General features: G+C 35.0%; 3 protein-coding genes, 1 long non-coding RNA gene and 1 pseudogene across 4 annotated transcripts; 3 read left to right on the top strand and 2 right to left on the bottom strand.

Moving 5' to 3' along the window:
* Positions 1-9598: 9598 nt before the first annotated feature.
* LOC111887114 (phosphatidylinositol:ceramide inositolphosphotransferase 1) lies at positions 9599-12713 on the top strand. Its single transcript, XM_023883282.3, has 12 exons — positions 9599-10032; positions 10141-10230; positions 10634-10720; positions 10828-10896; positions 11009-11089; positions 11238-11309; positions 11435-11492; positions 11629-11731; positions 11821-11916; positions 12016-12062; positions 12163-12278; positions 12374-12713. Exons 1-12 carry the CDS (start codon positions 10000-10002, stop codon positions 12449-12451), a joined length of 930 nt encoding a protein of 309 aa, XP_023739050.1. The 5' UTR covers positions 9599-9999; the 3' UTR covers positions 12452-12713.
* Positions 12714-14145: 1432 nt separating this feature from the next.
* Positions 14146-14688, top strand: LOC128127831 (uncharacterized). Its single transcript, XM_052766537.1, has one exon. It carries the CDS (start codon positions 14146-14148, stop codon positions 14686-14688), a length of 543 nt encoding a protein of 180 aa, XP_052622497.1.
* A 190-nt stretch (positions 14689-14878) lies between these two features.
* Positions 14879-16319, bottom strand: LOC122195302 (uncharacterized). Its single transcript, XR_006185533.2, has 2 exons — positions 15284-16319; positions 14879-15167 (listed from the first exon to the last, which is right to left on the bottom strand). It is a non-coding gene; the product is annotated as an uncharacterized LOC122195302 (long non-coding RNA).
* A 1447-nt stretch (positions 16320-17766) lies between these two features.
* LOC111887115 (fructose-1,6-bisphosphatase, chloroplastic) lies at positions 17767-19769 on the top strand. The gene is made up of 4 exons (XM_023883284.2): positions 17767-18302; positions 18654-18878; positions 19002-19508; positions 19597-19769. Exons 1-4 carry the CDS (start codon positions 17886-17888, stop codon positions 19666-19668), a joined length of 1221 nt encoding a protein of 406 aa, XP_023739052.1. The 5' UTR covers positions 17767-17885; the 3' UTR covers positions 19669-19769.
* Positions 19770-19855: 86 nt separating this feature from the next.
* Positions 19856-36531, bottom strand: LOC111887124 (laccase-11-like; annotated as a pseudogene).
* Positions 36532-72089: the final 35558 nt, after the last annotated feature.

Below are 72089 nucleotides of genomic sequence, written 5' to 3' on the forward strand. Positions count from 1 at the left end.
AAATTAGGGTTTCTTTCACTCCTGGTACGCCTAACGTACGAGGTCGAGGCTTCGTGATCCATCTACTAACTACGCTCAACGTACGTCAATGTACACCTCGTGTAATGGTCCTCGCACCAATACACCCACGTACTTCCCATGTACGCCTCGCGTACTAGGGTTTTCCCGAAACCCTAAATTATTCCGAGGGCAATAACTTCTTCATTACAAATCCGATTTCTACGATCCTTATATCCATGAAAAGGTAAGGAGAAGCTCTACGCTTTTATCATCTCATAATTGCCTTAAAACTTCCCGAATAAAAATCCAATTTCCATAAAAGCCCAAACCGACACTTTACCAAAATACCCTTAGCCTCCAAAACACAAACCGAACACCCGAATAACCTCAATTACATTACTCACACCCAAATAGGCCTATATATCACCTTTCCAAAGGCCATAAGCCATATGATGACCAATCTTCGGGCCACAACCCTGAATTAGGAATTGATTTGGAACAGAGTGTTACACTTTGCTTTATAACAACATGAAATATTCAAACATAGAAATCAGAGCATGTAAGATCTTTTTATGATTTCTTGGACTTTCTAGAGTTTCATCTCCATTTCAGGTGCTAATATTTTTTCTTTGAATTGATTCTTCTATAAAGTCATTTGTCGTTGCTCTTGTTGCACTACACATGGAGAAATAGGTTGGTATATCATATTTATTCATATGTAACTATGTGTCATTTGGTCTAATTTGATTCCCTTCTTTACTTGAAAAGAATGTTATGCTCAAATGTACACACATACAAGTGAGCTATAAGAAAGACTGGATTCTCTCACATGATATGAACATTTACGATTGGACATAAAAGAAGATGAAGCAATCCATAGAATTAAAGTATTCGAGGTCGAGTATTTTGACTATTTTAATGTTTTGATTTCTTCAAATTTATGTCAAGATGTTGATAATTACATGCACTTAGTGTTAAATAGGTGTATATTTTTAAAGTGAAAGTCGTAGCTACAAAAAGTCAATTGTAGATTGGGTATGAATGTATAATTTAGTAAGATCAAACTTGGATGTATTTTGGATATTTAGCATCCATATGCCACGAGGTATACTACATTATTAATTTATTACATAATGTTTTAAAATGTAATTTGTTGTGGATGAATTTTTTGATGAGTTGCAGCATTTAGATGGGATCGAGTTTTGATGTTTAGTTTAGTTAAGAAAGCCATGTTAGAAGTTCTGACCGAGTTACCTTCTAACTGAAACTTGTTATTTGATTTTGCATCTAACTGATTGTGCAAAATGATTATATTACCCTCAAACAACATTTTTATAATATATCAATGATCGAATTTTCTTTATTTTATATCATTAACCTCCAACATTTAAGTTCATTGCAGTTTTCCAAATGATTCACAAGTAATATATAATCCCAAAAAGACAACACATGAAATTCCAAATTGAACTCCAAATGATTCAGTTTCAATGAACGTATGAGAATCAAAACTTCAAAAATAAAGAACATAATACAAAATTAAAAAACGGAACACATATTGATTATTATTGAGTATTGTTTAATAGTGATACCAAAATAATTATCCATTTAACTAGTTATCAAATACAAAAAGGGTTCCAATTGTAGACCCACAAACAAAAACACGAGCCTTTGTCAAAAGAATAGATAATGCCATCACAATCTTCTTGAATCTCTAAACATAAACTATAGATTTAGAGAAAGAAGTAGTAACTTGAATTAAATTTTTTAGGAAGTTGAAAATAAGCAAAATTGAAATCGATTTCATTAATTGATTTTACTGAAAATAAGCAAAATTGAAATCGCAAGCAATCAAACCTCAATTTTATGAAATTGATTTCATTTATTGATTCAAACAATTGATTAAAGAGGAAGAGGACCCTTGGTGAGAGGTGGAAAAGCTATGTGATTGATTGAAGGAGAACTTGTGTTCTTGAAGGAGGTGAACGGCGTTAGAGAAGACGATGGGGAGGAGGTGTCCGACAATCGATTGCAGAACTGGTGGTGGTGGAAGGAGAAGTTATGTGTTGATTTGAAAGAGAACCAAGAAGGAAGCATGGAAAATGAGTATAATAGAGGGGTCATCGAATATTTTTTCTTGGACCGAATCAACACAAAAATAAGGACTGGATCCTTAATTTGGACCGAGTTTAAAGGTGTAGAAAGGAAAACAAACAAGCTACTTCGGATTGAGGACCGGGTCCTAACTCTTGACCAATTAGTAGACAAATCAAACGACCCCTTTGTTATTTCCGTCAAAAACACATTTATAATTGTTAGATTACCTAATTTTGTATAAATAAATATCCCTTTGAAATTTAAACTAACATATTATATTTTATTCCAATGAATATTTTTCGAAAATGACAATTGTTACTGGATCGACATTTTTCCTTATCAATGTCAATTATCAACCCAAAATTACAATATCTTTTTTTCTAACCCAACATATGTACGTACAAAAACATGTACATATTTTTTCAACCAAAATCATGTACACATTTTAATTTTAAACCCAAAAAAAAAACACAATTATATTTGTTTGCCGGAAAATATTCGCCAAAACAACACCATTTGTTGTCCGCCGCTTTGCCCCGAGTAAACAACTAATATATATATATATATATATATATATATATATATATATATATATATATATATATATATATATATATATATATATATATATATATATATATATATATATATATATATATATATATAAGTCACCCGTAAATAGTTTGTTATTATATCTCTACTAACTAAATTAACAATTTATTTGTATTCAGCAAAAAGTGGTTGAGAAAATGCAAAATCTCAACCACAAAAGCCCAAATGTGAATATAAAGAGACAGAGATCGTACTAAACTAAATTTGAAAATGGACATAACTTTTATAGAGTTTGGGTGTAACATTATGTTTTTATGACTAAAAGCTTTTGGGCATTTTGGTAAAATTAATTTTTTTTCTTAAATTCAATTAAAATAAATTGCTATGAGATAAATGAATAAATCAAATGAATATTTTAGAATAATAAAAATAATAACTTGGTTGTTAATTTAAATAAAACATGATAGATGATTTGGCGTTAGATAAGACTTTTGTAAAAGAGAGACTAATAGTGACAATTTAGTGAAACTTGTTTTTGACCGGAGGGTTTGACCAAATAAGCATCCCGGACTAGGTTTGCATGAGTATGATGGTGAAGGACCAATTGTAGGGTAAAGATAAGTTTTATTAAGTTTTTAGCCAAATTAGGGACCGATAATGAAAGAGAATTAGAGAGGGGGACCAAAACTGCCAACTGTGCCAAACTCATGGAACGCGTCGCGCCCCTTGGGATGCGTCACACTTTTGTCGCATGACTAATTTGTATTAACGTTGTTGGCTACTTTTTTTACTCATTCCTCCCCACTAAATTCTAGATTCCCTTCCACCTCTATGATCGATTTTCCCCACTTAATCCCTAGTGTTTTGGTGATATCGCATAAGAGTTAGTTCCTTTTCCTATTTTTCTCCAAATTCTCATTAGGGTTATGATGAAATGGTAAATCTAAATTTCATACTCCATTGGTGATTTGTATATGAGATTAATGATGTAGTTTATTTCCTTAATCCATCTCCAAGCTCCAACCAACAAATGGTTGTGAGATTTATGAGATTGGAGTTGTTTTGATGAGTTTCCTTAACCATCAATGGTAAAATCCGAAATCATGCTCAAATCGGGTTGTTATTAGGGGTGTCAATTGTTGACACGACACGATAAAAATACACGACACGAAACGAAATCTGAACGAAACTGAAATTCGAATTCGTATTCGTGTCGTGTTAAGTGTAAAAAACACGATGTCGTGTCGTGTTCGTGTTTAAAATTCGATACGAAATTGACACGATATAGTATTTATTTGTCGTGTTTTTCGTTTTTGTCGTGTTCTCGTGTTATGTATGATTAAATATTAAATAAATAAACTAATTTTTTTTACTATGTTATATTTGTCGTGTCGTCTCGTGTCGTGTTTGTCGTTTTTTAATCGGTTCGTTTTCGTGTTAGTTAAAAAAAACACGACATTGTGTCGTGTCGTGTTCGTGTTACGTTAAAAATTGTCGTGTCGTGTCGTGTCAGACAAAAACATGACACGATGACCCGATTTGCCACCCCTAGTTGTTATTGTGAAATACTTGATGTGACTCTATTCCTTGATCCAACTTTAAGCTCTAACTAATTAATAGTTTTGAGATTTGTGAGTTTGGATGTGGTTTGGTTGGTTTCCAAAACCCTAGATCTTCAAATATTAAAATGGTATGCCAAGTAATGATATAAGCTTGAATTTGTGATTAGATTGCTTATGTTCTTTCAAATCTATGATACATTTGTTAATTCATGATTCATGGTGAAATTTCTAGTGTTTGATTCAAGTTTAGCTTTCATGTGATGGTTTGGGTACTTTCAAGCCCTAAGTGTTTTAGATCAAGTTCCATGGTTTCAAACAATGATATGAGTTTGATGTTATGCTTAGATTATGTATTCCATGCCAATCTATGATCCATTTGACAAACATATTTATGCAACGCCTTACTTGAAATTGGAATTCCTAATCTTGATGATTGTGGAACTATGTTCCAAGTTTTAATTCATGTATTGATCTTAGTTTTGTATCTAGATGCCATTCTATCATACTTGATGATTTATATAGCAATTTATCCATCTGGTGTCATAATTGAGAATTAAAGGTTTAAAAATTTTAAGAATATTGGTTTTTGGTGATGGGTTATGTTTCAAGCTTCAAGTTTCATAGCATCCTTATTCCTCTATGATATGGTTTTGGAGCATTTATTATGGAATCAAATAAATTGTCTTTTGAAACGATTCCTCAAATTTTAAATTTTTTATGCTCTTTGACCTTTAAAATGACTTTTATAAAAAGTCTAGGAGTTTTAAAGTTATTTCAAGGATATGAACCACTCGAGGATCATTTCTTATGTCATTTGAAGTAATTAAACAAGTATTTTAAGTTTTTGGGATCATTGAATTTGTTTTGAAGCCTTAGTGAAAGTTGATTGACAAAATGAGAAATACGACCCAAAATTTATGTTTTCATGTTCATTAGTAACCACACATTTCTTGATTGTTCCATCTTATCCTTGTAATCTTCATGTGTTGAGCATAAGTCACTTATTTGGTCTCTTTTGGCATCCTAATTTCACTTTAGATGATTTTGGCATATTTTGTGCTTAGAATATTAAGTTGACCCATAGAAGAGTATTATAGTATTTTAACACCTTGTAATGATACTAGGTCTTTTATTTGGGAAATTTGGAGTTGGAAATAGCATAGTCCATGATTAGAAGATCTGTGGTGTTGCAAGCTTAGGACTTAAGGTGAGTACACTCACCTTGGAACACTTGTCCCCACAATGAGTATCTTACTTGTGTTTTCCATTATGTGCTATGTTACATGTATGTATATTATTTGGAAACTACATGTACAATATATGCTTCGTTTTGTCGTTGTGATAGTTTATTTTTTGGGACGTCCTTTTTGAACTAAGGACATGTTTTTGACAAATGGATTTATTTGTAGGGGTTAAACTTATACTTTAGTATATTGGTTTTGGGTTTTGAAGTTATCTAACATGTACTTGATTTCTAGTTGCCCGTATGGGGATTAGTTGTGCATTCATAAAATTATATTTTCATAATTGCTTTTGGTTGATATAAAGCTAAAAATGCTTATTTTAAGAAAATAGATTTTTAACATCATACTTGTTGCATACATGCATATCATGATATGATGGGTGTGATTTTGTGGTCCCGAGTACCCAATGGGGATTAGTTGTGCATGTACTTGATTTCTAGTTGCCCGTATGGGTATCCAATGGACAATTGTTGTTGATTGTCGTTTGTCTAGGAGTATATTTTTAGACAATCCTAATGAGCACGAGTAGAGGCTCGCTACCCCTCGTGTGACCTAGGTTGGATGGCCCCTAGTGCCTTGCTTGTGAGTGTTAGCGCGACTCGACAATTTTGACTGTCGTGCATTCTTCGCAACCGACCATCATTATTTTGTTATCGAATGCGAGTACAAAGTTGGTTGCATGTTATAAGTTATTCACATACAATGATTGTTGTGAGTTGGACTTTGAGATTGAATTGGGTTGGGGTAATTGCATGCATTGCATTATCCATTTGGATTTTTTCTTCCTAAAAGTATATATTTTTGGACAAGTATCAAGTTTTGTACACTTATTTATTGATCGAATTATCTTTTCTGAGTGTTTTGTAACTCACATGAGTATTATTTGATCTATAAGGTCTTGTTTGGATTTTGATTACTGAGAACATTTTTATTTGAGGAACATCTACCATATTGTTTATTCACTTGTGAAGTTTATATGAGATTTGTCATAAACGACAACGTACTTTGACTTATGTAATATTTCACCCCCAAGCTAACTTTTGATGTTGAGTTTGTTGCTTTGAGAATGTATGGGCTTGCACATTGATGTATGAACCATAATGTTCATTTATACATCGTCCATAATGTCTAGCCATGAGATCATACTCGCTAAGCTCCTCATAGCCTAACCCATTTGTTGATAAAATTTTCCAGGTTAGTAGATATTGTCAGAAGCTTAGGAGACTCATAAGCTCTGGATATTTAGCATAAACAAGCCTTGATCTAGTTAATACTTTTATGAGCCAACACAAAAAGTGTTAAGTCATTCCTAAGGGACAAAGAGATTAAATATTACAACTTGTTCTTCATGTGATCTTCAAGCTCCCACTTGCAATAACAACCGTGAGTCTCCATGGTTCTTCAAAAAATGGTATTCATCTTCATCTTGTTAAATATTTTATAAAATAAATTTGGTCTAAAAATAATCTATTACATTAAAATAACAAGAATAAAAAAACTAGCTACTTTTATTACATACTTTATGAATAAAAGAATACTATAAAACCATTTAAATCAAATCACACAAACAACGATATAAATTTTCCAAGGCTTGTTTATGCACTCTAAAGTACATATAAACATAAAACAACCTTTGTTTTACTAAGACAACTTTAAGTGACAAAAAATGCATGTAAGCTTTTGTCACATAAAATAACAATTAAGAAGTTGTCAAAAAAAAAAAAAACATGTATGAATTTATTTTTATACAAAAACAAGTTATCATATTCTCCAAAAACTAAGATTTCCAAAAATCATAAAATCTAACCAAACTTGCAAGGTGGCTGATACCAATTGTTGGGTTTTTATTCAAAAACTAGTTTAAAAAACAAGAGATTTAGCAATAGAAGACTTTGATTTATAATAACATAAAACAAGTTTATAACCAACCATGGATCTTCTTGCAAAGTTTGGAAAGAAAGACAAGCACCAAAGAAGAAGATGAAGAAATAACAACCTTTGTAGATCTTTGGGTCCTCTTGGGAGGCTTGGAAGTTAATGGAGAATGTGGAACCTTTAAGAACCAATAAGAACTCAATTTTATGTAAATATGTTAGTCTTTGTAAGAAAACTTAATCTTTAAGTCCATATCCAAATATGATTTAAAAAGAGAAAAATGCAAGCAAGTAATATTTTAACACTTATTTGCAAGAGAGAATATGAGAGAGTATGAGGGAGCTACAGTTTTTGTGAGTAAAAAATGAGTAAATGAAAGCCTTCATAAAGCTAAATCATTACCCAAGAGTTCTTAACACTTTAAACACTCCATACTCTAAATCCTACATGTCTCACATGCCTCTCAAGTCATGCTTACTTTCCCTTATTATAATTAAAAGACCATGTCTTGTTTCCTATAAACTAGCTCATATATATATATATATATATATATATATATATATATATATATATATAGAGAGAGAGAGAGAGAGAGAGAGAGAGAGAAAGAGAGAAGAGAAGTTTATAAAATTCTTATAACTCTTTATAAGATATAAACATTAACTTTTAGCTAAAAGACAAAAGAGTCTTTTTAGTCCAAAATAATGTATATGACTTAATAAATCATACCATATGATATATTATGTTACTTGCTAATAAAAATTAATATTTCCATGAAATAAATAATTTCCAATTAATTATAAGAGTTTATTGAATATTCATTAATATCAATTTATAATAAATAATCAACTATATCAAGTTTTTGTTAGTGTGACTAATTAGTATCATATGTTAATTAGCAATATCACTTTAACATGACTCTTGAACATACTAAATTTTTTCAGTTTGTACATAAGATGATTGTATGAAAGACAAACAAGTACAACAACCTATATGATAGAGGTATTGATGGTTGATGACTTTATTTCATACTTATGTAATAAGATACTTATAGATACAACTTGTATTATTTATGTTAAATAAAGTATTATTGTCGTTGGAATGTAAAACTGACATTACTGAATTGTTTACATAAAATGTATGCAAATATATTATGATGAAACCAAAACAAAGCAAATGATATTGCTCAAGAAAATATATGAGTTACACTGTTTGCGTCTTGCATTTTCGATATAGTTCCATGTGGTAAATTAAGGAAGTGATCTGGATTGGGTTAGAGATCATGTTTATAAGATTCTTTTTGCTAAATTAATATATCACACGCCTCATTGTATGTTTATCATTACATTGATTGACTTTTTCTATTTAGAAATCTAAGTACTCACGGGAAATATGTTTTAGGATGACATGATATTGTTTAGAAATATAAGAAGTGACTGTAAGAACATAATTCTTATATTGGTTGACTATGTTTTAAGTTTCTTATTTTGTGTAAAGTGTAAACATCAATTGTACCTACACATATTTTAGAAACATGTATCATCGCTACATATCTTTATAACTAGAGACTTTTATTTCAATAGACCGATTTGATTCAATCCGGTCGATTTTGGTTTCATAATATTGAAAGTAGTCTAGACTAGATTAAAATTTGATATGGACCATTGAACTTTATAATTTAGTCTTCAAAAGTACAAACATTTCAAAAATGTATATTTTAAGACCAAATTTATATACCATTCAATCTCATGCATCTTAATCAATTCAAACAAATGAAATTAAAACAATATTTTTGTTATGAATTGAAACACGGGGCTCGCAAGTTTGCACCCCATATATAGTTTCTGAGTTTTAGCGAAGAAAAGAAAAAAAAGTAAGGACATAAAAGAAGAGAAATGAAATGATTTTTTTTTTTAAAATTTTTTTGTGCTCCCAAATTGAAGAGAAATAAAAGAAAAATTAAACATTTTATTATTTGTCTTCTAATCTTTCTAAATCGAAAATAAAGTTAGGAAAAAAAGTGGTTATTCCATTTTCTTCAACTTATTTTTTTATCTCCCCATTCGGGAACACTATTTTTTTTGCTTTATTTTCATTTTTATCATTTTTTTTCCCATTATTTCCCATTAAGTTGAACTCGGAAACAAGGTAGTAAAAAAGGGTCTTTATGTTAATTTCAGAATTTTGAGGGTTGAAAAATGAAATATTTATAAAGTTGAGGGCTGTTTAATGGCCTGCCGTAAAACCAAAGCCCCCTTTTTAATCACTTTCTTCTCTCTCAACGGTCGCTCCGTGTTCAACTCGCGTTTCAGCGAAATCATATAAAGAATTTTCTTCGTGAGCAGCCATCAGTGAAATCGAACTTTTGATTCTCGAGTTCTAAGTATTTTCATATTATCTCTTCGATCTCTGTTTTCCGGTTTTGTTTAATTTTTTTGAAAAGTCTGATTTGCTGCGAATTTCACCGTATTCATCTCGATTTCAAGGGATTTACGAATTGATTTGCTAATCGTACGACTCAAAAATTAAAACCGACTTTGGAAGATTTGATATATCGATTTCGGGTTTAGAAGAAATAAAGGTTGGATTTTGTTGATTTTGTGAAGAGCGATGTCGTCGTTAACTGTTAGGTTTATGATGTAATATGGCATTGGCTCTCTCACACTCATACGATGTCGCTTTACATTGGTCGCGAGGCTTCCAAGGTATGATTTCTTTTACACTGTAATTTCCTATAATCATCCCTTTTAGAACAAGTAATTCGTTAATCTAACTTTAATTTTCCATTGTTGTTGATTTTTTTTTTTGAAAAGCTTTGGAAAAGAATATGTGCAGAAACTACAACTGAAATCAACCTTCTTCTGGAGAATTGGAAGTATATTCTCGGCGGTTTAATTTGCCAGGTTTTTTTTTCATCTTAATCTCGTTGTTCTTGTTATCTCCAGTTCTGTTGAGGCATCTCGATCCATAGATCAAGTTCAGAGTAGAGATGAACAATATAATAATCTGGACCATTTTACTCAAATCAGCTTTTTTCTTCCTTGAGTGAAGGCTTTATCAGAGATCTTATGCAAGGATGACAGCATCTTTTTACTTTAAAAACTGTTTGGATTTGAAAAGTTATTTTTTACTCCATTAATTCCCACTTTTCTGGCCAATTAAATTTCAAAAGGTGCTTACCATATCCACCAATGATGTTGCAATATTAGTGGTATATTGATAGTTAAATCTTGCTGTTCTATTTGCTTAACTCTCATAGCAACACAATATTCTTATTATATTTCATTTTTGAACAACTTTTTTCAGTACATTCATGGGCTGGCAGCTCGATCAGTTCATTATTTTCATCATCCAGGACCAATTCTACATGACTCCGGGTTCTTACTTCTTCCTGTATGTATAAATCAAAGCTCAGATCTTTCTTTATTCATAAAAGAACATTCTTTATGTCTCTAAAGTGCTAATGATCATATTTATAATTATGTTTATTTTTCGTGAAGGAACTTGGGCAGGAAAGAGCATATGTCAGTGAGACAGTATTCACCTTTGTCTTCCTTTCCTTTGTCCTGGTAATTATTCTTTCCATTTAATGTTTTGTAAGCTCTAATTACGTTGCATTTATGACTGTTATGTACATTTTGTCCTCATATTTTGTACTGTTTGACTTTTCTTCTTTTCCAGTGGACTTTCCATCCTTTCATATTCAAAAGCAAAAAAATATACACAGTTCTTATTTGGGTCAGAGTCCTCGCGTTTCTAGTTGTAAGTGGCCTTCTGTACCTTCATATATACATATACACAGTTTCACAATACACTCATATTATTATTATTATTATTATTATTATTATTATTATTATTATTATTATTATTTCTTTTTTGTGTAATAATCTTTTCCTCTTAACTTTTGCAGGCTTGTCAATTTCTTCGTATCATTACATTTTATTCAACTATACTACCTGGCCCAAACTACCATTGCCGTGAGGTATTTAACTATTTATCATTTAACTTGTATTTTATTTACTTTATTTGTTTACTAATCATTAAAATATTTAAAAAGTACACTCAAATTGAGTATTAATTTCACTCATTTATCTTGCACAATTTCAGGGCTCACGTCTTGCGACACTGCCTCGTCCAGATAATCTTCTTGAAGTTTTTGTAATTAGTAAGTTTTATTCTTTCTTTCTTTTTTTTTTTGCTAAAAAGTATATATATATATATGTGTATATATATATATATATATATATATATATATATATATATATATATATATATTTTATAAATATTATCTAAACTTGCAGTTCCCCGGGGTGTTCTTTATGGTTGTGGTGATTTGATATTCTCATCTCATATGATCTTTTCTCTGGTATTTGTTAGAACATATCAAAAATATGGCTCAGGGAGGTAATGTTTAAAACTTAACGTAACTTTATCATATATCAACATTATAACTTCAAAACAAAAAAAAAATCTTTATTGTTTCTTTCTTGTAGATTTATAAAACAGTGTGCTTGGTTAATAGCAGTGGTTCAGAGTTTATTAATAATTGCATCTCGTAAGCATTACACAGTTGATGTCATTGTGGCATGGTAAAATAACACTTTATTAAACCTTTTATATATCTTCATCACGTATTTATTTATTTTTTAATTTCGTCATGTACTAAGTTTATAGATTTGTTACCACAGGTACACAGTTAATTTGGTTGTGTTCTTTGTTGATCACAAGTTACCAGGTTAGTATAACATAAACAAATATATATTCTTGTATTGTATCTAATTCTTTTTTTTTTATTGTTATATTTATGTTTTATTAATTCTAATTATTATTTTCAGAGCTGCCTGATCGAAGTCTAGGTGGAGGACCTATGTTACCTTTGAGCAAGGATGGCAGAATGAAAGAAGAAGGGACTAAACTTGTGAATGGAAACTCTGTTGATCCTGTGGATCGGGTATTATGAATTTATACTTATAAACATTAAAGTTTGTTGAAATTATTTTTGTTATTTTAGTTAAGTGGTTGACTTTTATAATGTTGGTGATACAGAGATCAAGAAGTCAAGCAAATGGGAAGGTGAATGAAGAAAGTGATAGTGTACACGTGGACGTATTAGATGGTGCATAGTTGATGAAACAAAGTTTCTATTCAGCAATTATGACTTGATATGTTGACTTTTCTTTGGTGGAAAGTCAACCATGGTAAAAAGAACCCAAATTTGTATCTTTAAAAAACTTTGAATTTGGATGGTTGTGTTTTTCTTAGTATTTTATGAATAGGTGTTGATGTATTATTCATTTTGATTTTTAGATTTTAGAGTACCCAAGTTGTATTATGAGTTATGGACTTTGAATTTCTTTATTAGCATTTACATGTTCCAAGCTGTTAATTTATTGCTTATTTCACTTTATTTTGGGAAAATATCAATTGTATATGGTTCTGCTATCTTATTGAAACTTTGAACATGTCCAGAAAATAGTGTAATCTTTCCAAATCTATATTGTAGAAACTTTGAATCTTCAACACAAGTAAGAAACCTTCCTTCATGTTTTTGTTTGATAAACAATACATGCCCATATGAGTTATTGCTACAAAAAAAATTTAGACAAAATTACAAGAATGATCCTGTGGTTAGGTCGAAATTGCTATTTAGGGCCAAACAGGTTTGGACTAGTATTCATGGTCCAAATGTTTTCATTTTTTTTACCATTTTGGTCCAATTCACTTTAAACTTTTTTATAATGACTATTTTGCCCTTGGTATTTGCTTTTTCAGTTTTTTTTTATTTATTTAAATACTTTTATAATTAAAAGAAAATAAAAAATTCATGTCTCCCTTCTATTCCCCTCCACTAGTCAACCACTAGCAGCACAACCGGTTAGGCTATCAGGAGTGGAGCTTGGAAGACGCGTGGGAGCTGACGTGTCAGCTCCCTCCACGCGTGAACACCGCCCCACCTTCCGGTGGGGGTCTTGTTCCGTGGACGCGAAGACGATTGGAGACGCTTGATTTGATTGGCTATTCAATTTCGACCGTTTCTTTTATTACCTTTTGTAAAAAAAAAAAAAAATTACTTAATTATTTAATTTACTACAAACTCTCTATATATATCACTACATATTACCATTCAAACACACACAACATTTTGAACACAAAGAAACTTACTCTCATTCAAAATACACACTTTCCTCCATGGATCCAAACCAAAATAATCCACCCACCCCAAACACCCCAAATACTCCAAATGATCCTATGGCAAACGTTGGCTATATGCAATTGTTATCATCCCCCGTTCAACAACAACCTTTATTTACCAATCTTTCATACCACCCACACTACTACCAAAACCAACCACAACCACAATTTGTTCAAACCCAATTTCAACCCTTTCAACAACAACCTCCTCCGTTTTTTCAGCCCCAAATTTTCCAACAGCCGCAACCAAGTTCACAACCCTCTCAAGTTCCATTATCGCAATCTCAACCCGTAAACCTCGACGATGAAGACGACGACGAACGGGTTCAAGAAACACAACCAAGTCGTAGAAGGCAAAAAAAATCCAAAGATTCAACAAAGAAAAAAACACCCAATGGACCGAGGAGGAGGAGGCGACTTTAGCTAAAGCTTGGATTGCCATATCACAAGACGGGGATGTCGCCAACGCGCAATCGGGACATAGCTTTTGGAATCGTATTTTAGACCACTTCCACGCGTTATTGGGAAGGCAAACGAGCCGGACATATGATTCAGTCAATGCTAAATGGCGCGATCTTAGAGCAACGTGTACCAAATTCAACGGCGTGTTTGACAATTTAAAAAATATGCATCGAAGTGGTAGCAATGATTTCAACATTTTGTCAACGGCGTTGCACCAATACAAAATTACCAACAATGGTAAACCTTTTGGCAACCAAAAAGCGTGGGAAGTTTGTCGCAATGGCCCAAAATGGGTCCTTTATCTGGAAACGGCGCATTCGGGATCTACCACCGGTTCCAATAAAAGGCCGAGAACGTCCGAGTCGGAGATCGGTGCTAACCTCGACCTCAATGATGAGTTCGACGCCACCGAGGGTGAGGGTCCATCGGACGTCCATCTTCGTCGACCACCGGGTAGGGACAAAGCGAGAAAGGGGGCTTCGTCTAGCGGAAAATCAACCAACGAGGACATGTTAGCGGAGAAAATCGAAAAAACTCTAAATTTTTTAGAAAAAAAATTTGATGCAACGAAGGAGCAACGCCGGCGACAATTGGCACTCACCAATCTTCAAATCGTAAACACAATGCCGCAACCCAATCTCGACCTGGAAAATTTAAGGGTCTTTATGAAAATTCAACAAGAAGTTCTCGACCAATATCGCAACTAGATTTGATGTTTTTTAATAATTTAGGTTTAATTTTCTAAGTATGGATTATGTTTTTTTTAGTATTTTAGTTTTAATTTTCTATGTTTTAAATTATGTAATGTGGTTTTAATTAATATAAAATATGTTATTTATAAAATGTTATTTATAAAATATGTTATTTATTTAATATTTTATTTACTTAACAAGATGGTAAAAAAATAAAAAAATAATATAAAAGTGAATGTTGTTAGTGGTGACAATTTCCATAGTGGAGTAGGTTGGTGGGGAAGATGACGTGGCGCAGAGGTGGCGTCACTTTTCCGGTGAGTTTGTAGTGACCACTCCATATAGCCTTGCCACCACCACCACCCTCGACTTTTCTGTAAACACTGCCACCACCGGTCAATACCTCTCTCTCCCACCATCACCTGCCGGAAAAATATGAACAACCACCGCCTCTCTCTCTCTCCTGATGAACCCACAGTCTTTCTCCAGATTTTCTAACATACATGAATACAAAAAAATCTGAAATTTAACATACATGAACACATAAACAATCAAGAAATTTGAACACACACACTAAAAAATCATAAACTTAAAAAACAAGAACACATACAAAACCCATATATTTTCTATCACTTCAAGTGGGAGACGAAGAGACAGAAATGTTGATCGGAGATCGGAGCTACAAACTTTGCTTGGTCCGTTATCACTTCAAACCTTCACAAACGTAGATCGAACTTCTGCCTCGTATCACCGTCTTCTCCTATAAAACCCTAATCGTTCTTCTGCCTCCTATCGCCACCGCCCTTCGTGGTGAAACCCTTGGTAGTTTTGATGCCTCTGATCGATGAAAGGGAATTCCAACAACTAGACGAGAAGGGAGGTCCGAAGATCTGTTTGTGGTGAAGGGGTGAAGCAAGAAAGGAGAGAGACGCTCAAACCCAACAACGTCGCTCAAATCCTTACGTTGGCGGCTAGGGTTTTCATATGGATTGTCCTCTATGTCCTCTGCTCCGATGACGACTTCACCTCTGCAAAGCCTACATCGAAACCCCCTCGTTCCAGCTGCCATCATCGCCTCTTTAAACCCAAACTTTGTCTCTCCCCTTCTCCAACGATGGTGCCTAGTTTCGGATCAGAAGGGAATCAGATCAGGTTCAAAGGTTGCATAGTCGTGGTGGCGGCCAAGAGTTAACAGAAGAAAGGAAGACGGCGTCGGAGGTTGGTGAGGGGGCGGTGAAGGCGGATAGTGGTTGCAGTTAGGGTGTTATTGTGTGTGTGTGTTTCCCTAACAGAGAGAGAAAGAGAGGTGACGAGAGAGAGAGAGCATTTTTCTTTTCTTTTTTTATTTATTTTGTAAAAAAATTGAAAAAACAATATGCAAAGGGCAAAGTCGTCATTTAAAACCATAATGGACCAAACTCGTAACAAAATAAAACTGTTTGGACCACTGGTGCTAGTCCAAACCTGTTTGGCCTAAAGTGACATTTTTCAACATACCACAAGGACCATTCTTGCAATTTTGTCAAAAATTTAAACTAGGATAGAGTGTGCTTCACTTCGGACAATAAGTGCTAGTATCATTCATATTGTATCCCACCTAGCTACAGATGCAATTTTTTTTTCATCGAAGTCAATATTGTAAGGTATTTTTGCACATTTGATACCATAAGGTATTTTAGCATTCAAGTTTAAGTTCTCAGTGGCTTTTGGCGCTTTTTCAAACTTATTTCTTATGAAGGTTTGAATGTTTCTTTTTCTAAATACGGAATTAATCTAAAGGTGGAGTTTGTTGAAATATAATTTGATTCCATCCTTTTTTTTTTGGCAACACTTTGTTAGAATTTTTGTTTATGCGAGTTATTTTCTCTTTCTGAGGACATCACCTCAAACAGAAGGAGAGAGTTAGGCTTGATATGGAGAAACTTTTTCTTTTCGAGATGACCTCAAATAGGAGCGTGTGGAGACTAAAAATCATAGTGGACGGGTAGCCTTGCTCCCGTGTATGTTTTGTTTCATGATTGACCATTTGACATATATTTTGTGCTCTTATCTTTGCATCATGGTCTATTCATCTATTGTTTTACTGCTCACATTTTACGTACTTTCTATTGTCTTGCCTATTTTCTAGGTTCTTGGAGTTGGAGACCCTAATTTGATTTTTTTAATCTTTATGTATTTATGCTAACTCTGATTTACATTCTATGTTTGTATTTTTTACATGTTGTCAGTTGCTCATGTCGGAGGTCATCTATCCAAAGCAATCTTTTTACCCCATATGGAGGTATAAGTGCCGACATCTACCTCCCCTACCCCATCTCAATGGGATATCTGAGGTTTGTTGTTGCTGTGTTATTCTTTGTTAAGGCAACGTTTCTAGAATTATCGTTGCATAAGGTTTTTTTTTTTTCTTTTTTTTTTTTTTGTGGTTCGATTTCTATCCTGATTAGGAGGTCGTTACTTGGTTATCAAGTCACAATATTATTTAGGAATGTTTCCCTTATTATTAGGAGTTATTCAAGTAAAAACATCCACAATGCATTAAACTCCAACAAAATCAATAGATTGTTACATCATTATTCCATGAAACTTTATCATTTTGATATTCCAATGCATTGAACTCTACAAAATTCAATGAAATATTAGGATAGTTAATTTATAATATTTATAACTCCATGTGTTGTTTCCCGTGTATGTTTGTCAATTCTTTAATCAAAGGCATCCCATTTACCATATGATTATTGACGTGACAAAACGCTTATGCCAAAGATAAGAAACATTCTATGTTCATGTATAAGAGTTGCTATGCAATTCATCTAAGCGTATCCAAATTGTTCAATTCTTCAATTGAACACAATGCGACTTAAACTTGAGCGTTATTAGCTTAGACACTTCTCCGTGATTAGTTTCTCCTAAACAACTTCTTCATAGATGGGCCTTTAATACAGTTTGAAAAAAATACGAATGGGCCTTTATATGTGTTGTTTCCCATGTATCTTTTTGGCCCGATTGAAGGCCCAGTTGTTGATTCCAATATTCAAAGAATATTTCTATTAATCTCCCACAAGGATCACAAATGAGTGGTAGATAGCTGGGTCCCATCTTCATACACCCCTTCACCAGCCTCACATTTCCATATCCCAATCTAAACTTTTAATAAAAATAGTTTACAAAATAAAAAAAAAAACACAAATCTTTGCCTTCTGAACTCAGCCATGGCAGCAACGACATCTTCAAACCTCCTTCACTTCTCCAGTTCCCACTCAACTTCACGCCTATCCCCTCTCAAAACCGCCCTCTTTTCATGCTCCAAGAGAAAGCTTCCGGTGGCCGGTGGTGGTGCCGCCACCACCACAGGTGGAGTACGGTGCATGGCGGTGGCAGCAGAGGCGGCGTCTGTAAAGAAGACGAGTTCTTATCAGATAATGACATTGACAACCTGGTTGTTGAAACAAGAGCAATCTGGAATCATCGATGCTGAACTTACCATCGTCTTGTCCAGCATTTCAATGGCTTGTAAACAGATCGCATCTTTGGTGCAGCGAGCCAGCATCTCCAACATGACCGGAGTTCAGGGAGCTGTTAATATTCAGGGAGAGGATCAGAAGAAGCTCGATGTCATCTCCAATGAGGTCTGTTACGTCACTGTCACTAGTACTGTACTTTTTCGCAAATCATGTCTCAAATTGATCCCAATACATTTAGACAAAAATAATATAATAAGTAGAGTAAATTTTTGCTTGAATTTTAACTGAAGAAGAAGATTACAGTGACTTTTATTTATTTATTTATTTATTTTGCGTCACTTTGGGAAAACAGGGTGTTGCGAATTTTCACAAATGAACAGCTCTTCAAATCTTGCATGAAATAATTATATGATACCTAATCGGATACTTCATTTAGTGATACATTCATCCATTTCTACTTGAATTGGAAAAAAGAGTTGGGTGTTAACTAGTTGAAAAATGTGGTGGATTCAACAGGTGTTTTCGAATTGTTTGAGATCGAGTGGAAGAACTGGGATCATTGCATCGGAGGAGGAGGACGTGCCGGTGGCGGTGGAAGAGAGTTACTCCGGCAACTACATTGTGGTGTTTGATCCTCTTGATGGATCATCCAACATTGATGCTGCTGTTTCAACTGGTTCTATTTTCGGAATCTACAGTCCAAACGACGAGTGTCTCCCTGATCTTGACGATAACTCCACGGTAACTTCCCGATCAACTTGACTTTTAAGGTCAAACAGATTCCAATCAAACGCCGATTGTTGGCTCTTGAAGTGAAAATAGATGTTTGAAGCTAACAATAGAAATTAATTCTTGTATATGCAGCTGGACACCGAGGAACAGAGGTGCATCGTGAACGTATGCCAGCCCGGAACCAACCTTCTGGCAGCCGGTTACTGCATGTACTCAAGCTCCGTCATCTTCGTGCTCTCCATAGGAACCGGCGTTTATTCATTCACATTAGACCCAATGTATGGTGAGTTTGTTCTGACTCAAGAAAAGATCCAAATCCCGAAATCGGGTAAGATTTACTCGTTTAACGAAGGAAACTATCAACTATGGGATGATAAGCTCAAGAAATACATGGATGACCTAAAGGACCCTGGTCCTACCGGAAAACCTTACTCCGCTAGGTATATCGGTAGCTTGGTCGGTGATTTCCACCGGACGCTTTTGTACGGAGGAATTTACGGGTACCCACGGGACAAAAAGAGCAAGAACGGGAAGCTTAGGCTCTTGTATGAGTGTGCTCCGATGAGTTACTTGGTTGAACAGGCCGGCGGAAAGGGCTCCGATGGCCATCAACGAGTACTTGACATCCAGCCGACTGAGGTTCGTAAATCGTAGAACAATGTACACATGTTTATTTTGACTTTTCATTTAGTCAAACACTCACCAAATTGTTACTTTCTATTTGCAGATTCATCAACGAGTTCCTCTATACATTGGAAGCGTAGACGAAGTGGAAAAATTGGAGAAGTATTTGGCTTAAATATGAAAAACTAAATCCAAATTTTTTTATTTTCCTTTACGTGTTTCAAACTTATAAGATTGCCGTTGCTTCAAATCAAACGTTATCGATACAAGGATCAACTTTTATTCTATATAAAATAATTGCACAAACACCGACACATACACACACACAATAAAGATTAAAGACGGACGTTTTCAGTTTTCTTCTAGCATTTTGGCAAGTCCGCCGGTGGCGGTGGCACCGTCGAGTCCTCTGTCCCTCCATTTTCAACCACAAACGCGGTGGCAAAACCCAAACTAGTGTACGTCCAGATGACAGTGCATGATCCATACACCTGTAAATTGTAAAAACGAATATATAAATGACTAAAAAGTTAAAAGGTACCACTGATTTCGGCCGGAAAGTTTATATTTTACCTGGATTATTTGCTCGGAATCTCATGACCACCCAACCGCCGACAGGCACACCGATAGTATTCCGTTGTTATGGGTTCACAAGATTAAACTTTTTCCTGTCGTTGACGGTCCTAAAGGGAAAATGACCTAAAAGCCCAATCAAGTTTTCAAATTTTAAAAAAAACCCCAATATTGTTTTGGTTGTTTAAGAGAACCCAACAAAGTAAGATTTCGTTCAAAAAACAGCATCTAACTTCACTTTTTTTTTTCTTATCTAACTGTGTGGTAACCCGAGGGCAACCGGAGGAATAATTGAATAGATGACTTGACAATTTTTTTTGACATATGGATTGCTTTGTTGGCTTAAAACATGACATGTAGGATATATTCATCGATATAACCCATCTTTACTAAAACAAATTAGGGTGTCAAGCACCAACATTTCAAAATCAAAGGGGACACTTGATGATGGGAAGCATTGCGATTGTGGGTACGTTGCTCGAATTTGGACATCAACCACCAAAGCTAATCTTGGAAAAAAGCTTATGACTTGTCCCTGTTCTTTGGTAAGTCTATCTGAAAGCTGTTTATATCCATTTCGTAATAATTTCTTGGTTATGTGAGTTAATTTTTTCTGAACATGAAGAATCGAAATACGAAAGTTGTAATTTTTGGAAATAGGTTAATGCTGATGAACCAAAAAAACAAGACTAGGATAAATGAAGAAGAACCAGAAGCAAGCTCAATGGAAGTGAAGATTTTAATACCGGAAATGATTTAAAATTTTTATAATTTGAAGACAGCTGAGGATGCTATGCTTTTTAGAAAGAAATCCGATGAATTGACTAGGAAGAACAAACACCTTTGTGGTAGACATCAATGGTAAGGGAGTCACCATCTCTTGACATGGTTGTTGCACACTCTTTGAGCTCTGTTTCACCTTCTGTAAAAACGATTTTAATTTCGCATTCACCCCTTCCTTAAGCCACAACCACAACGATTTCACCTAGTAAGAACCCTAGATCGTATATGTTCCGATTTCACTGAAAGGTAAGTCTTTGTGATAGTGAGATTTTTATTTCCAAGTAATAAACGATAATTAGCCATGTCATCTTTTCTTGTGGTTCACTTCCATTACCCGGTAAACAAAGAGTTTTAACCCACAGATGCCGGTTACCCTTAATGAGAAGCCTAAGTTAGTTTGGCTTTTTTAGAAAAATGTTTACTTCCTTGGGTTTTCTTGAACAACCAAAACAATATTGGGGTTTTTTGAACTATTTGAAAACTTTATTGGGCTTTTAGGTCATTTTCCCGGGTCATAGTTGCCAAAACCTTGAGCCAACACAAAGAAGTTATATCTATGCAAATGTACGGGATGGTTGACTTGGGTATATCCAATCAATGCAGTGTTGTGAAACACAATCTCCACCGTCGAATTATAATTTAGTTTCTTCACGCTCGTTGATTTGGGTGTATTCAGAAGGGCTTGATTCAAACTTTTGTTGACGTTGGTGTAATCGAATTTCACCGGTGGTTCATTAGGGAAGTCTGACGTATAGATCCCACCAACGTTAAAGAAATGAAATGAGTTTCCAAGATTGACAATTTGGTCGGAAGCACGAAGGAGTGGTTATTCGTGCTAGCGGAAAACTGATGCCCGAGTGGATCTCCACAAGTTTAGTGACATAGCAAAGATTTTGTTTTACAGTAGACAAAATAATAATATATAAAATATGAAAGAGTGACAAAAATTTTCAAACGATAACAATATATATATATATATATATATATATATATATATATATATATATATATATATATATATATATATATTTTCTTAACTAAATTGTTTATTTCAGTAGGGATGCACTTCGGGTCGGAACCGGACCGAACCCGAATAACCCGAAACCGGAATAAGGGTAATTGCATGAACCAAAAACCGAACCGATTAACCAATACGAGTTCGGTTCAGTTCGAGTATTAATCGGGTTCCATTCGGTTATTACCCGGATAACATGTACAAGATTTTTAATGACCTAATATAACAAAAAAACTGAATAATCCGTATTAGTATTTTATAACCCGAATAATAGAACAACAATGTGCTTTTATACATCAACATAAAACATTCAAATACTAACATAACACAATAACACATTGAAAGAATAACAACATATGTAGGATATCGGTTTGTGTAGGCTGCGTCCACCGCCACTACAGTCATGTTGTGGTTGGCTACCTCGAAAAACATTTGGGTGTTGAGGGCGGCGTTGATTATGCGTAACATATATGTTTTTCCTTGCACAACTTCCAAATTGTGTGTATTTGAAATACAATTAAACAAATGATTTAACTCTTTATAAAATGAATATCGATTAATGGTTAATCGACTTACTTCTTGAAGGACAAGAAAATAAATCCTTGGCCACCCATTGATCGTGTAAGCGGTAGACCTGTTAGCTACGCCACCGGTGGCTAAGGAAGCCTTCTCTACATCAATGGGGTTAGCATTCCACCATTCTCCTAAAACATATATCCAAAAGTAAATTTAGATAAAAACTACTCATTTCACCATATATAATATATGATAAATAAAATAATATAACTAAAATGTACCAATGATGATTATATCTTCTTGAAAGGGCTTAGGAAAAGGGTATTCTTGTCCATCTCTTGGTCGGATGACTAATGCCCCATAGATAGTTGCCCGGAGCCATTATACATGGGCGTGCCACCAAAGGGGGTGTTTGGCTTAGCTTTTTAGAGGCCAAAAGATCTTTTTGGAAAAGTTACAAAAAGTCAGGTTTTCATGACTTTTCCAAAAATTTGATTTTCCTTCTTTGAAAAATCCAAAAGTAGCTTTTAGAAGTCCTTTGCCAAACATCTTTTGCCTATGATCTTTTTCTAAAAGGACTTTTAGCCATTCAAAAGCTAAGCCAAACACCCCCAAAGTGTTCCTTCTTGGCCGGTGATGTTGAACAGATAAGTGTAGATATTCCTCGGCATGATCGGGCATTGAGTGATGGAGCAAGGTCCATCAGCCCATGGTGTCAACCTCTGAAATATCCTATGCCTATATTAAATAAAATAACTAGATATTATTTGAAAATAAGTAAAGAAATATATATATATATATATATATATATATATATATATATATATATATATATATATATATATATATATATATATATATATATATATAGGGGAGGGTTCAATTGAGAAAAAAAAGATTGAGAATGGGGGAATCATTCTCAGTCACTCAATTACTTTTGCCGCAAAAACCTCCGTCGTACCAGCGAAAATGAGAAATGAATAGACATGTATTTTCTAACAAAAACATATTTCCTTAAACTATGTTAGTCATTACCTTAATATATACAAAAACATAGTTTTTTTTCGTTTTTTTAGTTTTTACAGCTATTTTTATTAAAAAATGATTTTAAATATACTAAAATTCATGATTTTTTATTTTCTACAAATAGACATCCATATTGATATAGTTTTAAGATAAAATAAAAAAATTATTATTTTTTTTATATTTTCAGCTATCGTTATTTATAAGTGAATAAAAATGCATCAGATTTTAATTACAGTACATTCGTTATTCACTTATGAATAAAAAATATGACTTTTTTTTACAATTTAAGAATCATTCATATATGAATATAACATATAATAAAGATAGTATATTCATATTTAAATATTGGACGATGTATTCACTTGTAAATATTAGCATAGTATATTTACTTGTGAATATTAGATGATATATTCACTTATGAATATTAAATGATATTTTATGTGAATATTACATAGTATTACATGGTATATCACATGTGAATATTACATAGTATATTCACTTGTGAATATTAGATGATATATTCACTTATGAATATTACACAGTATATTCACATATGAATATTACAAGGTATATTCACTTGTGAATATATTCACTTATGAATATTAGAAGGTATTTTGACAAATATATATAATTTTTATATGTTATTCACATATGAATAACATACAGACTTGCATATTTGTTTTGTGTTTTTAATAATCATATACTGATTCAGGTGAGAAAACATATTCATATATGAATATAACGTGGTAATTTAGTTTATGCATTTCATCAAACAGTTGGAGTGCATACAAGTTAACTATTTTAAAAATGTTAAAAACATCAAGTTATCAATTCCAAATCATCATATACTTCCGATTTCGACTTCAGATGCGACATCCTATGTCTGATCGATTTCTCATTTTGATTTTGATTTCCGAAAATCTGATTGGGAACCTGTAAGTACCGATTATGAGTCCTTCAATGTCGACTGTGACTGCGAGTCCAGAACTCCGATTCCAATTTCATGAACAGCGAAGAAATTCCGATTCCAACTGATTTCGTTTGCGAATCTGGGAAATTCCAGTTCTAAATCCGTTATGAACTTTAACAAATGTTTGCAAGCTATGAACATTCAGAGTATTCAATAAAGAAATCAATGAATTTGGGTTGCGAATTTGTCTTGAACGACGAACCTCTCAGCCACGAATATCAATGATTGATTAACACTGGATGACATTGATGATGGTTTAGTTGAAGAAATTTGGATGATTGTTGAAGGTTAGAGGAGAAATTTTGATGATGAACGAACTGTTATCAAATTCTTGTATTTGAGATTGAAGGTTATTAACATATTTACAGGTTTGCCACCGTGTCTTTTTATGCTTAGATTAAATGAGTGGCTGAGAATGATTCCCACATTCTCAACCTTTTTTATTTTTCTCAATTTAACCCACCTATATATATATCTACACACACACTAGTGGTGTACCCGCGCAAAGCGGCGGCGGCGAATAAATTGTTTCGGTAGTTATTTCCTTCTGGAAACATGTTGTATTTCTAGGAACATTCATGTTGTATTGGTCATTTTTGCAACAAATGTTGTTATTAGTCGGTTTTATGATAGCGACGATTAACTTCTTTTGGATATTAGTTTCCTTTCGTTGGACGGTGAGTAATATTTCGTGGAATAATTTCCTATCGAAAGATAATCTATTTTAGTATATCGTTTTTTATTTATGATTATTTTCTTTTCGACAGTTGACAAATAATTTATTTTAGTGAATAATTTTCTTTGTCGATTAGTTTTATACGGAAACATTTTATAATCCTGATATATGATGGTTAATGTGTAAACTACTACTCGGTTAAATTTATCGGAGGGGTGGTGCAACAAATATAACTACGCGTTTTTGATTTTCTATTGGGAGGGGTGTTGTTGATTTTAGATGTGTTTTGATGGGTTGTTGATACTGACAACATGACTTTGTTTTTTTTTCCTATGGGATGGGGCGTGGAAAGCCGTACGTCTATATTTTGTTGTAGATTGAATTTTGAATCGTAAGAAAAATGAATTTCAAAAACAACCAAAAAGAATTAATGAGCACGATTCGATTTTTGCCAAAAATCAATATCTAGCGAAAATCAACCAAATCGAATTCAAATTCGTCTAGGCCAAACCAAAACCGAATTCTAATTTGGTTTAGTTCGGTTTGGAAAATGATGTAACCAAATATTATCTTAAAAGATTAGTGTTTCAATTTTCCAAACGTAAATTACAAAGTTCCAATTTTCATCAAGTAGTGAGCTGAGACTATCAACGGTACCGTCGTTTGTAGCTTTGCAGCGTTCTTGGAGAGCATCAATTCATGAGAACATTAGCAGTGAAACTTGAATGAGTGGGAATGACAAATGAGGTATCAACGACGATCAAAATTTCGTAAGGGACTAAGGGAGTGAGAGGGTTATCAAAATTGAACCATAAATTGCTAAAAACTGTAAAAGGGCTAAAAATGTATTCTTTAAAATTATTATTTAAAAAAAACTAATATAAAAAATATAAAATATAATTTCTAAATAATTAGTAATGAAATTCGGTTTTTCTATTCATTTTGGTTTAAATTTTAAGAGCCCAAAACTCAAACCAAAAACTAAAGTTATAATTCGGGTTGGTCGTGGACCAAACCAAAAATTGAATTTGAATATGGTTTGATCTGAAAACAATTTCAGTTCGATATGGTTTTCGGGTTATTCGGTTCAAGATTTCTCACTATTACAAAACAACACACCACATGCAAACATTGTTTTGGTTGGTTTTGCATTTGTTGGATGTTGTCATTTTTCTCAAAGCAAAAAATGTTATATAATTAGTTTGTTTATATATTACAAAATTCCTTTCTAAACAAAATATTTTTGAAATATATCTAATTATTGCAATGTAGTTTGAGTCAGTGTAGTATGATTAATAAACGTTCAATATCACTTTCTTAGGAACAATCAAAGTACATTGTTATTACGAAAACATATCTACATATATAAAACATATGATAATATACATTGTTATTACACATTTCAAGAGATTAAAATCTGTAATACAAAAAAATTACTACTAAACATTAACAAAATGACAAAAAATAGTCTTTAACCCTTAATTAAAATACAATGGTTAACAAACACATCACTATGTCACCGACCTATAAACTATTTCCCCCTCTTGTTAGCTAGCTATATTCCCATGATAACAACTTTTTTGGTTAATGAGCAATAAAGGGAGGCCCATTTTGTAATAATGAACTTCAAATAAAGTTAGAAATTTCTTTATTTAAAAAAATCCTTAAATATTTTTTAATTTATATAACTCAAACTAAGCCACATGAAAACTATAAAGGATAAAAACCAATATCATAGAGAAAGATCAGAAACCCCAAACCCCAGTAAAGTTTTTGCATTATAAGTTGAGTATTCCAAACTTTTTGAGCAAAAATAAATTCAATGTCGTAGTTTCCCAATTTACAATTATATTTGGTTAACAGAAGAAAATGATCCAAATTAAGTTCATACTATTAGATAGACACACACAATCACACATACAACTAAAAATTTGAATCCGGTTTCAATTAGATACTCACAACTTGTAGCAGCAACAACATGAAAATATACAACCCCATATGGCTAAAAGTTGTACAAAAAATGAAGCTTAAAAACTAAAACCGAACCAGATTCCTTTTACTGATTAAAAAACAGAGATGAAACCTCTCTACTGACTAAAATTTTTAAATAAGCTTGTAACTGAGATACAATAAACAGGGATGAGACAACTTACATAAGGTGGTGGAGCTATGGTGATCGTGGGTCGTGATGACTATGTTGAGGGATATAAATGGTAGTAGTGGTGGTGTGTAATGGTCATCTTTCTCAATTTTTGTGAACTATCAAAATCAGATGCTCTTATGTCTATATAATCTCATTATTCCTCTTCAATATCATATTAGGACACTTGTGATGGTTAAATCTAATGTAAATAGAAATAATATTTAAAAATTTTAAAAGGGTTCATAGTGCATACCTTGGTTGAATTTGAGCATACACCTCCACAATCATCAACATCCATTTTAATCAAAAGTTCTTATTTCATTCCTTTGTTAGCCCTAAAAGACACAATTCATAAAAAATAAGTGTTAAGTGCAACTGAAACCATCATTCATTAGCAATATTAACTCATAATAATCATCGACAATTGAAACCATCAACCATTAAAAACATCAATAGCTGGAAAAAACGCCTGAGAAGAGCTTAGAACACTGACCATAATGCTTGAACTCCACAAGCTTCCAAAACACTCCAAGAAAATTGAACTTTAGCTATTTACTTTTAGCTGGATAGATCTATAGCATAAACAAAATCAATACTTGATTATAGTTTAAGGATCATGAGTTACCAGTAAAAGCAACGAAATAGCACCAAATACAAAATTAATGACTCCTTTAGATCCCTATCTAACATAATAATTGATCCTAATTAACACCTCAGCTCCACAACATATCCAAACCTCTAACCAGAATCTAAGATTTTTCTAAATTGAATAGTTTGAATTGTTTAAACAAAATCTAATATTTTTCTAAATTGAATAGATAACTCAGCAATCCAAGCAATAGGTAGCGAACTTTGAACTGTTTAAACAAAATCAAGGAAACATACTTCAGAAGGGCCAATAATCTATGTAAGACACATTCCTTGATTCCACTTCTTAATCATCTTCCTGTTGGATTAGTGTCTAAGTCCATCACTATTTTGGTATTTACTTGACCCGATGGTGCATGATCCTTTTGGGTTGCCTTCACCAAAGGAACTTGATAGGATGAATTATAGAGAGAAAGGATTAAATATTATTTATTAATATATTATGAGAATAATATATTAAAGGAGAAATCATATTATTTAATTAATATTAGTCAAGAATTAATTGATAATTAGTTTTATGACTAAAAGACATTATCTAAACTTAAGGGACTAGAACTGTCAATTGTATGATAGTTGAATACTGAGCTAATGGACTCCATATTAAAGGAGTCGACGAATTCTATGGGGAAACCCATTAGAAATCGTCCTAGGCCTTAAAGGAAGGAGTCAATGGGTTGCTTAGGGCCTAAGCATCCAAATTAGGGTTTCCTTGTTAGATAACCCTAATAGCCTCTCTATTTAAAGGACCCTTATGGCTCAAAAACGTGGTGAGCTTGTTGATTAGGGTTTCCACATGTTTTGGTAGCCTCCTTCTCTTCTCTTCTTCATCCTCTTGCTCTTGGTGTTTGTGAACCATTAGAGGAGTGACATTTGTGACTCTAAGCTTTCTAAAGTCATTACAAGGAGGATTCGAGATTGTTATTGCTACATAACAATCAAGGTATGATCTAAACCCTAATTTATATGTTATATTGATTATCATATACTAGATCTAGGGTTTATAGTCTTGGATGAATTGCATGTACAATAGAGAAACCTAGATCCAAGCATTAGGGTTTGTATGAGCACATAGGATGTTCTTATGACTAAAACCCATCAGTGGTATCAGAGCTAGGTTGGTTTCTATTGTATTGATGCCTTGTATGTTTGTTCAAGTTGCAAAATCGTTTTTGGCCTCCCTGCCTGATGAACTTGGCGAGTCCCATTGTGGACTCAGCGAGTAGGCCCCTACTCGGCGAGTCCATAGGGGTACTCGGCGAGTTCGAGCGTCAGAAAGAGGGGATTTCAGGATTTCTTGCTGTTTTACTCATGGATACTTGCCTTATCTGTTTTAGATCATTAAAATCCGATTTTATACATATTTATGAGTATATCCTTGATTAAACAAAAGATAATTACCAATTGATTAGATAATAACTTCCTTATATGATAAAGTTTGATTATTTTGTATTAATTAGGTAACTTATTTTGCAAGAAATTGAAATTAGGTCAAATATAGATAATGATAAATTTAATTGTTTAATTTATATTATTTGTTATTTGATCCTTGTGTTATGAAAAGTTTCAATTTTCACCCTTAGGTTTTATAATTTAAATTTGAACTTAAAAGTTTTGTTTTTTGAAATTTAAATAGTTAAACCCTAATATTTTGAAAATGTTTCAAAACTTGACCTCAAGTTTTGGAATTTAAATTGTGGATTAAAAGTTTAATTTTGATGTATATTTAAATTATAAACCCTAATGTTTTGAAATGTTTCAAAATTTGCCCTTAAGTTTTGAAATTTAAAAGTTGACTAAATGTTTAATTTAGGAATGTTAAATTCTAAAACCCTAGTATTGTTTTGAAAAGTTCATATCACACCCTTATGGTTTTATTAATTAATTAAGGTGTATAATTAAAAGAGGTTTAATAAATCCATAAAGTTTTGGTTCACAATTTAATTGAACTAAGAGTATAATTGTTAAATTTGACTACCTAGTATTTTAAAAAGTTTAAAATACACCCTATACTATATATATATATATATATATATATATATATATATATAACATTAAAAGTCTAACATTATATATGTATGAGTAAAAGTCAGTCTTACCGTTAGTAGGCCTCATTCACGAAGCTTGTCTATAAGGGGTGTTTAAGGAAATTGCCTATAAAATGGCGATTGAATGAGTATCCACTCTTACCCACCGCACTCTTGACTAGTGGAGGGTCGTTAGCCGAATGGGTAGGATAGGACAGAACCTTCTATTATAAGTATAATGAAGTACAAAAGTAACTAAATGTTTTACAAATTCCCAATCTTAGTTACTTTAGGCAAAATTGAATTGATGCAATTCCATGAAATTACACTTTGTGCCCTTGCGAAGACGTTAGTGGAGCGTGTGTGGTTAACCGGCACACTAAATGGTTCGAAGCAAAGGTAGCAAAGGGTGACTCAATGTTTGTCATAGTTCGGTGGAGCGTGTGTGGTTAACCGGCACATCGAATAGGTGACTGTAACATGTGGGGGCACCATGTAAGTTTGCATGGTTATTCACACCCGCTTTGTGATCCTCGGCATCCCTGTCACAAACTTGAGGGGCATATCGAGATTTAAACATGCCATTGAAAAAGTTCAATGAATCTCAAAGAATCTAGGAGTTTTCAAAGCATTTAAAACTTAATCGTTTTTTCGTTTTTCATGGTGGGAAATTAGTGAATTGTCATTCACTTACCTTCAAATATTCTGCAACTAGATTACGACATCCCTTTTCTAAGTTGTAGAATATTGTGTTGGGTCCTAGCCTTAGTATCTCATTTAGGTGATTTACTAAGGACTCAATCAATCAACTAACTTGAATTTATTTTTCTCCCATTTTGTAGATGTCAAAGTACGACAACTATGGTCTTTCCAAATCCCGTGGAACAAGCATTCCACATGAAGATGATATTCCACGATTCAATCGAGGAACAAGAGACCATGCTTCACTTCCTCCACCTCCTCCAATTATTCTCCCTAACCCACAAGATCGAAGAATTGAAAGGTTCAATGTCACTAAAGCCCTATTGGAAATGAAACATGAAGATGGTAAACCCATGTGTGCCCACGTTCTAGGAATGAAATCACACATCGATAGGTTGATAATGTTGGGTGCGTCATTCCCTGATAAGTTGGCTGTAAACTGGGTTCTAGTCACTTCCTGAATCATATAATGAGTTCAAAAGAAAGTATTATATGATGGATCATGACGAAAACCTCATTGACCTAACTTACATGCTCATTGCTGCTGAATCAGAAATGATTTGGCAAAGCAATGGAGCATATTTGTTGGGAAAGTCAACCAACCATGCTTACGAGGACGTTCTAGGAGAACCGACCTGCGTTTGCTGCTAAGTGAAAGGCCGTTGGATACAAGTCTGCCCTAAGAACCTGAAGAGTCCAGAAGATGGGAGAGTCAAAGAGTATGGCTGTGCTTCAGGTAAAATCCACTCTCTAACTTCATTAAGTTCCTATTCGTTGATTCTTAATACATGATGTGATAAGATTGCATTTGAATGTTTTGCATGATCAGTGAAAAGAGAGGAAGCTTGATGAAAGAGCAAGATGAGTCTAATCATGAAGAAATGGATCTCGATCGCATGGATTTGAAGATTAGATTTTGAGCTTAGAAAGTTATGATAGAGTTGTTAGAAATTTTTCTTTTTGACTACATAGTTTTCAATTGATTTTGATTTGTAAGGACAAATGTTTTCCGCTGCTTTTATGAATAAAATAAATTTTGGTCTGACTCATTTATTTATTTATGTATTTCCTTGCAATGAGATCATTATGAAAAATTGATTTTTGCATATTTCTACAACGAATGGATGTGATTCTTAATTATGTTAATAGTGGAAATGTCAAGAATTTACCAAATAGGGAGAGTTTCTCATCACCCATGTTTCAAGTGGACAGAAACTTGGAATCATGCAACTTGGTTGCATGATGAATAAGAAATTTCACATTTGGAAATTAGACTAATCCGTTGACAAAGTGTCAAGTAAAGGACTAGGAGATCGAGTACACAAAGTTGCGTATTGATCAAATCCACCACAAGAGTAATAAAGATATTCGTCGTGATTTACTAAAGGTTTACTAAATATGATTATACTTATAAGATTAAGTGTAATTCTAAATTGATTGAAAAAGGTTAAAATCAATAACAGAACGAATAAGAAGAATCAAGTAGGCAGAAAGATAAAAGTTTTTCTATTCTAAGAAGAAGGGAGAGTACCTTTTATTATGTTTTAGGATAGGTCTTAATGATTAAGAACCATATCTCAATTGATCCTCTAAGTGAGTCTTAGTACAATTGTATGTCTGAGAAGAGGAATCAAGAATTGAAGAAATGGTTAAATCAAGAAATCAATCATACTTCGTTCCAAAAACAAGTCTCAAAGTAAAGATTGTGACATTGAGTGACAAGTCTTAAGAAGGTTTATAACATTCATCAAATGTGGAAAGTTGTGATGTCTTGGATAAGACAAAGACCAACTACAACCAATTTTATGAAGTGTTTTTGTCTTGATAAAAGCTACACTAACTCTTGAATATTTGTTTGTCAAGAAATGTTTATTGACAAGAGAATCTTATATGTCAAGGAGTCAGTGGGAGTCTTAATGATCTTGAAAGGTTTCAAGAACAAATCAAGAATAAACCTTATCGATCATCACTAGCACACGACTTGAGGTTTATAACCTATCGTATTGACACTATTTTGTTTATGTGCCATTCCAATTGAGTTAATTATGCATGTGAGTTCTATGAGTTCTCATTTGAATGCATAAAAGGCAAGCACCTTGATCAATGAAAAGTACATTGATAGGAAAGAGTGAGCTGCTTAACTACTTGGAAGACATGGTGGGCAGCCGTGTTACCGTAAGGCAAGAAATCAAGATTAAGAGTTCGGTCCATATGAGTTTGAATTTGTCATAAACTTTGGTTTTAACAAATTCACATGGATAGGAACACATACACCATTAAAATATAAGTGTCATAAGATTTCCTCCTTCATGGAAATGACTGTGAGGAAATGCTTTCACTAAGAGAGATTTTAAGAAGATAGTGATTGTGAAAATTGGATTCTCAAATTCGATTATGGTTACGGTATCCCTTTCCATGATTCGAATTGTGAGATTTGGCAATTAGTCTGAATTGTTTAGACATACATATGAGCTATCTAAGACAAAGGTATAGAAGTTCAAGAAGCCTTGATAAAAGATTATCAAAGCATTAGGTATTAGAAACATGAACTTAAGAAATTCAATAAGTATTGTTTTTCTAGAAGTTAAGTTGGTTTCTGAATACATGTCAAAGCTAGTGGGAGCATAAGTGTTATGTTTATAATAATCATCATGGTAGTGGGAGCATAAATGTTATGATTGTATGATTATTAAGGCAAGTATTGCAAGTTAGCAATATTAATTATAGAAAACAAGAGTCATACTTTGCAAAGTTGTAAGGGTTGAATAGTTGTTTTTCTATAATTAAGGGAGAGAATATTATGCTTCATTTCAAATCTAAAGGCTTAGGGTGTGGAATGTTAATAAATTAGTCAATGATACATAGTGCGTTCTTAAATTTCGATTATGATTACGGCATTCCTCTTCATAGTTTGAATTGTGAGAACGTAGCACCACTACAAGAAAAAAGGCCTTTTACGACGCGCAAAACACGACGCTCTTTGATTTATGTTACGCATTAGAGAGCGACATTAAAAAAGTGTCATCTCTTCAAAAAATTTAAGGATTTAGGTCGCGCATTACTGAGTGCCCTTAAATTAGTGTCTCATGTAAAAATATTAAAAACACGGAGGGCACCTATAATAAAAAGGGTGTCCTCTACAAATGTCGCTTTATAATTTTAATAAACACGCGTTTCTGGGACTCCTTGATAGGTAAGGGGGGAAACTAAATCCCCCAAAATTTTGAACACCCGCTTCCTCTTCCTTTCTGCTCTCTACCCTCCAAAATCGACTTCATTCTCTCCCTTCTTTCTCTCTGCAAACCCCTTCCTCTCCGATCGACTTTCACTTCCTTCTATGTGCAAACCCTAATCAAACATAACACATTTGAAATAGTAATGGTGTTGTGACTCCTCAGGCTAGAACATCGGCGACTACACACCTATCAAATAATATCTCTCATACTCGTCATAGAAGAATGACATATATCACCATTGGTACATAAGATTAGATATCAACTCCTCAGGCTCACCGTTCCACCTCTTCCCCACCCTAATACATTTACTAAGACTCCTCAGGTTTACAAGCCCAAGGTTTGATTGCACTAAGGTATGAAAAGGACGCTTCTACCCTGCCCTATTTCTTCAGTCATTCAACAAATAAGGGGGCACGCAATTTCTCATTCATATCTCGACTTCATCTTCTCAATCAAGAAAAAGGATTATGATTTTTCCCTAAATGTGCGATTTCATCTAGTATTGTCAATTTCTACTTTATGCATCTGATTTTTTCCTGTATCTACTTCTCATCTCTGTAAACAACTTTATTTCACGTTTCAGCTTATAGCTATTGGCTTAGAACTAGCTGCTGTTTGGGAAGCTATCTATCAACCACATGTAACAGGTATCCAATTATTAATATATACAACTAGGTTACAAAAATAACTTCTTAAAATCAAGAACCAACTATTTAAACTAACGTTATATAGTCTCTTATATGTGATGTAAATAAGCTATTGAGGTAGTTTTTGATCAATTTTAATTCTTTTTTTTTCTAGCTATTGAGCCAATTCAAGATTACAAAGAGAGATGGGGTTTGTCATTTTGTTTTCAGTTTTAGTCTTAAGTTCGTATTCCTACCCTTATATGTTAACTTATTTGCTGAATTATATGTTTTGAAAAGAAGAATGGAGTTGTATGCTCTCAAAGTGGTGATAATTCCAATAAATAGATCAAAAAAGAAAGGGGAGGAGCTATGCACTCCAACTGTTTGATGAAATGCTTGAAAGAGCCATCTCACCTAAGTCAGACCTTATAACATCACCTGACGTACACATGACTGTGAATTTATGGCCCTCACTAGAAATTTACTCTTTTGCAGTTTTTTACCTGCCTAGCTAATGAATATGAAAGAAGGCATATGTCAGCTTCCTCTATTGCAAGGTAATTTAATTCCATATCTATTGAGGTAGTTTTTGATCATTATGAAAGAAAGTAACAAATTCATTTTCAATCTATTCATTAAAGTGTAAATAAGCTTACTAAGATAAAAAATGATAAAAAATTAATGCTAATGTTTCCTCACCACAGGTCAACTCTATTTTATAAATTTTAACTTATAAGTCAAACTTTCCATTTATGTAATTGTACACTCACTTTTCACTTTCTATTCCTCTATCAGACATTAAAGTGCTTGGGTCAATTTGTTCAGAACTTTCAAAGCCTAACAAAAAGTCAGTTCATGGGTAAGTTTGTCTTTTTTTCATTGTCCCCCTTTTCCAAATCAGCTCTGTTATTGTTCATAAAGCTTAAAAAGACTGCTTTTTCCCAGAGGTTTTGGTTCCATTATGGCAAACATTCTTCTAAAAAAAACTGAATTTTTTAACACATGATCATGAGACAAGTATCTTTTTAACACATGATTTTATATAATAATAATACTAGAAACCAGCCCATCCAGCAGGTCGTGAAGCTGAATTACTTTCTTTGTTTTTGAACTCCTCCCCATAACTAGAACGCCCGGAATTAGTGGTGATGATAGGGATATTAGGTGTTGTGTTTACCTGAGAGTGAGAACTAGCAGAGGCAGGAACCGTTGTGAAGCTTTCTTCTCCAAAACCCCATCTGGTGGTGCGGCCTTCAGCTGCTTGCTTGTTCTGGTGCCCATTGTTTCTTATAATCATATTCTAATAGATTTGGAGTTTTTTGTGGGATTCTCCTCAGGAAATGCCTGCCATGAATTTTGTTCAGGGGAATCTTTATCAAATAATCCCTTTTTAACCTCCCAAACTCTTCCATCTTTCACTTTCTGCTATTAAAACTAAACAAACAAATTAATACCATTCTTTTTGCCTATAAGAAACCAATTGAATTGAAGAGGAGTAACCTAATGTTAACGGTACAAACATGAAAAAGAAATAGCCCCATAAAGTTGTGTAGATTAAGTGTTTTACCCATTAACTCTATTAAGTAAAAAAGAAGCACGTTAGTGTCTCTTTATGCAAGCTTAACCTTAAAGCTTAACCTTATCTTAAACTTAAAGTTTCTTACTGCTCCTAAGTTAATTTACATTTATGCCCTTTGTTTTCTTTTTCATTACATACAACAATGAAGTAACTGATGTCTGTTTCTTTCTACTCATACATATGTCTAGTTCACCATAAAACTCCTTCATTGTAGCAATATCTTTTTTCCTTTCCTCTTCAAGTGCTTCTTTCTCCTCCTGAAGTTTAGTTACTTTCTTCAACATATCTTGTCCTCGTTTATTCTCTTTAAGTATTTGCTTACGAAGAGACTCCAACTCCAAATCTGACATTTCCACTTGCGTTCCCAACCTTGAAACATTACTTTTCAAAACTTCAATTGCATTTCTTGATGCTTCAGCACAAAGTCTATGATCCTCATTGTTTTGAATTTGATTGTTGTTGTTGTGCTCTGGGATTTTTATTAAATCAGCCATACTTCTATCTGAAAGTGAACCCATTGACCAATATGTGTTTGATCTTTGTTTTTGATGAGGTTTTGAGTTCCTTGAAACAGTTGTATTTTGATTAACATTAAAAAGCAATCTATAAGAAAAATCCAGAATTTGTTGTATTTAGTGGCATATATATTATATAATGTAATTAATCTTTCTTTAGCAAAATCAAGGATATTCCCGTTTTCACTACTATCACGTAATTGATTCTTCAATCTGAGTGATTCAGACCTCAGAGACTCATTCTCTTCAGAATCCCTGAAACTACCCCCAAAAATCGATGAATATTATTACATTGATTCATGTTAAAGAAATTTAAAATTGATTATTAATTAATTACCTCTATTCATCCGTTCGTTGCATCTTTTGGATGAACACCTGTCCCATTTCACTATTTCAAAAAATATTAATAAATAAAATATCAACAACCTTTATAGGTTATATATAAAAAAACTTACATGTAAAATTGCACCAGAGTCTGAAGCTGTTAAGGGGAGAGAGTTTTAACGCCATTGTGAATTTGGCAGCAACTGAATGTACATGATTCACATTTCACATGAAATAACATTTTTTTTTTAAATTTCTATTTAACATGTTATTATGAATTGTACTCAGGGTCTCCTTGTGTATTTTTGCAAAAGCTACCTTCCTAAATGAGATGAAATATTGACATTGGTCATGAAGATGGAGATGAGTGGCCAAGAAAGTACCTCCCTAGGAAAACAGGACTTGGTGGAGGATGGAAATTGTTTGCTGAAGATCATTAACTAGTTGATGGCGATGCATTAATTTTCCAACTCATAAAACCCACAGTTTTTAAGGTTATTTTCTTAATCTCTATTATTTAAATTTCAAATCTTTATTACTCCATTATTAATCCCAAAAAGTAAATAAAAGTGTTTGTTTTTAATTCGGGCTATGTGATTGTAGGTGTGGTCATCGTTGTTGTTGTATCGAACTATCTTGGATGCTATTGAGGAGAATGATAATGTTAACCAGATCTCTCATTTTCTTTTCCTGTCAAATTTCAAAGCACACTTCTTTTTGGATTTTGATTTTGTTATTATAAGTTTTGTTTTATGCTTTGATATAGTTACTCTTTTAGCCACTACATAATTTTAAAAAAGTCTGTTTTCACATTCTGGTTAACCACAGTCAAGTAATAACTCATCTGATTGGATCAACTCTTTTCCTCCCTTTTTGTTGTGACTTATAGTCTTCTTCTAATTACAATTTACAGGTACAATATGGTTGAGCAAGGCTTAGTAAAAGAACAAATATTCTCTTTAGGCTAAACAGAAATGAAGCTGATTGTGAAAAAGACTTAATTGCCCTTCTCACCCTCATCATTATATCTTTTACATATTTCTTGCAGTTCAATGTGGGATTCTAGAACATCTGGTAAGCAGATTTGATATTCTTAACTCATTGTATCGTGTAAATTTGTTTGTTTTTTTTATTATAATAATCTATATATGACTGATGTGGTTGGTTGATTTGTTATAAAAAAGCTTCTATTGATTTGTTATAAAAATATTATATGAAAGGATGGCTCATATTCAAGGGCATACTTAGTATCTGTTTCATTTTGACTTAATGGACTTAATGACTCAATCAAAATCCTCTTACAATCTAGAAAAGGAACAAGCTTTATCAAGATAGACATCATTATTTACGTATGTTAAGGGGAAAAAAGGAGCAAGGGCATACTTAGTTTTTAGTTTTGACCTTGTTTTTTTTAATAAATTACAGGTGGTTCTATTGTTAATGAAAGCTATCCTCTTACAAACTTATGCAGGTAACAATATTGTTCATAGCTGGGCTGTTAAGGTTCCTGTTTGTTTTCATTTATGCAGGTAACAATCTTGTTGAAAGGACTTATGAATCAGATAGTAATGGTAACAAGTTTAACACTCGAGTCCATACGATTATATGTTAATGGTAACAAGTTTAACACATATGTCTTTGTTATACATACAAATTAAATGCAATGGATTGTATTTTTTGTATATGGTATTTTATTTTATATTATGCAATGGATTGCATTTTTTGTATATGATATTTTATTTCTATTATGAGAGATTAAATGCAAATTTAATTTATAAATTAATAAATATATAAATATATTTTTTTTTAAAAAAAAATTAAAATTACGATACGCAAAAATGTGTGTCGTCTTCATTTATGACATGACCTTTCTTGACTGGTGCTTCCTTGATACGCATTGCGTGTCATAAACACGCGCGTCGTAAGGTTACGACACGCAAATGCGTGTCGTCTTCCTTTATGACAGGGCCTTCCTTGATACGCAATGCGTGTCATAACCGCGCGTCGTAAATGCGCGTCATAAATGCGCGTCGTAAATGCGCGTCGTCTCTCTTTATGACAGGGCCTTCCTTGACGCGCATTTGCGCGTCGTCTGAGCGTTTTACGACGCGCAATGAGCGTCGTAAAAGGCCTTTTTTCTTGTAGTGCACATAAAATATTATGGCAGAAGATTGATAAAGTATCAAATCTTTATGTAAGACATTATGCATCGTGTCCCATACGCTTCGGATATAGGATCGATTGCAAAGTCTTTAATATTTGACCATTCTAAAATTTTCCAAATGTCTAGCGCATTTAGAGGGAAAAGGACAAGAATCTGTTTTGACTAAGATAGTTAAACAACTATCAAAGGACAATCCAAAGTTCGCCGATGATTGGTCGCTTGTGAGTAGTTGGAAGTATAGTATTGGATAGACCATTTCGACATTATTATGAATAGAAAAGATTCTATTAAGAATGAGTTGTCATATGGCAAATATTGAAATGGTTCCATATTGGGAGTTGGATATTGAGAGTCTATGTCTTGATTAGAAACTTTTATGCAAAAGGATGTTCAAAGGAATGTACCTTGAGTGAGAGACATCACATCTATGGAATTGTCTTGAAACAATCTCCGATAGAGGACTTTGTAATTTCATTGGCAATAGTCATTGTGACTTTAGTGCAGTGATAAGGATCATTGCATAAAATGTTAGAATCTAACATATTCCATAAGTGGCAAGAATTTGATATTCTTTCACTTGTAAAAAGGATTGGGAGTTGTGAAATGAGTATGATTGGAAATGTGTTCATTTGATCTATTTCACAAAGTAAGGACCATAGGTAAACATTGTGTGCATGCTAAGAGCATAGGACAAGTATAGTAAAAATTCACATTGTGTGCATGCTAAGAGCATGGGACAAGTGTAGTAAAAATTCAAGTAAGAAGTTGATTACCTGAAACAAAAAATAATGAGTAATCAATATGGTGATAAATAAAAGGTGTTTTATTTATACTCAAGGGTTTGGGACCATATAAAATTAGTATTATCTTGTGTTTCACTTTGCATGTTTTGACTTCCTGAATAATTTAATTGGTTCAGAACAGTCAAATTATTCAAACGGACCACAGTCATTCATATGTTGGAAGTAGGTATGAATGAAGACTGTTGTGAATTGGTGTGTGGAATGTCTAAAGTGTATTAGACATAAGCAAATGTTTGCTGCAACGTTCATTAGTGATTATGAATATGATTTGAGCATTGGATTAAACCCACGCTCACTTGGATCACTTCATGGATTTTATCACGAGTGATTGGTGAGACGATAATATCTTATATTCTTGAAACCGAGATGTGTGAGTTGTATCTTGCAAATCGGTTGCACATTGATAATATGTAAACGCACCAGTAACTTGGTGTTATAAAACATATTATTGTGTGTGATTCGGTGAGTAAGTGCAAGCAAGCATTGAATCAAAGTTTATCCGTTCCTGTTATCCAAAGTAGGGTGAAAGCGATATCTATGGGCCCCTCGATGATTTAATGATGGCACCTAAGCGCTTGGCCAAGCCGGGACTAAATTAATGTGTTCAATTGTAGTCTGTTGTCAGTCGTCATAAATCTGAAATCGGGAAACAGCACATAGACAGAGAGAATGATTTAGATCCATGTCTCAGTCTATACGATATCTAGAATGGAGGAATATATGATCACTTATCTAAAGGACACGCGTATCTGATAAGATAAGAGTTGACAGCGACTTTGGAAAGCTACGATTGCAGATCAGGATCTGAAGTTATACGCAGAATAGTTATTAGACTTATCCAAGTGGGAGACTGTTGGATTAGTGTCTAAGTCCATAACTATTTTGGTATTTACTTGACCCGATGGTGCATGATCCTTTTGGGTTGCCTTCACCAAAGCAACTTGATAGGATGAATTATGGAGAGAAAGGATTAAATATTATTTATTAATATATTATGAGAATAATATATTAAAGGAGAAATCATATTATTTAATTATTATTAGTTAAGAATTAATTGATAATTAATTTTGTGTCTAAAAGACATTAATTAAACTTAAGGGACTAGAACTGTCAATTGTATGATAGTTGAATATTGAGCTAATGGACTCCATATTAAAGGAGTGGACGGATTCTATGGGGAAACCCATTAGAAATCGTCCTAGGCCTTTAAGGAAGGAGTCCATGGGTTGCTTAGGGCCTAAGCATCCAAATTAGGGTTTCCTTGTTAGATAACCCTAATAGCCTCTCTATTTAAAGGACTCTTATGGCTCAAAAACGTGGTGAACTTGTTGATTAGGGTTTCCACACGTTTTGGTAGCCTCCTTCTCTTCTCTTCTTCATCCTCTGGATCTTGGTGTTTGTGAACCATTAGAGGAGTGACATTTATGACTCTAAGCTTTCTAAAGTCATTACAAGGAGGATTCGAGATTGTTATTGCTACATAACAATCAAGGTATGATCTATACCCTAATTTATATGTTATATTGATTATCATATACTAGATCTAGGGTTTATAGTCTTGGATGAATTGCATGTACAATAGAGAAACCTAGATCCAAGCATTAGGGTTTGTATGAGCACATAGGATGTTCTTATGGCTAAAACCCATCACTTCCCCACTTCTTCCTACATGAAAACAATTCATTAGAAAACCATTTATGTATCTCAAAGAAATTGCATCTTAATTTTTTTATATAGTTTAATAAGTAAAGTATAAGTTTTTTAAATACAAACACCAATTATCCTTACCAAAGTCAACACCATCTAGTAAATCCCTGCTTTAAGAACCAACGAAATAAAGAATTATAAGAGTTCATATTCTCAAAATTTGTAAACAATACATGTAGGAAAGGATGGATGGCTAACTTGTGTCCAGATGTTTAGTGTTTCATTGTATGAACATCTCATTACTAATAACATTATTTAACATCACAAAACCCCAAATAAATTTCAACAGCTTAAATTTAATAAAAAAATCAACAAAATGTACCTAAGAATGCAAACAAATTTAAGCTTTCTGTTTTGCTTTATGATCCGAAAATGAAGTCGTCTTCTTCCAAGAAACCCCAAAAAATCAATACAAAACGTATAAGCAGAGCATCATAATTTCATATCAAATAGCATAAATCTAGAAAAAAAAATTAAACCAAAACATTATACGAAACATAAAAAATTCATAAATCGAGGTAGAGAGGTACCAATGGTGGGTTGTAGATGTTAACTTTTGACAGGAAGCTTGTGGCTGTAGTGGTGGAAGAGATAACTAATAGCTAAACGGTGTGTGATGATGACGCTAAATCAGATAATACTGTTAATAAATAGAAGAGTACCGAACAATAGTAGACATCGCCGATCTCATCTCCTCTTGCATACTAATCCATTGTCTAACGGTTAGGCTTTTACCTGGTCAGATGAAAGAGAGAGATAGGATTTAGGGTTTTCAAAGAGAGAAGTAGGGTGGAAATAAGTTCCGTGGTTGGCAACTATGCTTTATGGAGGTGTGACGGTTGTGACAGATAGGGTTGCTGGAGGTGCGTTGGACTTAGTTGTAGGAGTGGTGGAACGTAGAACGTTTTAGAACAACATATTAAACAATTAAGGGGATATATGGTGGTAATGAATGGTGGTAACGAAGAGGCGAAGATGGATGTGCGATGGTAGTTAAGGCGGCTGTTGAGATCAGGGTTTCTAGAAAAGGGGAGAGAACACATCAATATTTGTTGTTTCTTCCAGGATTTGAATGACTTTTTAAATTTGAATAATTTGTATTACCTACAATTCGGGGAATTTGAAAGTGTCCTCTTCAACTAAAATTAGATAATACTGAAATATGAGACCCGTCGCACCAGGGGCGGACGCATGATTTTATAGTAGGGGTTGCATGAGAGAGTTAGGGGTTGCACGGTAGTAGAAAAAATAAAAATTTTGAAAATTTTCGAAAATTTTTCCACTGCGGCCGGAAAAGTTAGGGGTTGTCGGTGCCACCGTGGACCACCCCTAGGTCCGCCCCTGCATCGCACTGAAATAAGATAGCATACTGCAGTGGATGTTTGTACTCATTGTATTATCATTTGGACGATATACATTATAATATTATTTTATTGGTGGTTACTTGTACTGTTAGCTTAATGGTTTGAACGTCTTAAAAAAATTATTATTATATTGAATCTATTTATAGAAATAGTGAGATTTCTTTTATAAAATAGTATATATATATATATATATATATATATATATATATATATATATACACATACATATATATATATATATATACATATATATATATATATATATATATATATACACACATACATACATATACATATATATATATATACACATACATACATATATATATATATATATATATATATATATATATATATATATATATATAAAAGGAGACTTGTTAAATAAATGAACAACTATCCCATCACCCTCTTGAACATTCAGTGCTGCTACTGGTAGGCTTTCATTGATAGCTGTTAGGGATGAGCATATGTGGGTACCCGCCTCATTTGGTGAGAACCGGAACCGGAACCGGAACCGGCGGTTCCTAGAACGTTAGAACCGGAACCGGAACCGCTTTAGGCAGTTCTTAAATTCTTGGAACCAGTTCCGGTTTCGGGAGCAGATAACCCGGTTACATTAACTTTGTTAACTTTTGTCGATAAAACCGCAACTTAGTTCGATCCAAATCGAATCAATTCGTACTAAAAAGGGAAAAAAATCGGACCGATATATTGTTAACCGGTCTAAGTAACACATACATATTTTATATGAAATACTAATGTGTGTGTGTGTGTGTATATATATATATATATATATATATATATATATATATATATATATATATATATATATATATATATATATAAACCGGTTTCGGCGGGTAGCGGTTCCGAAAAAATGAGAACCGGAACCGGAACCGCTTAAGGCGATTCCATAACTTTAGGAACCAGAACCGGAACCGCTTAAGGCAGTTCCAGTTCCAGAACCGGCAGTTTCAAGGCGGTTCCGGTTCCGATGCTCATCCCTAATAGCTATTATCCCAGTTAAAATTAGATCATATAAACGACGGACTAATGGTTCAACTCATGAAGGAAAAAACATTTACATGAAGTCATTCATAATATTCAACTCTTCTTATAACAAAAGCACATTTACATGATCTAATTTCGATCGAACGTCTATTCGAATTTAAAAATTTGTATTAACAAGTGACATTTATAACAATTATAGGTGAAAATTTTGACTGTAAACCGATTGTGTAAAAGACAAGTGATAATAGCTATCAACGAAAGACTCCAGGACCAGAGGACCATCACTGAATGTTCAAGAGGGTGATGGGATAGTTGTTCATGTATTTAACAAGTCTCCTTATAACCTTACAATTCACTGGTATTTTTTTATGAATTATAATTATACGTGATGTAAAAATTATCTGTTGGAAATTAATAAAATTTATATATGTTTACTTAGCTTTGGACACATTTAAATACATATATATGTTGTACGTACAGTTAATCATTAATGGATTGTGTTTTCTAACGTGAGAGCTTCATAATGATATATAGATGATGTTTGTTTTTTATCTACACATCTTCTTGGTCTATTTTTTTGTGCCGCGCAAATCACGCATAGACATTAACCTTTGCAGACTGTTCGTTTTTTAGAAAATCGCAAACCTAAAAAGGTATGTGTGTCATCTTCTTGGCGCATATGTAGACTAGAATCTTCTAACCTCTTCGGTCATCTTTTTGCCCAAAAAAACACATATATCTTTATTTTTTTTTTAAATCAAAACTTATATTTATTCCAACTTTATATAAGATAAACATAAACAATCTAGAAAAAATGTGATAATACTTAAAGAAAAATGGTTCGATAACACAATCATGACTTTTATAACAAATTTATAAATAAATATTTAATAACAATGGTTGTTTGAGCTATTATATAGGTAATATTTAAAGGAACATCATTCATTTCATTGGAAAAATATTTATGGTTAGTTTTTAATTAATTTACTTAAATAAAAGTAAAATGAAAATTTTGATTTTAATATCAAAGTTTATTTCCATCCATTTTATGTGTTCAATTCTTTAATTTCTAGTTACATTTTTTAGATATAAATTTGTGAAAAAAGCTTGTTAGTTTTTATCAAATATATATGTTAGTTCGTTCCATTTTATTTTCACTTATTATACAATAATATATAAAACTTGACCTAGATTTGTTAATTATTTATAAAAAAATCATAAAGTTATTGAAAAACTTTTTTAAGTTTAAAAAATCAGTTTATTTTACCAGCATACAAGCGTTAAATAACAAACAATTTTTTTAGGCTACAAACGATTAATCCACCCCTTCTACTAAAATATGTGTAAATATAGTTTGCAGTATGTAATTTTCTAAAAAAAACTGATTGTTTTTACACCACCGAAATATAATTTCTACAGCCACACTAATAAAAATCTAAAATATATAAAAAGACAAAAACAAAAACGTGAGGAATTATATATAAAGTAAAAATGTCAGATTATATTATATTAAGTTTAACATGATTATTCCTAGATTCATATATAGAAAAAATAACATCATAAATGGTCCAAGTGGTTTTGAAGTTGTTTCCAGGATTTAAAAATTTCACAGATGATTTTTATGCTTTCAAAACAAATTTTACAGATGATTTTTATGCTTTTAAAACTTTTGACGACTGATTCTTATTGCTAACTCTGTCATAGTTTGTCTAGGACATTTTCTACATTTCACTACCATAGGGACCATTTATAAAGTTTTTTATTATTAAAAAAATAATAAAATAAAATAATCCCTATTCTAATAAATAAATAGTTTTAATCTCGTTTTGCCAAGTGTCACTCTAACACAACACCTCATTAATATTATGCCATGTGTCATGTATATATATTAAGTAATTCATTTCAAAATTCAAATTTACATTTTCTAATTATATGTTAAATTTAAAGTTATAATAACTTTAAAATTTTGAGATATCTTTTAATTAATAATTTATTTAAAATAATTGATTAATAATTATAATTTTTATTATAAAAGTTTAATTAATTTTATAACCATGGATTACACGAGTTATAAACTAGTCTAACATAATAAATGAAAATCAATTTTGCCAAATGTCATATTCTCATTAATTTTGACACATGTCATTTTTTAAGAGTTTTTGAATTATTTCTTTTCCATTTGTCATTTTCTTAAATGTTTCATTTTTCTTAAATTTAAAATCCACATTTTAATGAGATTTATATATGTAAAGTAGATCATTCTATTAAATTTCATAATAAATGCTTTACAACCTTTATTATTTACTTTATTTATTATATTCTTTGTATTTATATAAAATTATTACTTTAAAAAATATGTAATGCTTATAATTTTATATTAATTTTTTTTATAAACCCGTGTAATACACGGGTCTCACACCTAGTTATTTAATATAAAAAGGTCTCTCTCTCTCTCTCTCTCTCTCTCTCTCTCTCTCTCTCTCTCTCTCTCTCTCTCTCTCTCTCTCTCTCTCTCTCTCTCTCTCTCTCTCTCTCTCTCTCTCTCTCTCCTTTATCGAGGGTTCTACCAATTGATATCTTTCCAAAAATAATTCAAAGTCAATTTCTTGATTTGTATCTTCAATTTTTGGAAACTTTTTCGTCAATTCGATTCTATAGTTCTTAAAAATCTAATTTTTGTTGGCCATAGAAACAATGAAGCCGTTGATCTTTGCAGTAGGATCGAAGATTAAAATCGTATTTCGAATAATTCAAGGCAAGAGCAATGTGTTTGGGAGTATAATCATGAAGAATTGCTAATTTCGCTACTCAATTTTGTCGTTATACATGTATTACATTAAAAAAAAAGGTTAATGTGGATGAACAAACAAATGATTGTTCAGTTGAGATCATAATAATGAAGTGTAATTTGCTTTTACTGTTCTTCTTGTTTTTCTTCCGAAATACATTTCAACATCACCACCAGTTTCTCCCGTTGAATTCAACCGCAGAACAGGCTGCTCTGATTTAACTTAAAGCATCATTAGGTTTAAGAGCCATAGAATGACCTACAAAACCTGACCCATGCTTAACTTAGATTGGTCTTCTACGTCAAGGTGGTCATGATGTTGGGATCAATATTTGAGCGTTTATGAGAACCCCACTTGGGAGTCGAAACCCTAAATTTTCAGTTGATGCTCTTTCTAATTTCACCAAATTGATTTCGTTTAATGCCCCAGGATTCTCACTTCCAGGTTCAATACCGAATTGGTTAGGGCTTCATCTTCAAACCCTTAAGTTTCTTGATCTTAGTTCTTGTGAAATCCCTGGTGCTTTTCCTTCTGGTATCAAAATTTTGTCTAATCTTAGTGATACTCTTAATGATACAATTCCATCTACTTTGAGTCTATTATCACATCTTTCAATTCTTGATTTATCCAAAAACTCACTTACTGGTTCAATCCCCACTCAACTCAGGAATCTGTCTAGTTTGATTGTCCTTGATCTGAGTTCAAATTCGCTTTCAGGAACTGTCCCCTCGGAATTTGGGAACTTAAAGAATTTAAAGAGAATGATGATTCGTAAAAACAACTTCACAGTGATCTTCCAGATACATTATATTCACTACCTGTTTTGATTTTTCTTTATGCATCTGATAATAACTTTATGGGATCTCTACCAAATCGTAGCTTGAGCCCTAATGTTACCTTATACCCTTGATTAAAACTTCCTTCGCCATGACTCATCGGAAAAAATTGAAGCAATGGACGTTGTGTTCGTCGTGGATCGCTTGTGGTTATATTAATTGTGAAGATGATGTTGGAAGAGAGTTTATGAGATCTATGGAGTACGATGTTATACTAAAAGGATTTTTTTTTTTTTTTTTTTTTTTTTTTTTTTTTTTTTGAGAGAGAGACTCTTTTATTAAATAACTAGGTTATAAGCACGGATAAAAAAGGAAAAAAAATATTGAAAAATTAAAATAATATAAAAAAAATATTTTATAATCAAAATATTATGTTAAATGCAAAAATATGAAACATATTTTTTTTATTTATCCATTTATTATAACATTCCACTTTTATATTTCCTATTTCAACAATGTACTTTAGAAAATGTTGTAGAGCATGTTTTTCAAAATCAAAAGAATAATACATTACTTGTTTTTAAATGAAAATAAAAGTTTTTTAAAAAAAAATCTACACAAGCATGTATAAACTATTTATATGTAGCATATTCAAAAATATTTTGTCTATTCTAGTCATTATAATATTTTCAAAAGTTTGTTATTATTATCTGTAAAATTTAGAATGGTTTCCATAAATTATCATAGCTCCAATAGTGAATTACTTATGAAAATATTATTGTTTTCGTGACTAATGAAACTGTTCATATCTAAGTGTTATACATATAATGGTTTTTCATTAATAACAGACCCAACACACGTAATAGTTAATAAAAAACGACTAACTATTCAACTTAATATGTAAATTGTTTTTTTTAGTTTGACTAAAAATCAAAAGCAATTCGAGTTCTTAGTTTGCATGATACCATAGTCTTTTTAAAAACATAAGGATATAATTACATACAAACGGGTAGAGGTGTGTTGTATGAACCTTAAAATATTCTTTTAAAAAAAATTACAACTTACAAATAAATGCATGTAAACTTTCTTGATTAAATTTAGAAAATATAAAACTGCAAATTTTAAAAATCAACAAACACCAAATAATACAGCACGTCAAATTAAAACAGGAAATAAAATATTTATTCAGTCCAAGAGCAACTATTAACAAAGTGTTATTCAAGTTTTTTGCTTCCAAGAGTATATGAGATAACATAATTGAAGTTGTTTGTCCTCTTTGCACCTGTGAGATATAAAAGTAGCAGCCATTAGAACAAAAGCGACAAATGTATACTACTATTTGTTGTATTTAACCAAACAAAAAAAATCGGTTATGCAATTAAGACTCATTATTTACATACCTTTGTACTTTATCGATTAGCTTTTTAGTAAAATTAATTGTTTTTTTGTCTGGTTAAATTAATCGATAAAGATTAAATTGGGCACACCATTTATTATCTTATTAGCCTTTTCAACCGAATCTACATATCTACAGCTAAATGATAAATGATATTGTTGGAAGCCTATGTATTATTTTACACCAGAAGTCCTTCATAGATTATCTTATTATCATTTTCAAGTGAATTTGTCTTTTGTCAACATCTAACTTTCATTTCTTTCTATTGTAACCTATGTACTATGTTGCACCAGAAATCCTCCGAAATGAGTTAAGTCATAATCTAATTAATCACTGCAACACATTCCTTACAAAACAGATTTAGTAAAAGTTAGTGGAGAAACATACATTCATTGGAGAGAGGTTGGTACCTCAAATATTCCAGGTTTGAAGTCTTTGCAAGCAGTATTTGTTAAGACCACAAGCAACAACTAATTCACTATCTTTCACTCTTTGTAGTTTATCAATAATATCAAGCATAATAGAACGCTTACCTCTAACTATGTCACAAAGATTAGTCAAGAAGTGAAAGAAGGAAGCATGCCTTTCTGTGAAAATCACTTGTAGAAGCAAACTTGTATTACATATAAGTGTTTCAAATTTTCAGTATATTACCATTTATACAAACAACAATTGATGTGAAAAGAACAAACATGGCCTAAATGAAACATACCTTGATTGGAGAGAGGTCGCAAAAGAACAACACTCCAGGAAGCTATGTCTTGTCTTGTAATTGACTATCATAGCGAACTATATAATACAAAATTCAACATTTTACAACATAGAAGCAAGCTGAATAATCCTAAATCAAGAGCTTATAATATCGCTATAATGAGAATTAAAGAAAAACATAAAAGGCGTCACTGTTGATCGAGGTTTACCACCAAGTTCACCCATAAAAACGATTTTATAGTGTTTTGCACCCAAACATTAGTTGAATTGCCTGTACTTACATGGTGTTGGTTAAGAAGATCGAGGTTTCACAAGACTTCAAATGAAATTAACGTAAAAAATGACTCACCAGCCACAATCAGTAATGATTCCTCATCGACGCTTCTTAAATCGACCCTAACCGGTAACAATGTGTCTTCTCTTCTTTAATCGGACATGCTTAGTCATATGTCTTGTTTCTCTAAGTAGGGCCAATCTTAGCATAATCAAACTCAAATTGAAATGTTTAACAGGGAATCCTTCGAAAGTACTGAGAGAGAGTTTTTGGGAGTGGATTTATGATTGAAAAAGTGGAAAACCGAAGGAATAGGCGAGATAAACATAAAGTGTGAGAAATGTGAGAAAGAAGGAGCGGTGGGGAAATCAATTCAAAGTTAGAGAAGATTTGCTTTCCGATTTATTGTGATTACGTCCTAATTTCATGGGATTGCATTCACATCAGTTGTTAATGATATGCGACTGTCAAGGAATAGAAGGAATATGTTAGGCTGGGAGTTAAAGGAAAGGGCATAATCGATAATTATCATAAAAATTATGAGCGGAAAAAGTATATGAGGGGAAGCCGAGCAAATGACACGTGGAGACTATATGTACTCTTTTATTAGAGTAAGGGATTATTTTTATTTTTTTATTTTTTTAATAATGAAAAACTTCATAAATGGTCCATGAGGTAGTGAAATGACGAAAATGTCGTTCGGTTAACGAACAAAAGATGACGAAGTTAGCAATAAGGACCAATCGTCAAAAGTTTTAAAATCACAGAGATCATCTATGAAAATTTTAAACCCTGTGGACTAAATTTCAGATCGAGTGAAACCACACGAAGCATTTATGATGTTTTTTTTAAATAATTAAAAAAGATGAAGATTGTGATATTCAACTATAAATAAGTCCGTCCTTAAAAAGGGGCTTCTATTTGTATTCAATTTTTTCTTAAAGTAAAAAAGTTTAGTTTTTGATTTTTATTAGTTTAAAAAACTGAATAGGTTATGTCCTTCTTTTATAAAGTTTCTTTATCTAAGTTGTGGCTATGTTTTCAACTTTTTATATCCTTCCTAATAAATAAAAATAATTTTGTCACATGTCATTCTCTCATTAACTTGGACACATCTCATTTTTTGGTATTTTTGAATAAATGTTTTTTGAGTAAATTACACGAATGGTCCCTATGGTTTAGGATAATTTACACGTTTGGTCCCTAACTTTTTTTTAACTCGGAAAGTCCCTACTATTTGTTTTTGTTACACGCTTGGTCCCTGTCTTACCTAAAAAGACTATTTTGCCCTTGATTTTTTAATTTATTTAAATAAAAACGCCCTCAACCCCATCCCCCTTACATTGCCTTAGCTACCCCATCATTTTTCCCTATTTAAATAATAGCTTTTTTAGGTAAGATAAGGATCAAGCGTAACAAAAACAAATAGTAGGGACCAAGCGCGTGACAAAAACAAATAGTAGCGACTTTCCGAATTAAAAAAATAAGTTAGAGACCAAACGCGCAAATTTCCCCAAACCATAGGGACCATTCGTATGATTTACTCATTTTTTTTCCATTTGTCATTTGCTCATTTTCTTTATCTTTCTTAATTAACACATCATATTTACACCTTAATTAATATTTTCCTTAATTGAAAATAACCAATAAAATTTCAAATTTAAATTTAAATAAATTTTTGTTTAAACTTTCATATTTTTTTTATCCAACCCGTATTAGATACGAGTCTCACAGCTAGTATTTAATATTGGGTGAAAAATAAAATATAATGAGAAAATTGCAAATTTAGCAAAATACATTAATTACTTTGTGGAAAATAGCAAAAAAAAAAAAACAAATTACAAAATTAGCCCTTAAAATCGCAAATGGATTAAGCTCATCTGTGATTTCGCATTTCCATCTGTGATTTTGTACATTACATCTGCGATTTCGTAGCTATTTTGTATAAAAACGTTTTTTCTTTTTCTTTTTCTTTTTATTATTTTTCACTATCTTTTTTAGAGAAACTCTCTCTCTTTCCACCTTCCACCAGTTACGATACAAACCAAATATTCATTTACTTTTTTAGGGACGTTTTAAGCAAATTTTCCAAAAAAATAACAACAAAAGGATAATTTTTTGATAAAGTTTATATATAATAAGGTTGTTTCGTAGTCATACCCTATCAAAAGTTTACCACTTGCGAACGTAAAAGTGGTACACGCCTGTGCTTTAGCCATTTTTACGTTCGCAGATGACATGAAGAAATCACGGATGAATTATACCCATCTGCGATTTTAGTGGCTAAAAATGCAATTTTGGGGTTTTTCTTGGCTATTTTCCACAAAATAATTAGTGTATTTGGCTGAATTTACAATTTTCTCAAATATAATTGAATATCTAATAAAAAGATTAATTTTTACAAATGACAAAAATTAAAACATTATATGTATTTATGGAAGTAAATTAAAATGTTATTTAATAAATGAGTTTAACTTAAAACACGAAACTAATATATACTTAGTAAAATCTATGACTGATTGATGTAAAGCAAGAAAAAGCTTCGAATTAAAAGAAAGAAACTTTGAAAACAAAAAGGGTATTTGAGTGTTTATCGAAGATGTTTATTAATTTATTATGGTTTATTAGTTTTAATAGATATTTTTAATATATTTAAATTTATTAGTTTTAATAGATATTTTTAATATATTTAAATTAAAATAGAAAAATATTTATTGACATAGATAACCAGTTTTATACACTATTATATATAATTTAGGGATATATAAACTAAAGTTTCAATAATTTCAACGATTTGATAAGAAAGTCTTAAATTTTATTTTTTTGACGGTAAAATCTTAACTATCGACAATTTTTTATATGCTTACCCTTTTTTTTGCCCGTTAAACGGTAATTAGGACTTTAATGTCAATAAAATAAAGTTTAGGATTTTATTGTCAAAACGTTAAAAATACTGGGACTTTAGCGTATAGTTTTGGTTTCCTAGAAATAAATAATTTTATCAGTTTTGAAACCTAATTCGTAGCCCAAGAAGTTTTAATTGTGATTTTCGTCGCCACATTATTGTTTTTCTTACAATAACCATCTTTACCCTACTACAACGATCAGGAGAAACAAATGCAAAAGAGAGAGCGAAAGAGGGTGAGAAGACTTGTAAAGTTTTCTTCTTGGTTCGCCGCCAAATCTTGAATTGAAAAGAGGGGATAGATTGTACAAACACAAACAACTCACACCTAGTCAAAAGTAGGGGTGAACATCGGAATCGGTTACCCGCTTTCGGAACCGGAACCGCCGGTTGCGGAATTGAAACCGCCATAAGTGGTTCCGCTTCCGGTTCTCATTTTTTCAGAATTGCTACCTGTTGGGTAGCCGCCGGAACCAGTGTATGTATATATACACGCACACTACATTAAAAACATGTGTATTACACGGGTTGAAAACTTAGAAAATCAAATTACGTTGACAAAATCTAATATATATATATATATATATATATATATATATATATATATATATAATCATACAATACTAAAATATGATGAAAAATAAAAATATAATTTATTTCAAATTAGTTACCATATAATTTATTTCAAATTTTTAATTTTAAATCTAATATATATCTTAATTTATTTGAATTTTAAAAACTAAATTAATAAAGAAAAGTTTGTGAGACTCTCTAATACATATGGCAAGTTAATTTTTTATTAAAATTTCGCAGTTAATCATTGTGGTTTGCAAATACATAACTAATGAGCACGCCTATTATATATATATATATATATATATATATATATATATATATATATATATATATATATATATATATATATATATATATATATATATATATATATATATATATATATATATATAGAGAGAGAGAGAGAGAGAGAGAGAGATATTCAAATGTTTCTAACAACTATTGTGTGCATGAATGGAACAACACAAATTAGCAAAAAATTAAATAATTTACTAAATCAATAAGGGTATTTTAGTTTTTTACACTTTCAATTAATGTGATCATTTAATGAAATCCCTGTAAAAATGGAAACAAAATAAATCGTTGACCTAGTTTCTCTATTTTATCACACGATGGTTCTTTCTTCTTCACCTAGTGGTACATCAACCACAAAAGAAAAAGAAATCAAGGAGCCAGCTACTTCACATGAGCTTTTTCCTACCATAATCCACCATTTCAGGCAACAAATTGAAAGCAAAAGACACATAGAAAGAGACATACATGTAATCGCTTCCTTTCCAATTTTTATTCTCGAATTCTTTGTTCATCTTGTTTCCTCATCCAGACATGAAAATCGATTAAAGAAGAGAACCGATCTCCACCTGGTGAGTTGGATGGTGTGCTTGAAACCTACATATATGTGGCACCTGGTTCTTGGTACGTATTCTTTTACTTAATTCTTTGTGCATTTTGCATCTTGGCCTTGGACTCGGCGAGTCAAAGGTGTCACTCCCCCGAACCAGACGGCGGAAACGTCCGGGGGCTGTTGTGACTCAATTGAACACTATAACATTGAATATATATGAAACATAACAACATTCGTCACCATGCATTAATATAGTACAACCAGTAGTGTTTACATGAAATACATTGTTTAAACATTACATTCCCAAAAATAAATTGTTCGACTCGTACATAAATAAACTGCAGGCCACCACTGAATATTATTTCCTTTGTATCACTGGTTCCCTGAGAATACAAGTATTTTGAAAAACGTCAACATATGAAATGTTGGTGAGTTCATAAGTAGTGTTTGAAATCCAATGTTTTGTATTGTTTGAAAACCACCAGAAAATCCGATATTTTCTGAAAATAGTATAGTAAAAAAGGTGTGAAGATCCATAGGTATGCTTGTTTGTTTCTATACTTGTAAAAATTGTTCATTAAAATTGTATGCATTTCGAATCCGTTATGTATTGAAAAAAACCCTAGGAAAACCCGATGTTTTCCTAATCCTTTGAATTCCATGAAGTTACGTTGAAACCATTGCAAAAAGAGTAGTCTCATTCCCAGGCGACGTTGGATTATTTTGGGCATGATTAATTGCTACAAACACGCATTACACAAACGACCAGTTTATAGCTATACTAACGATCCCGTAGGAGTCGTCCGTACTAATCATGTTATCCAACCGCCCTGACTACGTGTAGTCCCACATCCGAAGAGAAAGAGGACACGAAGACCTCGATGACTCCATTAACCGGTTGGGGATAAAAAATGTGTACGAGGGGTCCCCGACCCGCCTCACATAAAATGTAGACTTTACTAGCAATACCAAAGGACCCTTGGGGACCAGTAGTATACAAGCCATTGAAAGTCCCTCTACGTTGTGCCAAGTCGGTGAAACCCAACACTTCGTAGAATAAAGGTCTTCGGGCCTTAAGATCAGGTCATTGGGCTAGCTAGGCCCAACAAACAAGATTTTACACTTTTGGGGCCCAAAGATGGTGCGTAGACGTCTGTGCACACTCGCATGTATATTGAATTCCCAAACGTTACTTGTATGAATCGTAGTGTCGTCGTGTTAGTAGTTTCGGATTTTTATTGGTTCGAGACCGAACCAATTCGTTTAACAACGACTTTTGGTATTGTTGTGTATTGTATTTCGTCGATAGTCGCGGTACCATTGTTTGATCAAATTGCATGTATTGAATTAGCCTTGAAAGTTTTCTGTTTCAGCCCCTCATTGTTTGTAAAATTTACTTTTTCAACCCTTTAGTTAAATACTTTCCGGTTTGGTCCTTAAATCAATTTTCTTGACATTTTAACACCAAAAATCATTGAAGTTGATGTTTTTCAGCATATTTTTCAATGAAAACAGTTTAAGTCCCTGAAATTTCAGTTTTCTCGGTTATAACCCTTCTTTTTCGCAACTTTGACAATTTTGGCCCAAATTGTAAAATTTTTGCAATTTTGGTCCTTTTTAAATTTAAAAAGCATTTTAAACCTTTGAAAAGGATTTGGAACACTTATAGTCCACTGTTTTACAGAAAAATACAGTTTTGGCCCTCCAAAACAGAAAATCTCGCATAATGGGCCTCATTGGGCCGAAAATGTCATTTTTAGCCCATTAAGCTTGAAATTTATGTTTTTAATCCCCTAAATGAGTATATTTCCAGAAATTGTTTTATTGAAACTGTTTTGGCACACCTCATCCATCAGAATTCGTGATATGTCAATTTGGGCCCTTAATTTTGTATTTTTCACATTTTAGGCCCAAAATTTGTGTTTTTAGCCCAAAGAAAATTGTTACTAAACCACTTAGCCATTTTTCTTGAAACACTTTGTATGTAGAAATATATTTGATGCTAAAATCATTTAACATAAGATATATCTCGGTTTTGAGGGGTTTTATGGCTAGATCCAACATTATAGCACACAAAAGCATACATGTAAGCATGGAAATCATACAAGGCATACAAAACACATATAGATCTACACTTTCACTTGTATTCCCCCCCCCAAAACTCATAAAAACAGAAAATAGGGGGTATGAAGCTCACCTTGGGTGTGGGTTCGGTTTTGCTAAGAAAAGATGGGAGAAAACTTGGTGATTTTTGGCCTTAGCACCCTTTTCTTGAAGATCTCGAGTTTGAGATGGTTCTAGGATGCAAGATCACGATTTTTGCCTAGATTAGGAAAGGATTTTGTTAACAAAAAGAATCTAAATCATAGATCCAAGCATAATCTTACCTTAGATGAAGAATTTATGGAAATTTCCTCTTGAATGCTTCCTAAAACTCGAGATTTTGAGTGGAGAGGGAAGGATGTTCTTGAGAGAGTGTGAGAGATTTTTGTGAGTGTGTGTGTGAGTATGGCCGAGAGTGAGAGAGATAGGAAGAAGAGATGACTTTTGAAGTGATATGCATGGAGATATGGACTAAGGTGCATGGAAACATGTTGGGTATTAATGAGGTGGCAAGCAAATAGTCAACTCTTCCATTTCCTCTTGGACTTGGGCCTTGGGCCGAGAATTTGGAAGGGAAAAGGAAAAAAAATTTGGGCCTTTGCCCCTAAGCCCAATATTAGAGTTAATTTGGGTATGTTTTAAGCCTAAAAGAATGTGGTAGCATTTTTATATTTTTATTGGACTAGTTGAGGTTATTCAAGTATCAAGGCTTTTAATTCATTTCATTCTAGGCCCAATATGGCCCAAAATGTTGAAATAAATTAGTGTGGGTCCAATTAGAGCCCAATTAGGGTTCTAAGCCCATGATAGTCTAAATGGAAGCTTATTGGTCCATTTGGATCCAATAAGGGAGTCCTAGTCCAAAATGGACTTAAACAAGGACTTCTAGGGTTTCCAATTGTTTGATGACTATTTGTAGTACTTGTATAATGTATTTGATTGAAGTTTTTGAAGTCATAATCATAGGTGTCAATCATGTCCTTAAGTTTTTGATTCACATTGACTTGAGTGTATAGATTACATGACACAAAATTTCCAGTTGTGACATCATCCCCCCGTTAGAGGGAATTTCGTCCCGAAATTCTGTTTGAAAGCTAGATTTGAGAATGCTAGAATAGGTGAGGGTACTTCTGCTTCATTTGATCTTCGTGTTCCCACGTGAATTCTGGCCCACGCTTTGCGTTCCACCGTACTTTCAAGATCAGGATGCGACTTTGCTTAGTACGCTTCACCTCCCTGTCCATGATTTCGATTGGTTCTTCGACGAACAGGAGATTCTCATTGATTTCGATTTCGTCAAGAGGAATGACAAGGGTTTCATCTGATAGGCACTTTTTCAGATTAGAGACATGAAACACGGGTTGTACACCGTTTAGCTCCGCGGGTAGTTGTAGTCTGTATGCTACTGGGCCTATTCGGGCGACGATTTCGAAAGGTCCAATGTATCGTGGGTTTAGCTTTCCCCGTTTTCCGAAACGTATAACCCCTTTCCAGGGTGAGACTTTCAACAGTACTCGATCACCGACCTGGAATTCTAAGGGCTTTCGTCGTTTATCGGCGTAGCTCTTTTGTCTGTCACGCGATGCTTGTAATCGAGCTCTGATCTGAACGATCTTTTCTGTGGTTTCGCGAATGATCTCCGGTCCTGTTAGTGCCCTGTCTGACGTATGCGTTCTTGCTAGTTGGGTGTCTCCTACTTCAGCCCAACATAACGGTGATCTACATTTACGCCCGTACAGTGCTTCGAAAGGAGCCACCTTGATGCTCGAATGGTAACTATTGTTATATGAGAATTCGATCAACGGTAGGTGGGTATCCCAAGACTTTCCAAAGTCTATCACACATGCACGAAGCATGTCTTCAAGCGTCTGAATGGTTCGTTCACTTTGACCGTCCGTTTGTGGGTGATATGCGGTGCTCATATCGAGATGAGTTCCCATTGCCTTGTGGAGTGATTGCCAAAAGCGCGATGTGAACCTACTGTCCCTATCCGAGATGATAGATTTTGGCACTCCATGGAGTCTTACGATTTCTCGTAGGTACAACCGCGTCCGTCTCTCCATCTTGTAGGATTCTTTGATTGGCAGGAAATGGGCAGATTTCATCAGTCGGTCGATTATTACCCATATGGTGTCCAGTCCGTCCGACGTCTTGGGCAGCTTGGTCACGAAATCCATAGAAATCCCCTCCCATTTCCACTCAGGGATTGCCGGTTGCTGTAACAATCCGGAAGGTTTCTGGTATTCCACCTTTACTTTGGCGCACGTAAGGCACTTACTAACATAGGTTGCGATTTCCGCCTTCATGTTAGGCCACCAATAGTGTTGTTTAATGTCCAAATACATCTTGTCCGAACCGGGATGAATGGAGTATCGTGTCTTGTGGGCTTCCTTCATAACGGTCTCCCTAAATCCTCCGATTTTTGGGACCCAAATACGGTTCATGAAGTAGTATACCCCATTCTCTTTTGCTTCTAGGTTCTTCTCCATCCCGCACAATGCCTCGCTAGTTCTATTTTCCGCTTTCATAGCCTCTGACTGGACTGATGCAATTTGAGTGGCCATATGAGATTGAATGGTTATCGAGTGTGTTTTCGTACGGCGATTAGAGTACTCCTTCCGACTTAATGCATCAGCTGCCACCTTGGCCTTGCCTGGATGGTACTTGATCTCACATTCATAGTCGTTTAGCAATTCCACCCATCTTCGTTGTCTCATGTTCAGCTCTTTCTGATTCAAGATGTGCTGGAGGCTCTTGTGGTCCGTGAAGATGGTGCACTTTGTACCGTACAGGTAGTGCCTCCAAATTTTCAGAGCGAAGACCACGGCTCCCAGTTCTAGGTCATGGGTCGTGTAATTTACTTCGTGCGTCTTTAGTTGGCGGGACGCATATGCTATCACCCTTCCACGTTGCATGAAAACGCAACCTAAACCCTGATTCGACGCGTCACAGTAGACTACAAAATCTTCCGTTCCTTCAGGTAGAGATAGTACAGGAGCGCTACAGAGAGCTTGCTTCAAGGTTCGAAACGCAATCTCTTGTCGGTCTGTCCACTTGAATGGCACGCCCTTTTGCGTAAGCAAGGTAAGCGGCTTGGCGATCTTAGAGAAGTTTTGGATGAATCTCCTATAGTAGCCTGATAGGCCTAAGAACTGACGAATTTCTGTGGGCGTAGTCGGAGTTGCCCATCCTTCCACAGCTTTGACCTTAGAGGGATCCACATGAATTCCATCTTGGCTAACTACGTGGCCTAGAAAATTCACGCTCCGTAGCCAGAACTCACACTTAGAGAGTTTGGCGTAAAGCTTTTCCGATCGCAGCGTCTCTAGGACTTGTCGGAGATGTTGGCCATGCTCCTCTTTGCTTCGAGAATAGACGAGGATGTCATCGATAAACACAATGACGAAGTTGTCAAGGAACGGTCGACAGATTCGATTCATTAGATCCATGAATGCGGCAGGTGCATTTGTTAGACCGAAGGGCATTACGACGAATTCATAATGTCCGTAGCGGGTTTGGAAAGCGGTTTTAGGAATATCCTCTTCTCGGACTTTGAGTTGGTGGTATCCGGACCGTAAATCTATTTTAGAAAAATAACTAGCTCCCTGGAGCTGGTCGAATAGATTATCGATTCGTGGGAGTGGGTAGCGGTTTTTAACAGTGAGTTTATTTAACTCTCTGTAATCGATGCACATTCTGAAAGATCCGTCCTTCTTTTTGACAAAGAGCACCGGAGCTCCCCATGGCGAGTAGCTAGGTCGGATAAATCCCTTGTCCAGAAGCTCACTGAGTTGGCTGGACAATTCCTGCATTTCAGCAGAAGCCAACCGATATGGTGATTTAGCGAGAGGAGTTGCTCCTAGAACGAGGTCGATTCGGAACTCAACCTGTCTCTCTGGGGGTACTCCTGGAAGATCTTCAGGAAACACGTCCGGAAATTCACACGCTACCGGAATATCTTGGATGTTAGTTTCTTCTTTGGTCTTGTCCACTATGTGAGCCATGAACGCCAAATTGTTTTTTCGCAGATGTTTTTGTGCTTTGATGCACGAGATAAGACGAAGATTCGTGCTAGGTTTGTCTCCGTAAATTACTAGGGTTTCGTGATTCGGGAGACAAAGGCGAACGGCCTTCTTGTGGCACATAATCTCAGCATGGTGGGGGCTTAACCAATCCATGCCGATAATCACATCGAAACTCCTAATTGATACTGGCATTAGGTTTATTCGAAAAACGTGTTGGTTGAGGGTTAGGGTACATCCGATGTAGATTTCCCTAGTGGATTCGGTTTTCCCATTGGCCATTTCCACCGTATAGGTTTCATTTAGCTTCTGGGGTTGTTGTCTTAATAAATGTTTAAACTTCTCGCTTACGAAACTTCGCTCCGCTCCGGTATCAAATAAGATGCATGCATAAGTGTGGTTTAGGAGAAACGTACCGGTCACAACTGCGGGGTCCTGAACTGCATCACTCTGACCCATAGTCAGTATTCTTCCTGCTCCCCTGTTTCCTGAGTTGTTGTTAGGGCAATCTCGGCGAAAATGCCCCGTCCTTCCGCACCCGAAACAGGTGTGACTAGGCCCTGCATTGTTGCCGTCGGCGTTGGTGTTGTTGGTAGTGCGGTGGTTGTTGTTGTTATTGTTCTGATTGTTTCCCTGACTCTGATTCTGGGGAGGATAAGTCCTGCAGAACCTTGCAGTGTGTCCCCTTCGGTTGCAACTGGTGCAATGGAACTCCCTACATTCTCCATGGTGATGGAAACCGCACTTGTTGCACTTGGGAAAATTACCGGAATAGGGTCTTGAAGCATTTGAAGCAGCTGAGGCTGGAGCATGTGGTGTGGCTGGAACCGGTGCGGTGACAGCGTTAACTGCCACTGTCTGCTGCTTTTTAGAGGCCTCGGGGCCCTGACGCCCCTTTCTCTTGTTGTTCCACCCTTTCTTACCATCACCCTCCTTTTTCTTCTCAGTCTCCACTGGCTTCTCGCCCTTCTTGTTGTTATGATCATATAGCCTCTTTGCCAATCTCTTCGCACTGTCAAACGTTTCAGGGTTCGCAGCTATCACATTCCCCTGAATGGGAGGTGTCAGTCCCCAGATGAATCGTTCGATCTTCTTTCCTTCTGATGTGATCATACCCGGGCACAACAGAGATAGTTCGCTAAATCTCGATATGTAGGCATCGATGTTCGCATTCTGCACAGTGAGGTTCCATAGTTCCTGCTCCATCTTTTGTATTTCGCCTCGGGGGCAGTACTTAGCCATTAACATTTCTTTCATTTCTGCCCAGGTGATAGAGTTGGCGACAGGGAGTGTCATAGCTTCCACGTGTCCGTTCCACCAAGTGAGTGCTTGGTCCACAAAAGTACAGGCCGCGAACTTCACCTTCATCTGCTCGGGGCAATCGCATATCTCAAATACCGACTCTACCTTCTCGATCCATCGCTTCAGAGTGATCACTCCTCCAGTGCCGTTGAAAGTTCGTGGTTTAGCGTTTGTGAAGTCCTTGTAGGTGCATGTTTTAGTGGGTCCTTGATTCGTCCCGTTGTTCGAACTTCCGGATCCTTGCCCGTTACCTCCTCCATTGTTCCCTCGGTGAAGTTGTGCCATAGCTGCTGTGACCGCAGCAGACACGGCTGCCTGGAAAGCAGTGGTGTCAACTTCGGGCGGGGTTGGTTCGGGATTTCCGCGAGTAGCTCGGCGAGGCATCTTTCTGTCATGAAACGGAAAGATGTTGAGTGTACGTGGTTCTTGTGAGGTTGTGATCCTACTAACTAGGTGTATGGTACGAACCTAAACTTTACTACTATCGGGCATACAATCATAACGTCTCAACACATGACAACTGGTAATATCATAGCAAAACACACAAAAGTTCATTAATATTATCCGCATGTAATACAAGAAAATTTGCTCGTAAGAGCATACATAAGTGACACTAATCCGACAGCATAACGGCCCCATGAGTAGTGTAGTCACTTAAACATAGAGCCGGAGTACATAACATAGTTCCTAATGACCTACTATGATAAGTCTATCCCTAACCGTGAGGAGCTGTGTCAGGAGGTGGTGCCGAGGTCATATGCCGAAATGTTGCACCAGTAGCTGCGCCATCTCTGCCATGTCTCCAATAACCTCATCCCTCTCATGCTCTGCTTGCACTGCCCGAGCCTCCATAGCATACAGCTGTTGTCGCAGTGCGGCGATCTCAGCTTCGAGGGAACGGTTCTCTCTTGGGGGGTTCACTGGTGGAGCGGGGTGATCTGGTTGTGCCTCGTTCTCGCATGGCGGGACGGGGTCCTGGTCCCCGACCTGACCGTCTTCGTCGTCATCGTCGATCTCTCGAAATTCGTAGTCAGTGTCTACGTATTCGTCGGGTCCGACGTCGTGTGCTTCCCCTGGATTCTCTCCCGGCTCATCCACAAGCATCCCGTGAGCTACTAGGACCTGATGAAACTGGATACCCTGCTGCTCCTCCTCAGGCTCCTCCTCCTCTAGCCACCCGTTGTTTCCCTGATTAGGGAAGTAGGGGTCTCCAGGGTGATGAAAACCAGCCATGTTGTCTGCGCGAGTACGTAAATATGCTAACATTATTCCTAGGGTACTATGACTATTATACAGGCTAAGCGAACGTTCTCTTTTTGGTGATAAGAGTATAGTTTTAGGTTCCCTAGCTATCCCGATCTCATCAAGACGTGTGTTAGTTTTACTTTGGAGGGAATGTAGTTGATCAGGCTACATTCACTCCTTGGTATCACTAAGTACAGTCCCGAATTACCCGGGATGCCAACATTGTTGTGTTTGGTTCGGCGTTAGGTCTTTATTCCTAATGCAAGCAGGTGTGTTTTATTTACTTGTTTTGTTCAGAGTTATGTTAGTCCCTCTTTTGGTTTATAGTTGCGTATCAATGTGTGGCTCGACATGCTAGTTCACTATAAACAAAGCTCTGATACCAACTTGTCACACTTCGAACCAGACGGCGGAAACGTCTGGGGGCTGTTGTGACTCAACTGAATACCATAACATTGAATATATATGAAACATAACAACATTCGTCACCATGCATTAATATAGTACAACCAGTAGCGTTTACATGAAATACATTGTTTAAACATTACATTCCCAAAAATAAATTGTTCGACTCGTACATAAATAAACTGCAGGCCACCACTGAATATTATTTCCTTTGTATCACTGGTTCCCTGAGAATACAAGTATTTTGAAAAACGTCAACATATGAAATGTTGGTGAGTTCATAAGTAGTGTTTGAAATCCAATGTTTTGTATTGTTTGAAAACCACCAGAAAATCCGATATTTTCTGAAAATAGTATAGTCAAAAAGGTGTGAAGATCCATAGGTATGCTTGTTTGTTTCTATACTTGTAAAAATTGTTCATTAAAATTGTATGCATTTCGAATCCGTTATGTATTGAAAAAAACCCTAGGAAAACCCGATGTTTTCCTAATCCTTTGAATTCCATGAAGTTACGTTGAAACCATTGCAAAAAGAGTAGTCTCATTCCCAGGCGACGTTGGATTATTTTGGGCATGATTAATTGCTACAAACACGCATTACACAAACGACCAGTTTATAGCTATACTAACGATCCCGTAGGAGTCGTCCGTACTAATCACGTTATCCAACCGCCCTGACTACGTGTAGTCCCACATCCGAAGAGAAAGAGGACACGAAGACCTCGATGACTCCATTAACCGGTTGGGGATAAAAAATGTGTACGAGGGGTCCCCGACCCGCCTCACATAAAATGTAGACTTTACTAGCAATACCAAAGGACCCTTGGGGACCAGTAGTATACAAGCCATTGAAAGTCCCTCTACGTTGTGCCAAGTCGGTGAAACCCAACACTTCGTAGAATAAAGGTCTTCGGGCCTTAAGATCAGGTCATTGGGCTAGCTAGGCCCAACAAACAAGATTTTACACTTTTGGGGCCCAAAGATGGTGCGTAGACGTCTGTGCACACTCGCATGTATATTGAATTCCCAAACGTTACTTGTATGAATCGTAGTGTCGTCGTGTTAGTAGTTTCGGATTTTTATTGGTTCGAGACCGAACCAATTCGTTTAACAACGACTTTTGGTATTGTTGTGTATTGTATTTCGTCGATAGTCGCGGTACCATTGTTTGATCAAATTGCATGTATTGAATTAGCCTTGAAAGTTTTCTGTTTCAGCCCCTCATTGTTTGTAAAATTTACTTTTTCAACCCTTTAGTTAAATACTTTCCGGTTTGGTCCTTAAATCAATTTTCTTGACATTTTAACACCAAAAATCATTGAAGTTGATGTTTTTCAGCATATTTTTCAATGAAAACAGTTTAAGTCCCTGAAATTTCAGTTTTCTCGGTTATAACCCTTCTTTTTCGCAACTTTGACAATTTTGGCCCAAATTGTAAAATTTTTGCAATTTTGGTCCTTTTTAAATTTAAAAAGCATTTTAAACCTTTGAAAAGGATTTGGAACACTTATAGTCCACTGTTTTACAGAAAAATACAGTTTTGGCCCTCCAAAACAGAAAATCTCGCATAATGGGCCTCATTGGGCCGAAAATGTCATTTTTAGCCCATTAAGCTTGAAATTTATGTTTTTAATCCCCTAAATGAGTATATTTCCAGAAATTGTTTTATTGGAACTGTTTTGGCACACCTCATCCATCAGAATTCGTGATATGTCAATTTGGGCCCTTAATTTTGTATTTTTCACATTTTAGGCCCAAAATTTGTGTTTTTAGCCCAAAGAAAATTGTTACTAAACCACTTAGCCATTTTTCTTGAAACACTTTGTATGTAGAAATATATTTGATGCTAAAATCATTTAACATAAGATATATCTCGGTTTTGAGGGGTTTTATGGCTAGATCCAACATTATAGCACACAAAAGCATACATGTAAGCATGGAAATCATACAAGGCATACAAAACACATATAGATCTACACTTTCACTTGTATTCCCCCCCCAAAACTCATAAAAACAGAAAATAGGGGGTATGAAGCTCACCTTGGGTGTGGGTTCGGTTTTGCTAAGAAAAGATGGGAGAAAACTTGGTGATTTTTGGCCTTAGCACCCTTTTCTTGAAGATCTCGAGTTTGAGATGGTTCTAGGATGCAAGATCACGATTTTTGCCTAGATTAGGAAAGGATTTTGTTAACAAAAAGAATCTAAATCATAGATCCAAGCATAATCTTACCTTAGATGAAGAATTTGTGGAAATTTCCTCTTGAATGCTTCCTAAAACTCGAGATTTTGAGTGGAGAGGGAAGGATGTTCTTGAGAGAGTGTGAGAGATTTTTGTGAGTGTGTGTGTGAGTATGGCCGAGAGTGAGAGAGATAGGAAGAAGAGATGACTTTTGAAGTGATATGCATGGAGATATGGACTAAGGTGCATGGAAACATGTTGGGTATTAATGAGGTGGCAAGCAAATAGTCAACTCTTCCATTTCCTCTTGGACTTGGGCCTTGGGCCGAGAATTTGGAAGGGAAAAGGAAAAAAAATTTGGGCCTTTGCCCCTAAGCCCAATATTAGAGTTAATTTGGGTATGTTTTAAGCCTAAAAGAATGTGGTAGCATTTTTATATTTTTATTGGACTAGTTGAGGTTATTCATGTATCAAGGCTTTTAATTCATTTCATTCTAGGCCCAATATGGCCCAAAATGTTGAAATAAATTAGTGTGGGTCCAATTAGAGCCCAATTAGGGTTCTAAGCCCATGATAGTCTAATTGGAAGCTTATTGGTCCATTTGGATCCAATAAGGGAGTCCTAGTCCAAAATGGACTTAAACAAGGACTTCTAGGGTTTCCAATTGTTTGATGACTATTTGTAGTACTTGTATAATGTATTTGATTGAAGTTTTAGAAGTCATAATCATAGGTGTCAATCATGTCCTTAAGTTTTTGATTCACATTGACTTGAGTGTATAGATTACATGACATAGAATTTCCAGTTGTGACAAAAGGATCGACTCGCTGAGTAGAAGCGGGAAGGGGCACGGGGTTTAAGTTGTGGACTTGTCGAGTCGGGTCCCGAACTCAGCGAGTAAGCTGCTGTGTGGACAAAAACCCTAATCCAGGAGTGTGCACCCTATTTAAACACTCTAACTCGGCCTCCCTTGCCCCTAACACTTCCAGAAGAGCTGTAAAGCGAAACCCTAACCCCCATATTGTTCTTGTGAGTGATTTTGGCTTTGTGAAGGAAGTTTGGAGCTTAGAAGAAGAAGGAGAAGGTTGAAGGGTGCAAGGAGGGGAAGTAGATCCAAAATCTACTATGTGGAAGGCTTCCATTCAGGTAGAAAAGTTCCTACCTTGATCTCTAGTTCATTAGATCCCTTTTTGTCCCTAATTTGTGGTTTTTAAGCCCTAAAACCTCAAACTCTATGTGTTTATGCTCTATGTTCTGAAAGGGCTTCAGATCTGGGCCTTATGGACATCTTAGAAGTGTAAAGTTTCTGTGGTTGAAGTGATTGAGGTCCCTATTAAGTGTTTGACCTCATAAAGAGCTTGGATTTTCCTTTTGGAGCTCATAGGGCCATGCATGCACATAAAGTTTGCAACTTTACGTGATAAGCATGCCTTAGGAGCTTAGATCTATGGTTTGGAACCGTTGCATGTCTTAGATTTGGCCTATATGGGAGGAGAGTTGAATGGACTCGGAGAGTGCCAAAGTGCACTCGGCGAGTTCTACGAAGATGGTCTTAGACTCGACGAGTTGGACGAACCACTCGGCGAGTCCTATGAAGATTGCCTGGAACTCGACGAGTTGTTCTTCAAACTCGGCGAGTCATATGAACAGTTACCGAGTTAAGAGGGGTTTAAGTGTAGAAGGTCCAACCCTTCGTCACTGCTCGCGGAATTAGCAATTTATCGAGTAGCGATAGCCCCAGAAACCCAAATCCTCAAGATAGATGCTCTGGTGAGGATTTGGAAGCGAGTAGGGGATCTGCTCGTGGGACTCGGCGACTTGTTCCCGGAATCGGTGAGTCGGATGAGTTTCCTTGTGGCTTTCGAATGGGAGAAGAACTCGTCGAGTTGTCAGCCCAACTCGACGAGTAGGGTCGTGGATGGGGACGAGTAGAGAGTGAGGGACTCGGCGAGTTGATGGCCCAACTTGGCGAGTCGGGTCAACTGGAAGTTGACTTTGACTTTGACTTGACTTGGTTGAGGGTAAAATGGTCATTTTACCCTAACTATAAAGATCTGTTTCTAACTGAGTGTTTGTGGGGTTTGTAGCCGGAGGATTTCCGGAGCAGCAACGGACGAAGGTTTCCCGCACTGATTATCAGCAGCTACTTATATGAGGTGAGTTACCTTCCAGTAGTGCTGGGTCTAAGGCCACAATGCCGGCCCACCAATGAGGAGTATCTAGAAGATAATTGTCTTTGTGATAATTTATCTTGGTCTAGTATGCGTTTGGTTGTGAGTTATATATGTATGATATGTTACATGATAGGGATAGTTTCCCTGATAGTGGTCCTTAGGACCAAGGGGTAGTTCAGTACCCGGATATGCCTGATTGTGTGCTTATATCTTGCTATTGTATGCTAGTGGTAGGGGGTGGAATAGTCCCCAGTTACCGGTTGAAAGATACCGATGACGATTACAGGTTGAAAGATAACGATGACGATTATCGGTTGAAAGATACCGATGGTATTGTATGGTATGTGGTATGATGGGGGAACTCACTAAGCTTTGTGCTTACGATTTCAATTTTTGGTTTCAGATACCTCTTCATCTAAGGGGAAGGAGCTGGTGGCGTAGCATGGCATCACACACACATTTGATTTTCCGAACGGTGTTTTCTGGGATTGTACTCTGATATGTTATTTGCTTATGTTGTGGGTTTGAAACATGATACTTGATTTTATGAGATGACGTGTTGATTCTATATTTTCTAGTGAATGTTTTATGAACAATTTAATTAAAAATGAAATTTTTGGACTTGAATTTTGGGACGTTACAATATACCTCAAGAAGATCAGAACCTGCTGATATTGCCATATTTATACTTATTTTTAGGCAATATTTAAGTACATTTTTATTAATAGATTGATAATATGTTTATAATAATGGTACTTATGACTTTAAATTGTTATTTTCAGTCAATTAAAAGGATTTTCGGAGAGAGGGACCAAAAGTGACAATATGTGGAACATGGGAGGCTTGAAAGACAAGAAAAGAATAAATCCACGATAAATACTGAATTCACAACGTGGCAAATTCGGCCACGACGTGGCAAGAGGTTTCCAGAAGATAGACATCGCGATGCGGAGGATTCCTTTTATGGTACGGATTACTTGAATCCCACGACGTGGCAAAGCTGGCCACGACGTGGCGCGGGTTTTTGGAGATTATTTAAGTTCTCCTGATTATTACGAAAAGAAGAAGCTTTTGGCTGAAGGAAAGAGTTCCAGGAGACGATTCAGAGCGAAAGAAGGGTTCTGGAAGAAGGTTTTCAACACCAAAAAGAATAGAGGTTTATATCTTAGTTAAATTAGAACATGTCTTTTATTACTTTTAGATGTGTTGGTTTAGTTGCTATGATGAGCAGCTGAATCTAGCTACTCTTGTTTAGCTAGATGAAGCTTCAACCTTTTGAATAGTTCAATGTTTATGGATTAAGTTTAGTTGGTAAAAATTTCTTGTGTTTGATTTGTATAACCTAGCATGCTATTGTTTGTTTCTCTAATTGCTTGATTGCATGTTCTGTGTAGCTTAGTGACCATTAAACTGCATGAACTTGTTTACCTAATGATTTAGTGAATATTGAATTGTTAGAGCTAGGATTGACCTGTAACAGCTCAAATTTTCAAATAAATTTTTCATTAAAAATAAAACATCAATATTCGACAAAAAGGGTTTATTCCAAGTTTATTTCAAAATAAAAATAATAAATCTCCAGGATCTCCAACAGTGGCAGTGTGTACGTGTCACGCCGGCGCCTTCCCACGGTCATCACTAGTACCTGTAAAACATAAACACAACTAGTAAGCATAAATGCTTAGTGAGTTCCCCAGTATACGACTTACCCACATACGCCTTCCGGCCCGGACCTTTCGGTCCACATAATATTGCCTTCCGGCCCGGACCTTTCGGTCCACATAACATTGCCTTCCGGCCCGGATCTTTTGATCCACAATACATTGCCTTCCGGCCCGGATCTTTTGATCCACAAGATAATTGCCTTCCGGCCCATACACATATATAACACATAATACAAAAACTCTAACACATAAAGCACATATATCATATACCAACCTGCCCTTTCTATCACATAATACCTTGCCTTCCGGCCAACATATAAACATGTATATCACGCGTAGTAGCTAACTTTCCATTTATAGCATATAAACATAACACATAACATACTTAACCTTCCGGTCACACAATCAAACCCTTCCGGGTGAGGTATAGTGAGAAGACTCACCTCGTAGTACGCAGGCTATAACCTCCTCGAGCTACTCGCACACAATCCGCTAGTTCGCAGGTTCCCTATAATACCACATCCCTAGTTAATGATCTTATCAAACAAAACAACTGACCCCTCTAAGATATATACAGGTCAACGGTCTATTTTGACCGGACTCGTCGAGTACAAAGGGTAACTCGACGAGTTTAGACATCCTGACACCACTCGACGAGTCCGAAGAACGACTCGACGAGTTCCAGTAAGTCTTCAAGCTACTCGCCGAGTCTGAAGAACAACTCGACGAGTCCAAGTGAATCTTCAAGCTACTCGCCGAGTCTGATCATTGGACTCGGCGAGTCCCCGCCATGCAGTCAACCAACTGCCTCCTGTAATTCACATGATTCCGAAATATGTAGATATGGGACTTCCTGGACCTTTACACATACTATTACTGGGATTTAAACACTTGTAACAACTCTATAATCTATCAAATCCTTAAATGGGTTTCCTAAACCCTAGATTCGTGTACAACACCAAACTACAGAAATGATCCGAGGATTACCTGGAAAACGTGATCCCTGCGTCCCCAACCTTCAGAGCTCAACCCCTTGATCCTCCTTTGATCACCACCTTGCCTCTCCTTGCCTAACAACCTCTTTAAGCTTCCACTAGCCTTCACCCTTGCTCCAGATGCCCACAACCGTTTAGGTTATCTTCAATCGGCCAAAAGACGAGACATGACGGCCCTAAAGACATTATATACGATCCAGAATCGAAACGGCTAGGGTTTCAGCTTGAACAGCGTCGACTCGCCGAGTCCCTAATGGACTCGTCGAGTCCAGTCGCGAATCTGTGACCAAGACCGTGGTCCTACTCGGCGAGTCAGGCATCAACTCGCCGAGTCCCCCCCCTAAATATTCCCCAAATTAATTTAAAGAAATACCTGAAATTCCGGGCTGTTACAATTCTCCCCCACTAGAACTAGACTTCGCCCTCGAAGTCTCTCATTCTGCGAATAACTCCGGATGTTGCTCCCGCATTTCTCTTTCCGGCTCCCAAGTCATCTCCGATCCCTTCCGATGTTGCCACTGAACTAACACCAGAGGTATTTCCTTGTTCCGAAGAACCTTGATCTTCCGATCTCTGATAGCTACTGGTCTCTCGGCGTAATTCAGACTCGCATCTACCTGGATATCTTCTAACGGAACCACTGCTACCTCATCGGCTATACACTTCCTCAGCTGCGATACGTGGAAGGTGTTGTGAATCTGATTCAGCTCCGCTGGCAACTCCAACCGATAAGCTACCCGACCTACCCTTGCAATTACCCGAAATGGACCTATGAACCGGGGCCCCAGTTTGCCCCTCTTCCTGAACCGTATCACCCCTTTCCAAGGAGAAACCTTTAGGAGAACGAAGTCGCCGACCTGGAATTCGAGCTCGGACCGGCGTCTGTCCGCATAACTCTTCTGTCGGCTCTGGGCGGTCAATAACCTCTGCCTCACCCGTTGGATCTGTTCAGTCGTTTGAAGTACAATCTCTGTACTGCCCATCACTCTCTGTCCCACTTCTCCCCAGCATATGGGAGTCCGACACCTCCTACCATACAACAACTCAAAAGGTGGCATACCAATGCTCGAATGATGGCTGTTGTTGTAGGAAAACTCAGCCAACGGCAGATGCGCATCCCAGCTACCCCCGAAGTCTAACACACACGCTCTAAGCATATCTTCCAATGTCTGGATCGTCCGCTCGCTTTGACCGTCGGTCTGGGGATGGTATGCGGTACTAAAATGCAGTTTAGTACCCAACTCCTCATGGAATTTCTTCCAGAACCTGGAAGTGAAACGTACATCGCGGTCCGAAACAATCGAGGTCGGCACTCCATGCCGAGATACTATCTCTCTCACGTACAACTCCGCCAACTTCTCTGCTGATGAACTTTCACTAATGGCAAGGAAATGTGCACTCTTTGTTAGTCTATCCACAATCACCCAAATCGCATCGACTCCCCTGGCAGTTTTCGGCAATTTGGTGATGAAATCCATCGTGATCTGATCCCACTTCCACTCAGGGATCTCCAAGGGTTGCAACTTACCGTGCGGTCTCTGGTGCTCGGCCTTAACTTTACGGCAGGTCAAACACCTCTCCACGAACCACGCAACGTCTCTCTTCATGCAAGGCCACCAGTACTCCTTTTTCAAATCCAGATACATTTTCGTAGCACCGGGATGGATCAAGAATTTCGATCTATGTGCCTCCTCCATCAAAATGACACGCGTACCGCCCACGAATGGCACCCAGATCCGACCCTGAAATGTCAGGAGTCCCCGCCCATCCGTAACGAACTCTGAAATTAACCCGACGACCCGCTCCTGTTTCTGCATCCCAGAC

The sequence above is a fragment of the Lactuca sativa genome, chromosome 8 (assembly GCF_002870075.4).
Source record: "Lactuca sativa cultivar Salinas chromosome 8, Lsat_Salinas_v11, whole genome shotgun sequence".
NCBI classification, from domain to species: Eukaryota; Viridiplantae; Streptophyta; class Magnoliopsida; order Asterales; family Asteraceae; genus Lactuca; species Lactuca sativa.

What these genes read in the sequence shown, in the direction of transcription:
- LOC111887114 (XM_023883282.3), top strand. Translation starts at nt 10,000, where the DNA reads ATGTCGCTTTACATTGGTCGCGAGGCTTCCAAG. An exon ending in TCTTCCTTTCCTTTGTCCTG is followed by an intron (nt 10,897 to 11,008) that starts GTAATTATTCTT and finishes CTTCTTTTCCAG; the next exon opens with TGGACTTTCCATCCTTTCAT. An exon ending in CTGTTGATCCTGTGGATCGG is followed by an intron (nt 12,279 to 12,373) that starts GTATTATGAATT and finishes TTGGTGATACAG; the next exon opens with AGATCAAGAAGTCAAGCAAA.
- LOC128127831 (XM_052766537.1), top strand. Translation starts at nt 14,146, where the DNA reads ATGCATCGAAGTGGTAGCAATGATTTCAACATTTTGTCAACGGCGTTG.
- LOC111887115 (XM_023883284.2), top strand. Translation starts at nt 17,886, where the DNA reads ATGGCAGCAACGACATCTTCAAACCTCCTTCACTTCTCCAGTTCCCAC. An exon ending in TCGATGTCATCTCCAATGAG is followed by an intron (nt 18,303 to 18,653) that starts GTCTGTTACGTC and finishes TGGATTCAACAG; the next exon opens with GTGTTTTCGAATTGTTTGAG. An exon ending in ATCTTGACGATAACTCCACG is followed by an intron (nt 18,879 to 19,001) that starts GTAACTTCCCGA and finishes TTGTATATGCAG; the next exon opens with CTGGACACCGAGGAACAGAG.